Below are 59998 nucleotides of genomic sequence, written 5' to 3'. Positions count from 1 at the left end.
CTTTTCTTTTTTATTGAGATGGAGTTTCACTCTCGTTGCCCAGGCTGGAGTGCAATGCTGTGATCCCGGCTCACCACGACCTCTGCCTGCCAGATTCATGCAATTCTCCTGCCTCGGCCTCCTGAGTAGCTGGGATTACAGGCATGTGCCACCACGCCCGGCTAATTTTGTATTTTTAGTAGAGACAAGGTTTCTCCATGTTGGTCAGGCTGGTGTCAAACTCCCGACCTCAGGTGATCCGCCCGCCTCAGCCTCCCAAAGTGCTGGGATTCCAGGCATGAGCCGCCGCGCCCGACCAGGTTTTCTTTACCTTTGGCAGAATGACGTTATTTATAAGCAAGCATCTTGTGTAACAGTCAGTTTTATGTGTCAACTTGGCTAGGCTATAATGCCCAGTTTTCAATTAAACAATAATCCAGGTGTTGCTGTGAAGGTATTTTGTAGATGTGGTTAACCTCTATAATCAGTTGACTTTAAGTAAAGGAGATTATCTTTCATAATCCAGATGAAAGATAATCAGGACACATATTTCCCTGACAGATACACCTTGTTTTCCCTCCTTAAAGGGTAGAGGCTATCTCCTGCTCTTTTCTGTGTGTCCTTGAGAGACCACTGAGGCAGAATAATGCTGTAAAAAGAAAGTGGACTTTGGAATCAGGCACTGATTCTGTATTTGATCCTGGCTTTGTCACCTGCTAGCTGTGTATTCACCTCAACTTTCTTGTTTGTTCGTTTTGAGATAAGTCTTGTGCTATTGCCCAGGCTGGAGTACAATGGTGTAATCTCAGCTCACTGCAGCCACCGCCTCCTGGGCTCAAGCGATTCTCATGCCTCAGCCTCCTGAGTAGCTGGGATTACAGGTGCATGCCACCACGCCCAGCTAATTTTTGTATTTTTAGTTAGAGATGGGGTTTCACCATGTTCTCCAGGCTGGTCTCGAACTCCTGACCTCAGGTGATTGCCTGCCTTGGCCTCCCAAAGTGCTGGGATTACAGATGTGAGCCACTGTGCCTGGCCAGTTTATGGGCCTTCATTAGAGGTCAAGAGTGAAGCCTCCCATATATAAAATTAAATATTTAGGGTAGATTCAGTGGCTCAGGCTTGTAATCCCAGCATTTTGGGAGGATGAGGCAGGAGGATCTCTTGAGCCCAGGAGTTCAAGACCAGCCTGGGCAACATAACAAGACCTTATCTCTACAAAAATAAAAACAGTAGCCGGGTATGGTGGAATGAGCCTGTAGTCCCAGCTACTCAGAAGGTGGAGGCAGGACAGTCTCTTGAACCCAGGAGTTCCAGGCTGCAGCAAACTCTGACTGCACTCCAGGCTGGGTGACACAGCAAGACCCTGTGTCTTTTTTTTTTTTTTTTTTTTTTTAATTCCACATACTTACCAAACATCTGCATTTTTACGAAAAATCTCAAAGCAGGATTTCTAATGACAGATTAGGTATGTAAATTAGAAGTCTTCCCGCTGGCCCCTTTGTCTCTTAATGCGTGGCACTCCATCATCTGCCATTCTTTCCCATCCACTCTCTTTCACCCAGTCAGAAGCTCAGCTCAAACTGACCACTAGAGGGAACATGTGTCCTGTCCCCAACAGGGTTCTGGGTCCTGGCCTCAGGTGTCTGTAAATTACCTGATAGTCCCACTGGCATTGTCACTGAGCTACTGGCCTTGGGCGTACCAGGGTGAAGGCACTGTTCCTTAGTCCCAGATGCTGCCCCTTTCCAGTTTCTCAGTTATGCTTTATCTGTCTGGTCTATACAGGAGACCAGCTGTGGTAGGAAAGTATAAGGAGATGCCAAGAGTGGCTTCAGATAGAAGTGGAGAGAACACTGAACTAAAAGTCAGGAGTTTCTGATGCTTGTCCAATATCTTGACAAAAAATCATTGTCACCTCTCTAGGCCTCAGCTTTCTCATGTGTAAGATGAGGGCCTTAAACTAAGTGACTCCAAGTTCCTTTTCTGGGCTAATACCATATGAATCTGAGATCATGATCTCCAGACTCCCTTGATCCTGACTTTCAGGCTAATGCAAGCCACAGAGGAGATATAGGAGATAGACTGGGGCACAGATTGCATTGAGGAAAATGCATATGCATAAACAAAGTTTTGCCAACAGTTCTGTATTCTTTTGAGCACCTCTGCAAGCCCAGTTAAACACTACTGATGTAGGGGGTTTCAACATACCAGGGACAGCTTTAGCAATCTTAGCAAGGTCTGCTTCTTTAAGGAATTGTACAGAGCACCAACAATCTGGAAGTCTTGTCCATGACCCATCCACAGTCTTCTCTATAAACTCATTATATAGCTTCACCATGATGGGGCTCCAGCTGGCATTGAGGAGGGAGTAATCCTTTGTATCAGACTGGAGGTGGCTACTGCTTGAGACCTGATAAGTCCAAAACAGGTGGTGGACTGTCCCTGGTATTCCAATTTGACTCATTCATTCAAGCATTTACCTAATAGATGAGTCTATTTTCATCTCCCAGAGCAGGTACAAATGCCCAGAGGTAAGAGAGAGCATGTCAGATTCCTAGAACTGTAAATGTGGAAATGTCTAGTAGGAGGGAAGAAATGGAAGGGAGGAGGCCAGAGGGAGAGCCTGGGGCCCTCCATCAACCATGTAGGAGTATGTAGGCTTTATGCGAAGAGGTTTAAGCAGGAGAATGAAAGGGTCAGATTGGCAGGTTAGAAGGATTTCTGCACATGGGAAGTTACAGACCGGTCAAGTCTCCCTGACACTGGGGAGCCTTGCTAATATACAATTCAAAGACACATTCTTTCCCCTGCCTGTTTCCTTTCAGCTTCCAGCTCCTCTGTGCCTCCCTCTCCTGCTCCCCAGGTCCTTCAGGTTCTGCTTCTAAGATGGTTCACCTTGTTTGACTGTGTAGTTTATTTTATCTACTTACTTTTGTATTACAATCAGAAGGCTCAACCAGAGACTCCCTTTTCTGGGAGACAGAGTAGATGATTGAGTCCAGATAGCTAGCCCTCCCCACTGGGAATTTTGGATAATCCATTATATGACAACACCTTGTTTTATCTTCTACCTGGTTATTGTTTGAATTCACTGGTGCCAATCCGTCCTTCCTGTTCCTGGTACAGTTTCTACTTTTTCTGGTGCATTAATCTGGCTTACTCACAATTCCCTCTATATGCTCTTCTCTACCTAAACAGATGGAGAGAAACATAGCTTCTTAAATTACTTATAAACAGACAAGCTCTTAAAGGCAAGGGGTCGGGGTGAAGGAATGATCAACGATTGTTACTGCCATTCTGCAGGAAGTTCTTTTGTGAGCTAGTGGATGGTAGGGTGGCATTTGAATTCAGTCTCCAAAACTTTTCCCATTAATATGCCATACTTACTGCTGCTTGTCACTTAACTGCTCTGAGTATCAATGTTCAAATGTGTAAAATTGAGACTAACACCACCCTCCCCACAGATTGCTGTGCAAACTGCATGAGGTAATGATAATGTGAATGGACCTGGCTCAGTACCTGCCAGAGCAAGCATTCCAAGATGCTAGTTTCATCTGAATTCAACAGAAAAAAAAAAAAAATCTCTCCTTCTCCAGTTTGAGCCCAAAGAATTTTTTTTTTTTAGCAATGATTATATTAATGAAGCCTGGACTGAAATCTTTTTCAGGATGAAGTTACTCATGAAAATATGAAAGGGATGATATCCAGTTGATGCTACTTCTTAGCACTTAAATTACACACAATTCACTTTTAATTCTGCCTACTTTTTTTTCATCCAGAAAGTATCTTTTTTTTTTTCTTTTTCTTTTTTCTTTTTTTTGAGATGGAGTCTCGCTCTTGTTCCCCAGGCTGGAGTGCCGTGGCGTGATCTTGGCTCACTGCAACCTCCACCTCCCGGGTTCAAGCAATTCTCCAGCTTCAGCCTCCTGAGTAGCTGGGATTACAGACACCCGCCATCATGCCCGGCTAATTTTTGTATTTTTGTAGAGATGGGGTTTCACCGTGTTAACCAGGCTGGTCTTGAACTCCTGACCTCAGGTCATCTGCCTGCCTCGGCCTCCCAAAGTACTGGGATTACAGGCGTGAGCCACTGTGCCTGGCCTAGAAAATATCTTAATAAAATGTAACTGCTGCTTCCCCCCAGGTGCTACTGCTCAGATTTGCTTTCCCCAATTCTACCCACACTAGGGTTTGGCAATTCAACTTTCCCACATCAGAAATGTTCAAGAGAAACTAGAGGATGGCTACAGAGTCAGTAAACTTGGGCGGCGGAGCTTGCAGTGAGCTGAGATCCGGCCACTGCACTCCAGCTTGGGCGACAGAGCGAGACTCCGTCTCAAAAAAAAAAAAAAAAAAAAAGAGTGAAGGGACCTCTAGGTACTGTCTCTTAGCCCTTGGTGGCCTCACTTTGAGAGCCTTACCCCTCAAAATAGGCTAACAGAGCCAAGTGTAATGAGCATCTTCTAAGAAACAGGAGCCCTGGCCCTAAGTCTTCATTTTGCCAATATCTGCTGTGGCCTTGGGCAGGCCAACTTGCATTTCCAGGCCTTAGTTTCCTCATCTGTCAAAGGAGAGCAGCAGATCGAATACTATCTAAGGTGTCAGCTGTCTCATTCTGGGCTCTATGACCAGCCTCAGCTGCCCAGCATCTGGCAATGAGGATACTCACAGTGATGAGCTGGACCAGCATCCAGGCTGATCTAGGTGGCAGGTGCTAGCCAGCCAGAACTTGGAGAAGGGGTGCTGCATGTCGGTGCCCCACCAGCCATCTGAGACCGCTCTGCAGCACGAAGTCCAGCTGAGATCTGCCTACTGAACCTCCTCACAAAGGCTAGCTTCCCTCCTATTAGATGAGCATTGGCCTGAGGTTTTTCCTCAGCCAATCAGAGCCTGTGTTTGTCTCCTGAGAAGCAGGGGACAGCAGCAAAATCCACCCCGCTTCCCTTGCCAGGCAAAACACTAAGCAATCGTAAGTTAGTAAATTACAAATGCATTCGATGTGTAGAGCTGCCAGGAATTTTGGTTGTGTTAACCAGGTAGTTGGAATAATTGGATCAATCTTAGAATGTTTTCCATGCCAAGGGTCACTGAGGTAACCAACAATGTCTAGGAACCAACAATGACAATCAGTCCCTGTGTGTAAGGACAGTTGGCCCTGGGCACCTCACCCTAGTTCTTAGCTCTGTCTGGTAGGAGCCCAGTTTCTTCATTCATTCAAAAAATATTAATTAAGCACATATTTATGTGCTCTAGGTTCTGGGGATATGGTAGTGAACAAAACAGGGCTTACATCCTATAGGTAATGACTAATTGTTGTGCTTTCTACACCCCAGGTACTGTTATAAATGTTTCTGCTTTATTTCTTTTAATACTTACAAGATCTCATATACGGTCCAAATTTGAATTTCACCAATTGTCCTCAAACTGTCCTTCATAGCATTTTCTCCCCAATCCAGAATCCAATTTAGAATTATATATTAATATTTCAGTGAGATGTCATGTCTTTTTAGTTTCCTTTAATCTGGACCAGTGCTTTTAGCCTTTCTTTGACAGACATATTCATAACATACCATGTATATATACACACAGATACACACAGGAATTAACTCCAATTCTATCTGTTCTACTGTAGGCAAGTAGTGGTACTGCTAGCCAGTGAATAGTAGGTAATGTTAGAACACCACTTCATAACCCTGAACACATAGACTAGAGGAATACATTATTACTATCCCAATTTTACATGTAAGGAAACTGAAGCCCAGAAAAGTTTAAATAAGTTGCCCAAAGTTATACTACCAGTAGAAGGCTACATGCTGTTTATTTTATTAATAACCTTTGTATGTGTGCAAAGGGTTTTGCAGGTTACAGACTGGATATCAGGCCATTCTATAGAATAGACAGGAGAGATGGCATATCATCACCATCTTCATCATCCCTATCTTACCAATGACTAACCTCAATGAGGTTAGCTCAGGCTGGCTTGTAAGTAAAGGAGCAGGGTCCAGGACAGGTCTTCCAATATATCCCTTGCAGTGTCCCCTAAGGAAAATTTGGAATGATTCAAGATCCAGGAATATGTTCCACTTCACAAGTGTTGGCTATTCCAAATAGTCTTTGCTAGAGTCAGAGAGAGGAGAATCCTGACAGGCAGCAGCCTGGCAGAAGGTGGAGGAGACCTCTCTTCAAATCTCACCCCAACCACAGAGCTGATCCAATCCTGTTGTGCCCAGTATGGTGGGCCCTCTCACAGGGCTGGCTGCCCTCAGAATTGAATCTTCCAGGGCATGGACTGCTGTAGGCCAGGCAGTGGATCAGCAAATGAGAAAGCAGAGGACATGTGTAAGCATGGACTAGCTGGCTGATGCAGGAGGCAGGGTAGAGATGATTTGAAAGACATTCTACTCTGAGACTCTGTTATCAAGCTAAAGGGAGCTTGCTGCCCAATGCACTACAAGCCAATACTATGATACCAGATTTTGAGAGAAGAAAGCCTTCTTATTGGAAGTTAACTCGCAAGGTGACAGGAGTGTGAGGCTCAAATCTGTCTCTCTGTGCTGGCTTCAAAGCAGTATTTTTATTAGAAAAGGTTCAGGGGGTGGATTTTGAGATTAGGTGATTGGTGGAAGAAAAGTGGAGGTCTGAAAAGTCTCTGGGCATGCGCAGTTGTCTCTTCATGATACCTCATGGATCACATGTGAAAATTCAAGGGGAGTTAGTATGAAACATGTCATGTAAATTCAGGCTGGTGATGTTAGCAAGCTGGTTCTGCATAGACTTGCACTGGCCATATTGATTCCAACTGATGTTAGTCAGTTACTTTATCTCATAAGCAGAGAGAGTTTCAGTGTTAACAACAAATTATTTCTTTTCTTATCTGCCATCCTGCAAACTTAATTATTTCTATAAGTTACTGGTTTTGTTAACTTTTGAGGCGCAGATTCATTTCTAATTTGACAGCCTCCTGGGTTAACAATAATAATCTGGAAAGATTCTTTCAAGAGTAGGTGAGAAAATGCTGAGTAGGTGCCTAGCTCACAGTAGGTGTCTAAAAATGTGAGTGTTCCTTTCTTCTTTTCCACATATTCCTCCTACTCTCATCATTTCAACTCAGTATTTGTTTTATTGATACATAATAGATGTACATATTTTTGGAGTATGTGCGATAATTTGATACATTCACAGAATCGAATCAAGGTTGATGGGATATCTATAATCTTTTTTTTTCTTCAACTTTATTTTAAGTTCGGGGTACATGTGCAGGATGTGCAGGTTTGTTACATAGGTAAACGTGTGCCATGGCGGTTTGCTGCACAGATCGTCTCATCACCTAGGTGTTAAGCCCAGTGTCCATTAGCTATTCTTCCTGATCTTCTCCCTCCCCCACCTCCCACCCCCAATGGGCCCTACTAGGTGTTGTTCCCCCCATGTGTCCTTGTCTTCTTATCATTCAGCTCCCACTTATAAGTGAGGACATGTGGTATTTGGTTTTCTGTTCCTGTGTTAGTTTGCTGAAGATAACAGCTTCCAGCTCCATGCATGTCCCTGCAAAAGACATGATCTTGTTCCTTTTTATGGCTGCATAGTATTCCATGGTGTGTTTGTACTAAATTTTCCTTAGTCTATCATTGATGGGCATTTGGGCTGATTCCATGTCTTTGCTATTGGGAATAGTGCTGGAGTGAACATGTGCATGCATGTATCTTTATTATAGAATGATTTACATTCCTTTTGGGTACATACCCAGTAAAGGGATTGCTGGGTCAAATGGTACTTCTACCTCTAGATCTTTGAGGAGTTGCCACACGGTCTTCAACAATGGTTGAACTAATTTATACTCCCACTGACAGTACAAATGCGTTTCTGTTTCTCTACAACCTCACCAGCATCTGTTGTTTTTGGCTTTTTAATAATTGCCATTCTGACTGTCATAGGATGGTATCTCAATGTGGTTTTGATTTGCATTTCTCTAATGATCAGTGATGTTGAGCTTTTTTTTTTTCATATGTTTATTGACTGTATAAATGCCTGGATTTGGTTTGCCAGTATTTTATTGAGGATTTTTGCATCAATGTTCTTCAGGGATATTGGCCTGAAGTTTTCTTTTTTTGTGGTATCTGTGCCAGGTTTTGATATCAGGATGACACTAGCCTCATAAAATGAGGAAGGAGTGCCTCCTTTTTAATTGTTTAAAATAGTTTCAGTAGAAATGGTACCAGCTCTTCTTTGTACCTCTGGTAGAATTCAGCTGTGAATTCATCTGGTCCTGGGCTTTTTTTGGTTGGTAGACTATTTATTATTGCCTCAATTTCAGAACTCATTATTGATCTATTCAGGGATTCAATTTCTTCCTGATTCAGTCTTGGGAGGGTGTTTATCAGTTTCTTCTAGATTTTCTAGTTTATGTGCATAGAGGTGATTATAGTATTCTCCCATGTTTGTTTATATTTCTGTGGGGTCAGTGGTAATATCCCCCTTATTGTTTCTGATTGTGTTTATTTGATTATTTTCTCTTTTCTTCTTTATAAGTCTAGGTAACAGCCTATCTATTTGATGAATTTTTTTAAAAAACACCTCCTGGATTCATTGATTTTTTTGAAGAGTTTTTCGTGTCTCTATTTCCTTCAGTTCAGCTCTGATCTTAGTTATTTCTTGTCTTCTGCTAGCTTTAGGGTTTGTTTGCTCTTGGTTCTCTAGTTCTTTAGTTGTGATGTTAGGTTGTTAATTAGATATCTTTCTAGTTTTTTGATGTGGGCATTTAGTGCTATAAATTTCCCTCTTAACACTGCTTTAGCTGCATCCCTGAGATTCTGGTACATTGTTTCTTGGTTCTCATTAGTTTCAAAGAACTTCTTGATTTCTACCTTAATTTTATTATTTACCCAGTAGTCATTCAGGAACAGGTTGTTCAATGTAGTTGTGTGGTTTCAAGTGAATTTCTTGATCTTAAGTTCTAATTTGATTTCGCTGTGGTCTGAGAGACTGTTATGATTTCAGTCATTTTGCATTTGCTGAATGTTTTACTTCTGATTATGTGATAAATTTTAGAGTGAGTGCCACGTGGCAATGAGAAGAATGTATATTCTGTTGTTTTGGGGTGGAGAGTTCTGTAGATATTTATCAGGTTCACTTGATCCAGAGCTGAGTTCGGGTCCTGAATATCTTTGTTAGTTTTCTGTCTTGATTATCTGCCTAATATTGACAGTGAGGTGTTAAAATTTGCCACTATTACTGTGTGGGAGTCAAGATCTCTTTGTAGGACTCTAAGAACTTGCTTTGTGAATTGAATCTGGATGCTCCTGTATTGGGTGCATATATATTTAGGATAGTTATCTCTTCTTGTTGAATCAAACCCTTTACCATTGTGTGATGCCCTTCTTTGTCTTTTTTGATCTTTGGTTTAATGTCTGTTTTGTCAGAAACTAAGATTACAGCCCCAGATTTTTTCCGTTTTCCATTTGCTTGGTAAATTTTCCTCCACCCCTTTCTTTTGAGCCTATGTGCTTCTGCATGTGAGATGGGTCCCTTGAAGACAGCATACCGATAGGTCTCCTCTTTAGCCAGCTTGTCACTCGGTGTCTTTTAAATGGGGCATTTATTTAGTCCATTTACATTTAAGGTTAATATTGTTATGTGTGAATTTGATCCTGTCATCATGATGTCAGCTGGTTATTTTACAGACTTGTTTATTATTTATAGTGCTATAAATTTCCCTCTTAACACTGCTTCAGCTGCATCCCTGTGATTCTGGTACATTGTTTCTTGGTTCTCATTAGTTTCAAAGAACTTCTGGATTTCTGCCTTAATTTTATTATTTACCCAGTAGTCATTCAGGAACAGGTTGTTCAATGTAGTTGTGTGGTTTTGAGTGAATTTCTTCATCTTGAGTTCTAATTTGATTTCGCTGTGGTCTGAGAAACTGTTATGATTTCAGTTATTTTGCATATTTCAGTTATGTAGTTGCTTCACAGTGTCACTAGTCTGTGTCCTTTAGTGTGTTTTTGTAGTGGCTGGTAACAGTTTTTCCTTTTCATGTTTAGTGCTTCCTTCAGGAGGAGCTCTTGCAAGGCAGGCCCAGTGGTGACAAATTCCCTTAGCATTTGCTTGTCTGAAAAGGATCTCATTTTTCCTTCTCTTATGAAGCTTAGTATGGCCAGATATTAAATTCTGGGTTGGTAATTCTTTTCTTTAAGAATGTTAAATATTAGGCCGGGCGTGGTGGCTCATGCCTCTAATCCCAGCACTTTGGGAGGCCGAGGCGGGCGGATCACAAGGTCAAGAGATCGAGACGATCGTGGCTAACACAGTGAAACCCCGTCTCTACTAAAAATACAAAAAATTAGCCGGGCATGGTGGTGCTTGCCTGTAGTCCCAGCTACTCAGAGGCTGAGGCAGGAGAATGGCGTGAACCCGGGAGGCGGAGCTTGCAGTAGCCGAGATTGCGCCACTGCACTCCAGCCTGGGTGACAAAGTGAGACTCCGTCTCAAAAAAAAAAAAAAAGAATGTTAAATATTGGCCTCCAATCTCTTCTGGCTTATAGGGTTTCCACTGAGAGGCCCACTGTTACTCTGATGGGCTTCCATTTTTAGGTGACATGGCCTTTTTCTCTGACTGCCCTTAACATTTTTTCCTTTATTTTGACCTTGAAGAATTTGATGATTATATATCTTAGGGTTGATCTTCTCATGGAGTATCTTACTGGGTTCTCTGAGTTTCCTGTATTTGAATGTTGGCCTGTCTTGCTAGGTTGGGGAAGTTTTTCTGGATGATGTCCTGAAGTATGTTTTCCAACTTGGTTCTGTTCTCCCTGTCTCTTTCAGGTACCACAATCAGTCCTAGATTCAGTCTTTTTACATAATCCCATATTTCTCAAATCGTTTGTTAATCCTTTGTTATTATTTTTTCTTCATTCTTGTTGGTCTGTCTTATTTCAGAAAGATAGTGTTCAACCTCTGAGATTCTTTTCTCTGCTTGGTCTATCCTGCTATTGATACTTGTGATTGCATTGTGAAGTTCTCATGTTGTGTTTTTCAGCTCCATCAGGTCAGTTATCTTCCTCTCTAAACTGGCTATTCTAGTTAGTAGCTCCTGTATTTTTTATTGTGATTCTTAGCTTCTTTGCGTTTGGTTACAACGTGCTCCTTTAGCTCAGTAAAATTTGTTATTACCCATCTTCTGAAGCCTACTTCTGTCAATTCAGCCATCTCAGACTCTGCCCAGTTCTGTCCCCTTGCTGTAGAGTTATTGCGGTCATTTGGAGAAGAGGCACTCCACCTTTTTGAGTTTTCAGAATTGTTTTATTGATTCAGTGTCATCTTTGTGGGCTTATCTACCTGCAACCTTTGAGGTTGCTGACCTTTGAGTGGGCTTTTTGTGGGGTATTTTTGGTTGATGTTGTAGTTTTCCGTTTGTTTGTTTTTCTCTTAACAGGGCACTGACTTAGCAACCGTAGGGCTGCTGTGGTTTTCTGGGGGTCCACTCCAGACCCTAGTTGCCTCAGCTTTTCCTGTACCTGGAAGTATCATCAGTGAAGTCTGTGAAACAGCAAAGATGCCAGCCTGCTGTTTCCTCTGAAAGCTCTATCCCAGAGCGGTACTGACCTTTCCCTGGCCTGAACAGTCTTGTAGGAGGTGTTTGGAGACCCCTTTTGGGAGGTCTCACTCAGTAGGGGGAATATAATTCAGGACACACTTACAGAAGCAGTCTGGCTGCTTTTTGGTGGAGCAGGTTTGCTGTGTTGGCAGGAGTACTCTTTGTCCAGATGCCTAGACTCTCCAGAGCTGGCAGACTTGAACAACTGAGTCGACTGAACTGCAGATATGGAAGCCATCCCTGCCCCTTACCTTGCCCCAGTCAAGCTCCCTTCCAGGGAGAGATCAGGTCTTTATAAGCCTGGCTGGAGTAACTGCAGACTCCCCATAGGAAGGCCCCACCCAGTGAGGAGGACTTGATTGGTGTCTGCTTAAAGAGGCAGTCTGGGCACAATCTGGCTAGGCAAATGTGCTGCATTAGGGGGTCCCCTCCTTGCCCTGACCACCTGCACTCTCCAGAGGTGGCAGGCTGGAATACTGAGTTGACCGCACTACAGAAATAGTGCCCACCCTTCCCGGGGAAACTCCTTCCTTTCTCAGGCAGGCTCAGCCTGTTGCCCCTGGCTGGCTGGAATTTCAAGTCAGTGTGTCTTAACTTGTGAGGTGCTGTGGAAGAGAGGCCTGCAGAATGATACTTCTTGGCTTCCTGGATTCAGCCCCCTTCCTAGGGGAATGTATGAACAGATCTGCTGCCTCACCAGGGATTTGGGGGCTAGAGTATGTAAAAGTCTTGGGTCTCTGTGAGTGCCTGAGTGGCTACTCTGCCAAGACTCCACACAGCTCTCTGTATAGGACCCAAGGCCCTAGAGATATGGGCTCATGAAGGGATCTCCTGATCTGTGGGTTGCAAAGATCTGTGGGAGAAGCATGGTTTCCTGGGCAGGGTTGCATGATCATTCACCACTTCCTTTGGCTGGGGGTGGGGGTTTCTTTGCCTTTTGTGCTACTCCCGGGTGGGCCATTTCCCCAACCTGCTTTTCTTCATTCTCCTTAAGAATTCTCCTCTTTAAGCAGACCACGATCAAGTCCTCCTCACTGGGTGGGGCCTTCCTGTGGGGAGCCTTCAGTTACTCCAGCCAGGCTTATAAAGACCTGATCTCTCCCTGGGAGGGAGCTTGGTGGAGGCAGGGCAGGGGGCAGGGACAGCTTCCATATCTACAGTTCAGTCGACTCAGCTGTTCAAGTTGATTGTCTAGTCAGTCCCATTGTCAGAACCTGGATATTTCAGTTGAAGGTGCTGTATCCACTTGCAGCTTTCCTTACTCTCTGTGAGTGCTGTGGGCCACAGCTGCTTCTGTTTGGCCATCACCACTGCAGGACAAGCCACTGAGTAAGGGACAGGGCTGCTCACAGTGGAAACCACAAAGTAGCTCATTCTGCTCAGCACCTCACTTACTACTTTGCCAGAGAGACAGGGTGAGGAGCAGATCCTGAGTGAGCTTCCCTCAATGTCTGTGGTCTCTTTCCAGCTACCTGTAGGAATCCTTAGATATCTATCATCTTAAATATTTATCTTTTCTTTTTACTATGAATATTCAAATTATTGTTTTCCAGCTATTTTGAAATGTTCAATTGATTAATGTTAACTATAGTCGCCCTACTGATCTATTGACTACCATCTTACTTCTATCTAACTGTATATTTGTATCCATTAATTAACCTGTCTTCATTCCCCCTGTAACCATACCTTTCCCAGCCTCTGGTAACCACCAGCCAACTTTCTATCTGCATAAAATCCACTTTTATAGCTCCCACATGTGAGTGAGAATATGTGATATATGTCTTTCTGTGCTTGGCTTATTTTACTTAACATGTTGATGCAAATGACAGGATTTCATTTTTTTTAATAGCTGAATAATGATTCATTGTGTGTGTGTGTGTGTGTGTGTGTGTGTGTATATATATATATATATATATACCTGTTTTCCACTAAGGAGCACTTAGATCAATTCCATATTTTGACTGTTGTGAAAGGTGCTGCAATAAACATGGGAATGCAGATACCTCTTTGATGTGTTGATTTCCTTTCTTTTGGCTATATACCCAATAGTGAAATTGCTGGATCATATGGTAGTTCTATGTTTTTGTTTTTGTTTTACTTTTTCTTTTTTGAGATGGAGTCTTGCTCTGTCACCCAGGATGGAGTGCAATGGTGCCATCTCGACTCACTGCAATATCCACATGCTGGGTTCAAGTGATTCTCATGCCTCAGCCTCCCAAGTAGCTGGGATTACAGGCACCTGCCACAATGCCCAGCCAATTTTTTGTAGTTTTTGTAGAGACAGGGTTTCACCATGCTGGCCAGGCTGGTCTCGAACTCCTGACCTCAGATGATCCACCTGCCTCGGCCTCCCAAAGTTCTGGGATTACAGGCATGAGCCACCATGCCTGGTCTATTTTTTAGTTTTTTTGAGGAAACTCCACAAAGTTTTCCATAATGCTCTACTAATTTATCTTCCCATCAACAGTGTATGAGGGTTCCTCTTTCTCCACATCCATGCCAATATCTGTTACTTCCTTCCTTTTTTTTTTTTTTTTTTTCCTCATTAAACCTTTTAATGGGTCTCAAAATTCTGTGACGGATTTTTGGTCAAGTTGTTTCCATTAAAAAGTACAGATTTTAAAAAATAATAATTTAAAACTGCCACACACAAAAAAGAAAATCAAAGTGGTCCACACAACATTCTCCTTTCTGTCTGAAGGTTTTATGATGCACTATTGTCATTAACCAGTCTCTTAGTGCTAAACTTAAATGGCCAATTGAAACAAACAGTTCTGAGACCATTCTTCCACCACTGATTAAGACCGGGTGGCAGGTATTAGGGATCATATTCACTTAGCCTTCTGAGCTTTCTGGGCAACTTGGTGACCTTGCCAGTTCCAGCAGCCTTCTTGTCCACTGCTTTGATGACACCCACGGCAACTGTCTGTCTCATATCACGAACAGCAAAGCGACCCAGAGGTGTTTAGTCTGAGAAGCTCTTGACACACATGGGCTTGCCAGGAGCCATATCAATGATGGCAGCATCATCAGACTTCAAGAATTTAGGGCCATCTTCTGGCTTTTTACCAGAACAGCGATCAATCTTTTCCTTCAGCTCAGCAATCTTGCATGCAATGTGGGCCATGTGGCAATCCAGCACAGGAGTATAGCCAGCGCCGACTTGGCCTGGATGGTTCAGGATAATCACCTCAGCAGTGAAGACAGCTGCTTCCATTGGTGGGTCGTTTTTGCTGTCACCAGCAACGTTGCCATGATGAACATCCTTGACAGACACATTCTTGGCATTAAAGCCCACGTTGTGCCCAGGAAGAGCTTCACTCAAAGCTTCATGGTGCATTTTGACAGATTTTATTTCTGTTGTAACGTTGACTGGAGCAAAGGTGACCACCATACCAGGTTTGAGAACACCAGTCTCCACTCGGCCAACAGGAACAGTACCAATACCACCAATTTTGTGGACATCCTGGAGGGGCAGGCACGAGGGCTTGTCAGTTGGATGAGTTGGTGGTAGGATGCAGTCCAGAACCTCAAGCAGCGTGGTTCCACTGGCATTGCCATCCTTCTGGGTGACTTTCCATCTCTTGAACTAAGGCATGTTATCACTTGGCTCCAGCATGTTGTCACTATTCCAATTAGAAATTGGCACAAATGCTACTGTGTCGGGGTGTAGCCAATTTTCTTAATGTAAGTGCTGACTTCCTTAATGATTTCTCATATCTCTTCTGGCTGTAGGGTGGCTCGGTGGAATCCATTTTGTTAACACCAACAATTAATTGTTTCACACCCAGTGTGTAAGACAGAAGGGCATGCTCTTGGGTCTGCCAGTTCTTGGAGATACCAGTTTCAAATTCGCCAACATCAGCAGTAACAATCAGGACAGCACAGTCAGCCTGAGACATCCCTGTAATCATGTTTTTGATGAAGTCTCTGTGTCCTGGGGCATCAATGATAGTCACATATTACTTGCTTGTATCAAATTTCCACAAGGAGATATCAATAGTGATACCACGTTCACGCTCAGCTTTCAGCTTATCCAAGAACCGAGCATACTTGACGGAGCCCTTTTCCATCTCAGCAGCCTCCTTCTCAAATTTTTCAATGGTTCTTTTGTCGATGCCACCACATTTGTAGATCAGATGACCAGTAGTGGTGGACTTGCCCAAATCTACGTGTCCAATGACAACAATGTTGATATGAGTGTTTTCCTTTTCCATTTTTGCTTTTAGGGGTAGTTTTCATGACACCTGTGTTCTGGTGGCAGATCCGGTATGAAAAAGCTCCTTTCTTTTTGATAAAAGCCATTTTAACTGTGGTGAGATGGTATCTCACTGTATGGTTTTTTTTTGGTCTTTTTTTTTTTTTTTTTTTTTTGAGCCGAAGTCTTGCTCTGCTGCTGAGGCTGGAGTACAGTGGTGTGATCTCAACTCACTGCAACTTCTGCCTCCTGAATTCAAGTGATTCTCCTGCCTCAGCCTCCCTAGTAGCTGGGATTACAGGTGAATGCCACCATGCCCGGGTATTTTCTGTATTTTTAGTAAAGACCGGCTTTCCCCATGTTGGCCAGGCTGGTCTTAAACTCATAACCTCAAGTGGTCCGCCTGCCTCGGCCTCCTAAACTGCTGGGATTACAGACATGAGCCACTGGGCCCAGCCTCATTGCAGTTTTGATTTGCAAATCTCTCATGATTAGTGATGCTCAGCATTTTAAAACTATACCTCTTGGCCATTTGTATGTCTTCTTTTGAGAAATGTCTATTCAGATCTTTTGCCTTCCTCCCCTTTTTTTGAGAGATGGGGTCTCACTCTGTTGCCCAGGCTTGAGGGCAGTGGCATGATCATAGTTCACCATAACCTTGAAATCCTGGGCACAAATGATCCCTCTGCTTCAGAATCCCAAAGTGCTAGGATTATTGCCCATTTTAAAATGTAATTATTTGCTTTTTTCCTATGAAGTTGTTTGAGCTTGTTATATATTTTGGTTATTAATTCCTTGTCTGAGGGATAGTTCACATATATTTTCTCCCATTCTGTGGGTTGTCCCTTCAGTTTGTTGATGGTTTCCTTTGCTGCGCAGAAACTTTTTAGTTTAATATAGTTCCATTTATCTGTTTTTGTTTTTGTTGGCGGTGCTTTTGAGGTCTTAACTATAAAATCTCTGCCTACACAACTGTCCTCAAGTGTTTCTCTTATATTTCCCTCTAGTGGGTTTATAATTTCAGGTCTTACATTTAAGTTTTCAATCCATCTGGAGTTGATTTCAGTATATGGTAAGAGATAAGGGTCCAGTTTCATTCTTCTGCACATTCAGTTTTCCCAGCACCATTTATTGAAGAGACTGTCCTTTTCCCATTGTATGTTTTTGGTGCCTTTGTCAAAAATGAGTTGGCTGTAAGTGTGTGGTTTTATATCTGGATTCTCCATTCTTTTCCATTGGCCTATGCATCTGTTTTTAGCCAGCATCTTGCTGATACAGTGTTGTTGTGTATTTTAAAGTCAGATAGTGTGATGCTTCCAGCTTTGTTCTTTTTGTTCAGGATTGCTTTGGCTATTTGACATCTTTTGTGGTTCCATATAAATTTTAGCATTGTTTTTTCTCTTTCTGTGAAGAAAATCACTGGTATTTTGATATGGGTAGCATTGAATCTGTAAATCATTTGGGGTAGAATTGTCATTTTAACAATATGAATTCTTCCTCCAATTCATGAACATGGAATATCCTTTCATTTTTTGTGTCTTCTTCAATTTCTTTCATCAGCATTTTATAATTGTTTATATAGAAGAAAATTCACACATTCAATGCTATCCCTATCAAATTACCAGTGATATTCTTCACAGAAATAGAAAAAACAGTGCTAAAATTTGTATGGAACCACAAAAGATGCCAAATCACCAAAGCAATCCTGAGCAAAAAATTTTCTTTCATTTTTTTGGTTAAATTGATTTATAAGTATGCTTTACTCTTTTTTTTTTTTTTTTTTGAGACGGAGTCTTGCTCTGTCACCCAGGCTGGAGTGCAGTGGCATGATCTCTGCTCACTGCAAGCTCCGCCTCCCGGGTTCACGCCATTCTCCTGCCTCAACCTCCCCAGTAGCTGGGACTACAGGCGCCCGCCGCCACGCCCAGCTAATTTTTTTGTATTTTTAGTAGAGACGGGGTTTCACCGTGTTAGCCAGGATGGTCTCGATCTCCTGACCTTGTGATCCGCCCGCCTCGGCCTCCTAAAGTGCTGGGATTACGGCTTAAGCCACCGCGCCCGGCCATAGTATGCTTTATTCTTTATAGCTATTATAAATGGGATTGCTTTCTTGATTTTTTTTTCAGATTGCTGTTGCCATATATAAATGCTATAATGATAATGAGGTAAATTCAGCAAGAGAATGTAACAATTATAAATATGTATGCAACCAAAACTGGAGTACCTATATATATAAAGCAAATATTAATAGACCTAAAGGGAGAGATAGGCTGCAATACAGTAATTGTAGGAACTTCAGCACCCCACCTCATACTGCATTTTATGATTTTGTATTTTGCAACTTTACTGAATTCATGTATTAGTTCTAAAAAATTTTGGAGTCTTTATGTTTTTCTAAATATAAGATCATGCCCTCTGAGTACAAGGCTAATTTGACATCTTCCTTTCCAATTTGGATGCCTTTTATTTCTCTCTCTTTCCTGAAAGCTCTGGCCAGGACTTCAAGTATTATGTTGAATAAAAGTGGTGAAAGTGGCCATCCTTGTCCTGTTCCAGATTTTAAAGGAAAGGCTTTCAATTTTCTCATGTTCAGTTCAATGTTGGCTGTGGGCTTGTCATATGGTCTTCTTTAGTTTCAGGTATGTTCCTCCTATACCCAGTTTGCTGAGGGTTTTTATCATAAAGGGATGTTGAATTCTAGCAAATGCTTTTTCAGCATCTATTGAAATGATCATATGGTTTTTGTTCTTGGTTCTGTAAATTTGGTGTATCACATTTATTTATTTACATACATTGAAACATTCTTGCATCCCTGGAATAAACACCACTTGATCCTGGTGAATGATCTTTTTAGTGTATTGTTGAATTCAGTTCGCTAGTTTTATTTATTTATTTATTTTACTTTTTTGAGACAGAGTCTCATTCTGTCACCCAAGCTGGAGAGCAGTGATGCAATCTTTGCTTACTGCACTAGACCAGTCCAAACCAAGATACATCCATTCCAGGATCAAGGGGCAATCAAAACCTAACTACAGGATGATTGATCAATGATGGTTTTAAAGAAAGACCTTGATCAAAAGAGGGAAATGTAAAAGTTGTCAGAATCAAAATGCAGTCACTTGTGTTAGAAAAAAAAAAAAAAAAAAAAAAACCCTGAAAAATAATGCCAAATATGAAGGGAGGGTTCTCATGCATAAATCCCTGATAAAAAGAACTATCACAAACTATCACAAAAGATTCTGCAGAAACCACAAGCTTGCACCAAGGCCATCACATCTTTACACAAAAAAAATATGTCTTTGAGTATATCTGCACAGCAACTGCCTGTTTAACCTCAAACTAGCATCACCTTGTTATTGATTATTGTAGCCAAGGATAATTATCTCAAAACAGTTATATAATCCTCCTCATGTTTCCTTTAAAAACCTTTGTCTTTCTTTACTTCCCTGAATATGCACATGCACATAGTTTACTATGACACATGTATTTCTATTGCAATGCTCTATTTCTGAATAAATATCTTCCTTTAGAGAGCCTCTCTGTTTATTATTTAAGTTGAGAGAGTAAAAGTGCTAACACCCAGATAACTAAAGTTCAAGGGAAAAGAGAGAGAGAGAGACAGAGAGAGAAAGAAATGGAAAGGAAGAACTATTTGAATAAAGAATGGAGATCTCTCAGGGTTAAAGAAAAGCCAGAGTGGCTGGAATGTCACAAGTAATGCAGGTAATGAGAGGAGTGGGATAATGTGAAGAGGAATGGTGTACAGAGCTGGCTCTGTATGGTTTTATATTCTGTGTTGAAGAGCTTTTATGTTTATTTTTGTTTCTAGAGGAGGATCGCATTTTATTTTTTTTGTTTGTTTCTATTTATTTATTTATTTATTTATTTTTTGAGACAGGGTCTCACTCCGTCACCCAGGCTGGAGTGCAGTGGTGCGATCTTGGCTCACTGCAACCTCTGACTCCTGGGTTCAAGTGATTGTCCTGCCTCAGCCTCTCCAGTAGCTGGGACTACAGGCATGTGCCACTACACCTGCCTAATTTTTGTTATTTTTTGGTGAAGACAGGGTTTCACCGTGTTGGCCAGACTGGCCTTGAACTCCTGACCTCAAGTGATCTGTAAGAAGGGTTGCATTTTAAAATTAAGTTATAATTTACACACAGTGAAATTCACTCTTTATCTTTTTATGCTGTATCATGAGAATATTGCAGAGCAGAAAAATAGACCCTAAAAATATTTCTGAGTTTTGTTTTATACAACTCCAAACTTACGCGGGAAGAATCTTAAAGAAATGGACAGTAGGAATGATTTTTCCAGTCTACAATGAGAATGCCCTCTGTGGAGGGGGAGAAGGAACTAGTGAAGACAAGAGGTCTGCATATTCTGGAGCCAGTGAGACAACAACTCCCACACACCAGCATCTGATGTGATCTTGAGGGAATGTAGGAGAGGATCCAGGACTGAATTAAGATTTTTAGGTGTTCTAAATTCTGTCAGCTCCCTTTTCTCCCCACATTTCTGACACCTTACTCTAATTTTGTTGATATCAGATGGAGGTCCTACTGTAGTGGGATTGATAAGGAATCAGAGAGACTGATGGAGTTCAGGAGGGTATTTATTATTTGGGTGCACCAGCCCAGTTGGATTAACATCCAAAGGACTGAGCTGTGAACAAAGAGTTAAGTTACCTTTTAAGCATTTAATGGGGTGGGGAGAGATCTGTGCAGGGGGAAGCATATTACAGAAGTGAGAAACAGAGACAATTATTCAATTAATTGAGCCATGCATTATATCATTTCTTTCTTTTCAAGGAAAAACGTGTTTTACGACTTGAGTTTATCTGTCTAGTGACCTTGCAGCTGCACAGCTAGAGAAACAGGGTCTTCATAATGCCTGGTGAAGGAGGAGAGATAAGGCTCACTAGCCACAGAAAAACAGGCAGTTAATTTTTAAAGGACTCCAGTTTTTTCTTTTTCTCAGGGGGAATTGGGTTTTCCTACATACAACTGAGTTTCTGCTTACAATTTCTTTAATTTCTTTTAATTCCTGCTCCATTCCCCTCTTTGGTGCTTTTTATAACAAAAGTGTTAATAGAAAGCACCACTTTTTGCCACCTCTTTGTGGAGCTGAGCTTTTTCTTTTGCTGGCAGCGGCTGATGTTTGGTTAATGTCATTGACTATGCCGTAGTGTGTCAGGTTACTATTGTGTTTATAGTTGATTGAATACTCTTGATAAACAGAGGTAAAAGGCAAGGAAGGATGAGGCAGATGCCAAGAATAAGCAACAACCTACCAATGAGGGTTTTGAATCTTTTAAAAGTTGAGAACCATTTTCCTAACAAGGAATCTGGGGAGCACCTGCACTAAGTCTGAACTGGAACATGGGCCAACTCACGCATTCTAGCTGTATTTCCATGATAGCTTGGCCATTATACCATCGATTTCTAGGCAACAGTTGGTTAAATTAAATTTTCCGCATACTCTTCTTTTTGAAGCTAAGAGTTAATCTAAAGCTAATCTATTTTGATATATAGCATTTCTTATTTGTGTTGCTTGTATTGCCAATAAATCTAATGCCCTTGATCTTTCATTGGTTATAATTTCAAGGACTACCTGCAACTTTATGATGTGGTTGAGCATATAGATTGGGGTGTGGTATCTCCATGACCCATCTTGTACCTAGGTAGCTGGCCTATAATATTTAATGATTCTTTCAGGAGGCCATTCATTATCTTTTCAGTCTTCTATGTCCACATCTTTTTAACATCTGTATCTATTTTTGTGATTATGCTTCTAGTTTTTAAAAATTTTTATCATAAACTGAATATCTTAAGAGTTCCCCTTGCTTTGGAGGAATTAGAAAGGATGGCTTGATTGTTCCTAACACACTTGCCACTGTCCATTTAGCTAGCAGTTGCTGATATGCCCATGTTGTACAGATTCAATATAGGCCAGAGGGCGCTTTCCAAGCATTTGGAGCCTCTAGCTGATATCAAGAGTGGTTTAGAGTAGAGAATTGAGAGAAAGGGTTTGGATCTGGTAAGTAGGAGTCATTCTGGGCATTTCTCTATAGAGTTTTGTTTTTGGTCTTATCATAATACTGTTGCCCTGGGCAGGTTGTTTCTCTTATTGCTTCTGTGAAAGCCTTTCCCCGTTGGGCGATACGGTACTTTTTAATTATGGAGGTTTTTAACAATCAAACACTGGCTGAGGCTGTTGGTTTACTGGCAGGGTTAGGCAAAGTGAAGTTATCTCATGGCTTTAATTCCTTTGCCTCCCATGGCCACTGGTTCCCCATATTAGTTTTTTTACATACATAGCATGAGGAAATTCTTCAGCTGCCAGCTGTGTTTTCAGCTAGTTGAGCAAATAAGTTTTTGGTTAATGGGGGAAGCTCAGGCACTGGCTGATCAAAATGCTTGTAGAATGACTTGTGGACCTGCAATTGCAGGGTTGGATACATTTGAGTCCTCCTAGTCTTTTTGACAATCGGTAGTGGAACTTCAAGGCCTGCTTCTTGTCTATCAACTCGTAATAGTGCTGTCTGTCCTGTAGACCAAAAAGGTAGCTCTAGCTTTAAGATAGTAAAATTTAAAGGATTGCATGTCCTTGTCTTACAATTTGGTTTGGTTGACATACTCCTTAGTAGAGCAGTCCTTCGTGAATATAAATGTTGGAGCTGTGTTAGCATAGACCACTGAATGTTACAGTGTGGGCATCTGATTTGTGGTTTTCTGTACAGATGTTTAGGACTGTTGCTGCTAAGCCTCTCTTGTGTTAAACCATTGCAGACTGCTTCTGGTTTTTTTAAGATTATGAACATATGCAGCATGGCAGGCATCCAAATACAAGTAAATAGGTCTTTTATAGGAGGGAGGGGCTTCTTTGGTTCAAGCTATAACCTCTCCTTTTTTTTTTTTCCTCTGATTTAATGGGTACCTCAAACCAGAATTCATAGGGTAAGAGTTTAGGGTTATAACATACATATAGCTGATTATTTCCTGGGTCACAGACTGAATAGGTGGCCTGGTTGTATGTGCAGGTTCCTAACTTGGTTTCTGTACATTTATAGTAGGTATGGTACAGTAGAGTTTTAACTATGGTATTTCTTACCCAGGTAGTGTGTACACAATGTGGGCATCTTTCTAAAGATTTCTCCTTTTTTACTATAGGCAGAAATGGTAAGAACATTAGTGTATGTAATAGAAAAATGCTTACACTACACATGGGCATGGCAAACCTTCCTCTGGGCATAGACATTTGCAGCATTTGCAGTAATAACATGACAACAGAACAATCAGTATTGACAGAATTATAACTAGGCTTATAAATTGTATTTATATTTACTTTTCCAGAGATGGTCCTCTTAGCTTTGACTGTCATAGACTAGTCAGCTTCTGGGATGTGACTAGAGCAGAGCTTGCGGGATCCTCAAGCTTTAGCCATGTGTAGACTGACCAGCTTCCGGTGTGGTCAGTGTAGGGCAGTTGTCCTTCTTACCAGTGGTTGGATTTTGCCATAGGACTATGCGGGTGGAGCGATCTGGGTATTTTTTGTTAATCCACTGGTCGTCGTTAGGAGTTACTGCTGCCGCTGGTTTCAGCCAGCTATAGTGAATTGAAAGTGTGACGCCTGCATCTTTAACGGCAGTGGGAGTAGACATGATTACAATATGGGGCCTATCCTATATGGGTTCTAGAGAGGTTGGATTCCATTTATTAACTTAAATAAAGTCCTTATACAACATATGCCCTAATCAAAAGAAAAACCAGTGTGGCTATATTAATGCTAAGCATAGTAGATATTAAGACAAGAAGTATTACCGGAGAGAAAGAGGCATTTCATAATGCTAAAAGAGTCAATTCAATAAAAAGTCATAACAAAACTATTTATGCATTCACCTAATAGCATAGCTTCAAGATATATACTGCAAAAATTAAAATAATTAAAATGAAAAATAGACAAACTTCCAATCATAGTTAAATATTTTAACATACATGTTGAATATCCCTTATCCTAAATGCTTGGGATCAGAAGTGTTTCAGATTTTGTTTTTTTTTTTTTTTTAGATTTTGGAATATTTGTGTATACATAATGAGATATTTTGGGGATGGGACCCAGGTCTAAACACAGAATTCATTTATGTTTTATATATACCTTATACACATAGCCTGAAGGTAGTTGTATTAGTCAGGGTTCTCTAGAGGAACAGAACTAATGGAATATATATATATATTAACTCACATGATCCCAAGGTCCCACAGTAGGCCATCTGCAGGCTGAGGAGCAAGGAGAGCCAGTCCGAGTTCCAAAACTGAAGAACTTGAGTCTGATGTTCAAGGGCGGGTAGCATCCAGCACGGAAGAAAGATGTCAGCTGGAAGGTTAGGCCAGTCTCTCTTTTCACATTTTTCTGCCTGCTTATATTCTGGCCATGCTGGCAGCTGGTTAGATGGTTCCCATCCAGGTTAAGGGTGGGTCTGCCTTTCCCAGCCCACGGACTCAAATGTTAATATCTTTTGGCAACACCCTCACAGACACACCCAGGATCAATACTTTGTATCCTTCAATCCAATCAAGTTGATACTCAGTATTAATCATCACAGTAGTTTTATGAATTTCATTTTATTTATTTATTTATTGAGACGGAGTCTCATTCTGTTGCCCAGGCTGAAGAGCAGGGGCACGATCTCTGCTCACTGCAACCTCTGCCTCCCAGGTTCAAGTGATTCTCCTGCCTCAGCCTCCCAAGTAGCCAGGACTATAGGCACAAGCCACCACACCTTGCTAATTTTTGTATTTGTATTTTTATTTTTCAAAATAATTAAATCATTTATTGATTACACATGATAATGGATGATACACAAGCTTCATTCCCATCTATAATTTTACCTGGTACCATTATTCAATTTAGATATATTGCATAGGATGTGCCAACAATCATTTTTATAACCAATAATTCCATGATTTTGCTTGGGTAATCCCTTTCAATGGTGAGCTTCAGGTCATAATAACTGTCAGTTATTATGGTTTAGTAACTGTCAGTTACTAGAGTTTCTGAAGACAATGGCTTCTCCACCCAAGCAGGTTGTATATAAATTCCAAATAGAACCTGGCATCACCCTGAAAGAATTCTAACTTCACACTGCTGGGGGAAATTTACCAAGATGGTTTCAGAGTAGACTAACTTTACACAGCACATTAGAAAAATAAAAGACATTTATCCAGCGTCATGATCAGACTATTACATTTAGCAATCAACAGCATGGGTGCGCAAAAAAAAAAAAGAAAAAAATTCTACATTAAGACCCTTTGTTGGAATGCTTTACACTTTCCACAGAACAGAAACTAAAATAACCATTATACAATTAGTCACAAATACAGTCCTCGAGATTTTTTGCTCATAAACATGAGTATTTGTCTAAAACATATCTTCTTTGTAGCAGCTAGGCCCTGCCACCACTGTGCTTGGTTGAGTTCACAAATCTGTTGTAACCTGTAGCTTCCCTATCACTTCTCTGGCTCTCCTCTCCTGCTAAGCTTTGTTTCCTAATTAAAATCTTCTGCCACTGCCATAGCTACTGCTGCTGCTGGAACTGTCATAGCCACCTTGGTTTCGTAGTTTGGCCAAGTATTGGCCTCCACCACCATAGGGGCCAGAGCTTCCGCCTCCAAAGTTTCCTCCCTTCATGGGTCCAAAATGTGAAGACTGATTGTCATAATTGACAAAATCATTGTAGCTTCCACCACCTCCAAAGTTGCTTCCATCATTACCAAATCCATTATGGCCATCCCCACTGCCACCATATCCACCACCACCATGGCTGCCCCACCATAACCACTGAAGTTTCCTCCACCACTAAAGTTGCCATTCCCACCAAAATCACCTCCACAACCACCACCAAAGTTTCCAGAACCACTTCGACCTCTTTGGCTGGATGAAGCACTAGCCATCTCTTGCTTTGACAAAGCTTTCCTAGCTTCATAGTTATGGCCATTCACAGTGTGGTATTTCTGAATGACAGTCTTATCCACGGAGTCATGGTTGTCAAAGGTTATAAAGGCAAAGTCCCTTTTCTTGCCACTGCCTCGGTCAGTCATTATTTCAATCACTTCAATTTTCCCATACTGTTCAAAATAATCTCTTAGGTGATGTTCTTCTGTGTCTTCTTTAATGCCACGAACAAAGTTCTTTTTCACAGTTAAGTGTGCACCTGATCTTTGAGAATCTTCTCTTGAGACAGCTCTCTTTGGTTTCACAGTTCTTCCATCTACCTTGCGTGGCCTTGCATTCATGGCTGCATCCACCTCCTCCACAGTGGCATATGTGACAAACCCAAAGCCCCTGGAGCACTTGGTGTTTGGATCTCTCATTACCACACAGTCCGTGAGCGTTCCCCGTTGCTCAAAATGGCTCCTCAGGCTCTCATTGGTTGTTTCAAAGCTCAACCCTCCAATGAAGATCTTCCTCAGCTGTTCAGGTTCTTTAGGAGACTCTGACTTAGACATGATGGCAGTGAGAAGAGAGACTCTAACGGTGCTTCTTCGGTGGCATTTACAGGCAGAAAGGCTAATTTTTGTATTTTTAGTAGAGATGGAATTTCACCATATTGGCCAGGTTGGTCTTGAACTCCTGACCTCAAGTGATCTACCCGCCTTGGTCTCCCAAAGTGCTGGGATTACAGGGGTGAGCCACCATGCCCAGCCAAAATTTTTAATAATTTTTGTGCATGCAACAAAGTTTGTGTATGTTGAATCATCAGAAAGCAAAGATGTCACTGTCTCAGCCACCCACAAATAGAATATTTGTGGCGGTTTGGCACCATCATCTTTCCTGACTCTGAACTTATCTGAAGTATGCCATATATGTTGTTGCCAACACTTGGAACACAAAATCTAAAGACGTAGTTGTGCATGCCTGGCACAACCTCTGCCCTGTGATTGTGTCTACTGATGATGTTGAACTAGTGGTAACTTTGAAGGATTCTGTATGTCAAGTGAAAAAAAAAAGTCTGACCTCCTTACATATGCAAAAAAATATACTTCCAGAGTCTGCAGTAGGCTGAAAGAAATGGATATTGAAGTTTTTGACATCAATAATGAGACTGATATTCATTGACTGATGGTGAAACAGCTGAAATGGTTCTGAATCAAGGTGATTCAGATATTGAGTAAATCGTTGATACTACTGATAAGCAATCATTTTCTTACACTTACTCACACATAAGTACTTAAAAGTAAAAAATATGACACACCATTAATAGTGAAAAAACAACGTGTTCGTGGTAACTAAGCAGCAGTAGCATCAGCAGAATACCTGTATCAGCTGTTAAACAATAGCAACAACGGTAAGCTTTCAGTCTCTACTTATGATACTGAGTTTTTATTGAAAGGTTACCATCCACTATATATTTTTTATTTTTTTCCTGTAGTTACATACCAATATATTTTATTTTATTTTTATTTTTTATTTCTTACATGAGAAGAAACATCAGACACAGTTTAGGAATGAGGAAGTGGGTCCTCCAGGGAAGGCATTCTGTTTGATGGCTTTTAAACGTCTCCTCTAGAGGCATCATCAACAATGGTTTTTGTCTAGAAGTCTCTGTTTGATTTTATAAGCTGACATAATTTCTTGTTCTGTTATGAATGTATGCTGCTCTAGTCCTTCCATAAGCCTGTCAAATATTTTCACCATGTCATCGACAGGCACTTTTTATGCAGTATTAACAGCATCATCTTCATTGTCACTATAATCACAATCACCTTGATTCAGAATCACTTCAGCTGTTTCACCATCAGTCAATGAATAGACAACTGGAAATTTCAATATCCACTTCTTCCAGCCTACCGACAGGCTCTGGAGGTATATTTTTGCATATGTAAGGAGGTCAGACATCTTTTCTTTTCACTTGGCACACAGAATCCTTTAAAGTTACCACTTGTTCAGCATCATCAATAAACACAATCACAGGCTTGAGGTTGTGCCAGACATGCACAACTATGTCTTTAGTCATTGTGTTCCAAGTGTTGGCAACAACATATATGGCATTCTTCATGCTGAACTTTTTTTGGAAACCTTTCACACCCACACCTCTGCTCACTGCTACTAGCATGCCATTCAAGAAAATGTGTTTATATTTAGTCTTCATTGATCCTCACAAAATGTAGTCTATGCTGGAGGAACGGAAGGAGTGCTGCTGGCAGGATGATGACTTTTCACAGCTCTCCCTAGGCATTTGTCTTCCTAGGTAGATGAAGATATGGCTGCAACTTTTCTGAAATATTTCTGAGAGGTGTTTCTTGAACTTCTCCCCTACAAAAGCATAGATAACAGGGTTCACACAGCAGTGAGTAAAGGAAATGATTTCTGTGACATGGGTGGCATAATTCAGTTGTTGACTTATGCTACATCCATCCAAGATGTGCATACTGTGCAAGGAAGTGAGGAAAAGAACCACGTTGAATGGGACCCAGAAAAGTAAAGATGCAATGACCACAATGAGCACCAACCTGATGGCCTTGGTCTTGTTGTGGTTTTGACACCTCTTCAGCTGGTGCAGGATTTTAATGTAGCAGAACATAAAGATGGTGAATGGGATCAACAAGCCTAAAATGTTCATTTCAAAGTTGGTGAAGATCTTCCACTTCAAAGTCTGTTGATTGTAAAATGAATAACACTGTAGAACACCATCTTCAGAGGCCACTTGGTAAAACACTAGCAATGGGATGGTAGCCATAATGGCGGTTAGCCATACTACCAGGCTCAGGGTTGTGCCCATCCTGATCGTCCTCACTTTTATGGCATACACGGCATGGACAACAGCCAGGTACCTGTCCACACTCATGAGGGTGATGAAAAACATGCTGCTGTAGAAGCCAATGTAATAAAAGCCAGACACCACTTTGCACATTACAGTCCCAAACACCCACTGATCCAGCTGATAGTAGGTCTGAAAGGGGAAGGAGAAGACAAAAAGCAGGTCAGACAGGGCCAGGTTCAAGAGGTATATGTCTGTGATGTTCCTCAGCTTCTTGCAGACCACAAGGACCAGGATGACCAGGCTGTTTCCCAGAAGACTGAATACAAACAGGAGGCAATAAAAGACAGCAAGGAGCAACTTGTCGTTTCTCTGGATAAGTTCTCCATCACAGGGGCTTGAGAGGCTATCAGGGTAGTAGTAGTCGGTCATTGTTGTCATGCTGGGGTCAAGTGTATAATCCATCAAGGCAGCGGGACCTGGTCACAGAGACACATAAAAGACACTCCTTAAAAACATTTTTATTTTTTAAAAATTAGGGGGATGTTATGGACTGAATTGTGTCCTGCACAAATTCACACGTTGAAGTGCTCAACCCCTGGTGTGGGTGTGACTATTTAGAGATAGGGTATTTAAAGAGGTAATTAAGGTTAAATGATAGGCTGGGAGCTGTGGCTCATGCCTGTAATCCTTGTACTTTGGGAGACCGAGGTGGGCGGATCACCTGAGGCCAGGGGTTCAAGACCAGCCTGACAAACATGGCGAAACCATGTCTCTACTAAAAAATACAAAAATTAGCCAGGTGCAGCGGGTGCATGCCTGTAATCCTAGCTACTCAGGAGGCTGAGGCAGGAGAATCACTTGAACCCAAGAGGCGGAGGTTGCCGTGAGCCGAGATCGCACCACTGTACTCCAGCCTGGGTGACAGAGTAAGACTCTGTCTCAAAAAAAAAACAAAAACAAAAACAGGTTAAATGAGGTTATAAAGGCAGGGCCCTGGCTCTCACAGTGCCTCACACCTTTATCCCAGCACTATGGAAGGCCGAGGTAGGCGGATTGCTTGAGGCCAAGAGTTTGAGACAAGCCTGGCCAACACTGCAGAACCCTGTCTCTACTAAAATTACAAAAATTAGCCGGGTATGGTGCCACACGCCTGTAATCCAAGCTAGCTTGGAGGCTGAGGCACGAGAATTGCTTGAACCCAGGAAATGGGGATTGCAATGGGTCAAGATCACGCCACTGTACTCCAGCCTGGGTGACAAAGTGAGACTCTGTCTCAAAAAAAAAAGAAAGAAAACAGAAACGAAACCAAAAAAGGCAGGGCCCTAATCTGATAGAACTAGTGTCCTTAATAGAAGAGAAAGAGACACAAGAAATTTCGCTGCTCTTGTGCATGGAGTAAAGACCATGTGAGGACACAGCAAGAAGGCTGAAATCAGCAAGCCAGGTAGAGAAGCCTCACCAGAAATCAACCGCATTGGCAGTTTGATCTTGGACTTCCAGCCTTTAGAAGTATGTTAAACAACACTCTCTGTTGTTTAAGTCACTCAGTCTATTGTATTTTGTTATCTAAACCCAAGCTAGTACAGGGGAGTCAGCCGAGATGAGAAAAGCCAAAACTTACAATGAAAATGTAAATACCTGTAGTTCCATCACCTAGAATTAGCAGCTGTTAACATATTCTCACAATACTTTGGATTCTTTTTTTTTCCTTCCTTCCTCCTTTTTTTCTCCCTTATTTTCTCCCTCCCTCATACCCTCTCTTCCTTCCATCCCTCTTCTTTTTTTTATTTTTGATGCAATAGAGATGAAGCTAATGTTCCCTTTAACTACACAACTTATCCCCATAACATAAACAACTAAAACCAATTTGGTATGTGTCATTGGAAACAAATTCCCCCTGTACTTTTACATATTTATATACATCCATAAACAATATATATTTTTGTGTGTTTACTTTTAACTTACATAAATGATATATTGTTTCTCATTTTGTATTTTCCTTACTGTTTTAGAGATATATCTGCATGATAGTCATCAGTTTATTCTTTTAATTGCTTTCCTAAGCACCAAAAAAAAATAATTTTATAAATGCAATAGAAAAATGATCCCAATTATACTAGCAATGAAAATTACTAGCATTTCTAGGAATAAACCTAATAAAAATGCAATTCAGTTACATAAAAATTATAAAACTTGACAATTCTTCTCAAATTGATATATACATTCAATACAATTTCAATCCAGACATATTTTTCCAAGGAATTTGTTTGCGTTACATTCAGACATCCCTATCCACTCTGCTACCTTTCTATGATTTGAAAGCACAAGCAAGCAGCAATTTATTTATTTTTTATAGAGACAGGGTCTCACTATGTTGCCCAAGCTGGAGTGCAGTGGTTATACACAGGTGTGATCACAGTGTACTGCAGCCCCTAACTCCTGGGCGCAATCAGTCCTTCTGCCCCAGGCTCTTGAGTAGCTGGGACTACAGGCACCCACCAGCAACATCTTTAGTTATATGAAAGTTTGCTTGCTGGCTTCCTTCCTTAAGAACAGCACCCAGGTGTCCTTCAGTTACCTGATAGAAGCCCTGTACCCAGCACAAGGACAGATCTTCCCAGATGCCCGGTATTATAAAGGATCTTTTCTTATCTACCTTCCCACTCTTCTAGGAGTTTTCACTCTCTCCTAAAGGCCTGCAGAGAAAATGGCATGGCTTGCTCCCCTCAGCCAGAGCATGGGCAGCCACTAATACACATGCATGTTTGTGGGCTCTGAGGAAATGCAAAGATTAAAAAAAAAAAATTTACCTCTTGTGCTAGACCTCTGAAATTGTGGTCTTCCCTTTGCCTATCCTCTAAAGATATAAAAATGCCCCTGCCTACTCATGCCCTTCTTCCCCAAGGATGCTTATAGCACATACCTTAGTGATAGCCTTTGTTCTGGAGGTTTCAGCGTTGCCAATTCCTTCTTCACAAAGTCTGTATCTTCATGTGTGAGTGCAGCTCAGTGAACAGCAGCTCCTCTGGAGGTGTCCTCCCACTACAAGAGCAGACAGAAAGAAGGCAATGCAGTCTCTTGAGGGCTCCACCCTCACATCTAGTCACCTAAAGGCTTTAGGGAGGCAGTGAGGGTTAAATGAGATCATAAGGCTGAGGCCCTAATTCAGTAAGACTGGTGTCTCCTCGGTAGAGGAATACACACCAGAGCTCACTCTCTGGCCTCCAAGTGCTCAGAGGAAAGGCCATGTGAGGACACAGGGAGAAGGTGGCCGTCTGCAAGTAAGGTAAATAGGCATCACCAGAAACCAAACTTGTGGGCACCTTGGTCTTCTAGCCTCCAGAACTGTGGGAAAACAAATTTCTGTTGTTTAAGCTGCTCAGCCTGTAGTATTTTGCTATGGAAGTCCTAGCAGACGAATACAGGGGTTAATGGGAATTTTCTGTGTTGTCTACCTAGATTTTCTGTAAACTTAAAACCTCTAAAAAAGTCTATTAAAATTTTTAATTGAAAATGGTATTAAAATGAAATCATAATTCCATTATTATTTTGAAGTTGTAAAATTTATACCAAGACTGGCTTTCCTCCATGGTATGTAGCGTACACAAATGTGTGTGTATTTGGTATGCATGTACATAGCATGTACATATATTAACTATTTCAACAGGAATGCCCTTTGAAAATGACTTTAAGTCAATTTCCCCTATCCCAGGAGAGTGAACATGAGTCCCAGAATTGTTGGGAGGAAACAACAGAAGTTCCAGAATCTCCTCATCTCCAACCCACTCATTCCTGGAGAAATGCAGTAGAAATATCTGCTGGATGCCAGGTACGGTGGCTCACATCTATAATTCCAGCACTTTGGGAGGCTGAGGCAAGAGGATTGCATGAGCCTAGGAGTCCAAGACCAGACTGGTCAACATAGCAAGACCCCAGCTCATGATTTGGCTCTGTGTTCCTAACCAAATCTCATCTTGAATTATAATCCTCATAATCCACATGTGTCAAGGGCGGGACCAGGTGGAGTTAATTGCATCATTGGGCAGTTTCCCCCATGCTGTTCTCGTGATAGTGAGTGAGTCTCAACAGATCTGATCTGATGGTTTTATAAACACCTGGCATTTTCCCTGCTTGCACTCACTCCATCCTGCCGACCTGTGAAAAATGTGCCTGCTTCTCCTTTACCTTCCACCATGATTGTAAGTTTCTTGAGGCCTCCCCACCAATGCAGAACTGTGAGTCAATTGAACCTCTTTCCTTTATAAATTATCCAATCTCGGTCTTTCTTTATAGCAGTGTGACAACAGACTAATACATCATCTCTACAAATTGTTTAAATAAAATTAGCCAGGCGTGGTGGCATGCGCTTGTAGTCCTAGCTACTTGGGAAGCTAAAGTGGGAGGATCACTTGAGTCCAGCAGTTTGAGGTGAGCTATGATTCAGCCACTGACCTGTCTCTAAAGAAGAAATAAAAGGAAATATCTGCTGGTACCTGAATTCATACCTCGGAAATTCACCTCACCATCATTCACGTTTTGACACAGTTTGGGGAAAACCCAGTTCCTTTATGAGTTTTGTATGTGATAAGCAAAGATCAATGGTGAGCCAATGGAGAACTCAGGGCCCTCAGGTATGACTAGTCCATGTCATGATGGTGGGAACTATGGGACTGCCTCATCAGTGTGGGCAGGTGTGGGGGAAGCCACCTTCCCCTCCAAAGCCCAGTTAAGCAAGGCCTGAGGGACTAAGGTGGAATTCCCCCCAAGCCCAGTTTCTAGTGCAAGCTGATCTAAACCCCAAACCGTCTCTATTTTCAGTTCCTGAGGATTGTTTTATCAGCTGCTTCTCCATACCTGGCACAGTGCTTGGTGCACAGCAACTTCTTAATAAATAGTTGAACAGGCAAAATGAGGCAAGGTGGAGATGTGGGAGTCTGGTGAAGAGTTGGAGGAAAGGACTGAACAGCCAGAATGGAAGGATGCTCCTCTTTCTGTGTTTCCGGGGCCAGATCTGGGGACTGGTGTGGGCCCCTGCAGGACTGGACACTCGCCTGCTGTCACCTGTGTATTTGTTTTCTGTGGCTGCTGTAACAAATTACCACCAACTTAGTGGCTTAGAGCAGCAGATGTGTATTCTCCCCTGGTTCTGGAGGCCAGATGGCAATAATCCAGCAGGGCTGCCTCCTCCTGGGTGCTTGAAGGGTGAATTGTTCCTTGCCACTTCTGGCTCTTGGTGGCTGCCCCAGCAAATCTGGGGCTTGTGGCCACATCACTTTAATCTCCACCATCTTCACATCTCCTTCTACACTGTGTGTCTGCATCAGATCTCACCCACTTCTAATTTATGCGGACACTCATGATTGGATTTAGGATCCAACCAGGTAATCCATGATAGTCTCCCTATCTCAAAATCCTTGACTTAATCACATCTGCAGAAGCTCTTCTCCCAAGTAAAGTAACGTTTACAAGTTCTAGGAATTAAGACTTTGTCTCTTTGGTTGACCATTATTCAACCCACAACATCCTGACTCTGAAGACAGGCAAACTGACATAGTTAACTGACAAACCTTGGTTCCTCACCTTTGGGCCTACAGCAGGGATTCAGGCATTCTATGGGAAGGCAGCAAAAACCAAACTACAAGGCCAAAGTAGTGTGACACCTCCAGAGCCAATGGCCTCTCCAAGTCTACCTCCTGCTGCACATTCAGTGGGTTCTGAAAATGCTGGATCAGATCCATTGGGGATTCAATTCAATTCCACTGGGTCCCTCCAAAAGTTCAAAAGACTGCATTTCACTTCAGAAGGAAAAACAGACTAGCAGCATATTTGACCTCCTTTCCCTCAAAATAAAGAGAAAGAAAAGACTGTATTTAAATAAACCCTAAGTGTAAATGTAGAAATTACCTCTATTACGGATACTTGTCATAGAGTATTAGGGCAGAAAATGGCCTCAGGTCATCCAGCTGATGTCTCTCCCCCTCTCTTTCTTTCAAAGTGGTAATATTGAAGTCCAGAGAGGCAAAGTGACTCTCCCAAAATCACACAGCAATTTGGTAGTAGAGCCAGAGCCAGAGCTTAGGTCTTCCGAGGCACAGCTGAGGGTGCTTTTCTTACTGCACTGCATTAAAAATTCTCATGCAATAACATTATAAAGAGTTGTGGATAAGACTAGAGGAAGTCTTTCTGTATTTTCTGTAGTTTTCAACTATAAATCAGTCCCTCAGTGGTTTGGAGGGTAAAAACCCATTTGCTTAACAAAAAGTGTTAGACAAAGCCAGAGTTTAAGAAAAGCTTGTGTGTTATTAATGGTAAAGCCAGTTTATCAGGAAAGTTTTTGCCATCTATATAATTTAATTTTCCATATGGATTACAGAAAAAGAGTAACAAGAAACAGATTTTTTTTTACTACTATTTCCTTCATAAGAGTAATCATGACAATTGTCAGCATACAAAAAAGGTATCATCACAATTTTGGTTTGAAGGGTTGAATATGGAGAAATGTGGTTAATATATTTTTAGTTCCATTTTCAGGAAATTCATATTACTTTGTGTGCCAGAAGAATTGATTAGATCTCTTAGCAGTTTGTTTTGTTTTGTTTGAGACGGAGTTTTGCTCTTGTTGCCCAGGCTGGAGTAAAATGGTGCGATCTCGGCTCACTGCAACCTCTGCCTCCTGGGTTCAAGTGATTCTCCCATGTCAGCCTCCCGAGTAGCTGGGATTTATAGGCGCCCGCCACTACACCCAGCTAATTTTTGGTATTTTTAGTAGAAATGGGGTTTTGCCGTGTTGGCCAGGCTGGTCTCCAACTTCTGACCTCAGGTAATCCACCCACCTCAGCCTCCCAAAGTGCTGGGATTACAGGCCTGAGCCACTGTGCCTAGCCTTTTTTTTTTTTTTTTGAGACAGAGTCTTCCTCTGTCGCCCAGGCTGGACTGCAGTGACATGATCTCGACTCACTATAGCCTCCACCTCCCAGGTTCAAGCGACTCTCCTGCCTCAGCCTCCAGAGTGGCTGGGACTACAGGTGCATGCCACATGCCCAGCTAAATCTCTTAGCCTTTTGATGGTGCTTTGTTCCCAGAATGTATCTTCTACAAAAACGTTCACCACCTTTTTCCAAGGCTACAAGCACTAAAGTGCCTAGCATATTCTCAGAACTGCTTTTGCCATAGAAAGGATAAAAAAATGAAATTATATGATTTCCTCACTTAAAGAGCTTAACAATCATGGCACTTGCATCACAGGAGTCCCAGGAGGTGATGGTTCTCTGAAGAATGATGAATAATGAAAGGAAAAAGTATCACTGTGAAAACCATGTAGAAACCCAGATAAATCTTTATGATTAAGGTGGCACGTATACTGTGACTGTCTCTTTGCGAAGCATGGATGAGTGTGGGTACATCCAGAATGAAATAGGCAGAAATTAAAACAATCTTATATTAGGTTATTTCTTTTTATTCTTAAATTTCTCCTTAATAAAGACATGCTGTCATTTCAGTTACAAGTTTTTAGGAAATAGAAAATTGCTATCAAGCACAAATTCAAAGCAAAGACATTTTCATGCTGTGAATGATTTATTGATTAAATTGTAGATCAATTTAATAAGCCACACGTGTAATTCTCTCCCATTGACTTGCAAAAAGCACCTGTACTGCGAAAGTGGTACACAAAGGAAACCTTAGTTTATCATTATGAAGTTGGGGAGAAGAAAAAAAAACCTATGAGGCCAAGTAGTGTGAAGCCTCCAGAACTAATGGCCTCTCCAAGTCTATCTTATGTTCAATACCTGGGCCACATGAAAAACTCTTAAGAGGAAACTTGGAAGAGTTTGTCCCTGCCCAGGAAAAATGCTCCCAAGTTAAGGGTAAAAGTAGAATGTCAATTCTTCACTCCTGATAATATTCACCCTGTTCCCCTGCATAGAAGAGGGGTTTGTGAAATATTGTTTTATTCCCCCATTTATTCTCCGTCTTGAAACAAGGCCAAATGCATTCATTACTGTGACACGGGAATACATGAAGGGCTTCAGGAGTAAAAGGGACTCCTGATTCTTCTTCCTGGGTCTTCAGGGTAAGAATGTGGAGGAGATCAGGGAGCAGGCCCTAAAGAATGGATGTGCCTTCCAGCCGGGAGTGAAGCATTGAGAAAAGCATTTCTCTGAGTCTCCAGAGCCTTGTCCCAACTTGGCTACCATATTGCTCTGGAAACCTGGGAAAGCCACTAAATCTTTCTGAGTTTTAGTCCAGTGCTTCTCAAACTTTATTGTGCATCCAAATCACCTGGGACTCGTGTTAAGCAGCAGATTGTGACTCAGCAGGTCTGAGCCTGAGATTCTGCAAGTCTAGCAAGCTCCCAGGTGATGCCAGTGTGGCTGGTCACATTTTGACAAGGCGTTAGGATCTTCGTGTGTAAAACGGGAATAAAGCCTTCATGAGGGTTGGGCACAGTGGCTCACACCTGTAATCCCAGCACTTTGGGAGGCCAAGGTGGGAGAATTGCTTAAGCCCAGGAGTTTGAGACCAACCTGGCCAACATGGTGAAACTCTGTCTCAACAAAAAATACAAAAAATTAGTTGGGCATGGTGGCATGTACCTGTAGTCCTAGGTGTTCGGGAGGCTGAGGCGTAGAGTCACCTAAGCCCAGGGAGATCAAAGCTGCAGTGAGCCATGATCGAACCACTGCACTCCAGCCTGGGCAACAGAGTGAGACCCTGTCTCAACAACAAAAAAAAGAAGAAGCCTTCATGAGGACATTGTGATTTAATGAGATAATATGTGTAAACATGCTTAGGAAAATGTGTTGCTCCTAAAAATATAATGAATTGTTACTGTGGAGATGGTATATTTGAAGGCCTGTCCAATAAAATGAAAGTGGGAATCCCCTATATCTCCACTGCTTGATACCTGAAGACAATGGCCACACCAGAAAATTTCGCAGCTGAGCCTATGAGAAATGTCAGCTGTGCCAGCAGGACACAGCAGTCTCAAAGGCAACTTCTCTGGAGAAGAAGAGAACAAAACAAGAATGCTCTGTGATAGCTAACAGATGTGCATGAGTGTCCAGTGGCTTCCAAAGCTCATGGGGTAGAAGAAGAATCTGCAGAAACAGGAAGTCCTGCAAGAGAACAAAGACACACACACTTTCCAAATACAGAGATGGGCTCTTCTGATAATTTTCTTCACTTTTTAATTTAAAAAAATTTTTTGAGATGGAGTCGTATTCTGTTGCCCAGGCTGGAGTGCAGTAGTACAGTCTTGGCCCAAGGAGGTGGTCTCAAGGGAATGATGAAGGTCGGGACATGGCACCCCAAAATATGACTGAAGGAGACCAGAACATGCCACTCCAAATGTACCTTTTTTGGCATAAAGATTAATTTTGAGATGATTATTTTGGCAAACAGGAGAAGCTCTGAAAACAAGAGTAGAAATTGCTCTTTTTGCAAGAGAAGTTTCAATAGATAAAGGAAATCTCCATTTGCAAGGGTGTCTGCTCTGTGTACCAGGAAGAGAAGATGACTCTAAATTACTACAGTCTTATCAATGGAGAAGACTCTAGCATAAATTTCCATAGCAAACCTTACCCTTGTTTACTATATTTTTGCTGGCCAACTCCCTATTACTGACCTCCCCAACACCTTTCTTTATTTGTTTCACTTGAAGATCATAGTTAAACATGAACTCAAAGTCACTTCTTTGAGATGTACTCATTTTCCCTAGGTATCTCCAGGTATTCACGAGGTACACACATTATTAAAACTTCTATTTGCTTTCCTCTTATTAATTTATCTTTTGTACAGGAGTTTGTTTCCACTAAGAACTATGAAGAATAGAAAGAAAATTATTTTTCCTCCTTACAGGAAATTTAATACACACACACACACACAGTTGAACTGAGCTGAAGATGAAAGTACAAACTGTCAAAATTTGTGGGATGCAACTAAAGCAGTGCCAAAAGGAAAATATTTTTTATTTCTATTATTTTTTTTTGTGACAGGGTCTTACTCTGTTACCCAGACTGAAGTACAGTGGTGTGATCTCAGTTCACTGGAGCCTTGACCTCTCAGGCTCAGGTGATCCTCCCACCTTAGCCTAGTAACTGGGACTACAGCTGTGTACCACAATACCTGGCTAATTTTTTGTATTCTTTTTATGGAGACAAGGTTGTCCATGTTGCCCAGGCTGGCCTTGAAACCATCTTTGCAAAATTATGACTGACTGAAACAGTAAAATAAATCTAACCTAACAGACTCCATTTTTTTTTTTTTTTAAGACAGAATCTCACTCTGTTGCCCAGGCTGGAGTGCAGTGGCATGATCTCGGCTCACTGCAACCTCTGCTTCCCAGGTTCAAGTGATCCTCCGGCCTCAGCCTCCTAAGTAGCTGGGATTACCGGCTCCTGCCACCACGCCCAGCTAATTTTTGTATTTTTAGTAGAGATGAGGTTTTGCCATGTTGGCCAGGCTAGTATCGAACTCCTGACCTCAGGTGATCTGCCCGCCTCGGCCTCCCAAAGTGCTGGGATTACAGGCATGAGCCACCCACCAGGCCCACCGACTCCATCTTGGTTCTAACCTTTAAACTGTTCTTGCTCCTTCCTGGATGTAAGCTGAAGTAACTTTGGGAGGAACTTAGTTTATAGCTTAAAACAAAGACGATAATAGTGCTTTCCCAAAGCAAACCTTCTTCTTGCCTGGGGACTAAACTGCTTTTGTAGGACTAACAAATTAGCCACAAGATTAGAAATCATAGTTTAGGAGTCATGCAGTTGGAGGCTACAAGATTCTTATCCTCCCTAAACTGTTCCTAAGATCAGTGCTTGAGATATTTTGCATACCGGCACTTGATGATTAGCTGGCACCATCTAGGTGGATAAACTGGCTCATGTGATCTTGTGGCCCCTATCCAGGAACTGACTCAGCGCAACAGGACAGTTTCAACTTCCCATGATTTCATCTCCGACCTAGCCAATCAGCACTCCTGGCTCACTGGCCACCAAGTTGTCCTTAAAAACTCTGATCCTCCTTTGGGAGGCCAAGGCGGGCAGATCATGAGGTCAGGAGTTTGAGACCAGCCTGGCCAACATGGTGAAACCCGTGTCTACTAAAAATACAAAAATTAGCCAGGTGTGGTGGTGGGTGCCTGTAATCCCAGCTACTCAGGAAGCTGAGGCAGGAGAATCACTTGAAAACCGGAAAGCAGAAATTGCAGTGAGCTGTGATCACACCACTGCATTCCAGCCTGGGCTAAAGAGCAAAACTCTTGTCTCAAAAAAAAAAAAAAAAAAATCTCTGATTCTCGAATCCTTCAGTAGACTGATTTGAGTAATGATAAAACTCCAGTGTTCTGCACAGCCAGCTCTGTGTGAATTACTCTTTCTCTTTTGCAGTTCCTCTGTCCTGATAAATCAGCTCTGTCCAAGCAGTGGAGAAGGGGGAACCCACTGGGCAGTTACAGTCTCAGACTCCTGGATACAAGTAATCTCTCTGCCTCAGCCTCCCAAAGTGCTAGGATTATAGGCATGAGCCATTGTGCCCAGCCGGGAAAATTTAAAGTAATAAATGTTTTTGTTAGAAAAGAGGAAAAGTCTCAGGTCAATAATCTAGGTTCTCATCTCAGGAACCTAGAAAAAATAAAGCAAAATAAACCCAAAGCAAGCAGAAGGAAAAAAATAAAGATATGAACAGAAATCAGTGATACTGAAAACAGAAAAACAGTAGATAAAATCAAGGAGAAAATCTCGTTCTTTCAAAAGATGAATGAAATTGACAACCCTCTACTTAGGCTAACCATAAAAGAGAGTACACAAATTCCCAGTATCAGAAATGAAATGGAGAATATCACTACAGACACTGAAGACATCAAAAAGATAATATAACAATACTACAAACCATTCTAAACACATAAATTTGACAGTTTAGATGATATGGACTAATTCCTAGAAAGTACAAACTATCATAACTCACCCAATATTAGTCACCCAAAATAAATAGTCATATAATATTAAGCAAATTAAATTAATAATTTAAAAACTCTCAAGAAATCTGATGGTTTCACTGGAGAATTCTACCAAATGTTTAAAGAAGAATTTACATCAATTCTAAACAATCTCCTCCAGATTATGGGAGGAAACACTCCCCAATTCATTTTATGAAGCCTATATAACTCTGATATTCTAAACTTTATGTGGATAAACAAAGGAATAAGGATAATTAAAACAATTTTTAAAAAGAGAATAAAATGGGAAGAATAACTCTACATGATTTGAAAGCTTATAATAGAGCTACAGTAATGAAAACTGTGTGGTACTGAGGAGGAATAGACAAATAGGTCAATGGAACAAACTAGATAACCAAGAAATAGAGCCACTTACATATACACAGCTGATTTTTTACACAGATGCAGAAATAATTCAATGGAGAAAGGGTAACCTTTTCAACAAATAGGGCTGGAGCAATTGAGCATCCATAGCAAAAAGTAAACCCCACCTAAACCTCATACTTTATGAAAAATTAACTCAAGAATCACAAATGTAAATGTAAAACTCAAAATTATAATACTTTTAGGGAAAAACAACAGAGAAAAACTTCAGTATTTAATGATTAGGCAAGAAGTTTTTAGACATGATACCAAAAGCACAATATAAAAAAGGAAAAATTGATAAACAGGACTTTATTCAAATAAGAAACTTTTGTTCTGTGAAAGATACTGTTAAGAGGAAAAAAAAACGATATGCTACAGAACGAATGAAAAGATTGCAAATCCTATATCCAACAAAAGGATAGTATCGAGAAATCAAAAAGAACTCTCAAGACTCAACAGTGAAAAAACAACCAGCCAACTAGAAAGTCGACAAAAGACAGGAAGATACATGTCACCAAAGAAAATAAATAGCAAATAAGCACAAGAAAATATGGTCAACATTACTAGCCATTAAGAAATGCAAATTAAAACCACAATGAGATACTACTATAATGCCTGTTAAAATGGCTACAATTTTAAAATACTGGCAAGGATACAGAGAAACTGGGTCATTTATATGCTGCTGATAAAAATGTAAAATGATACAGCCACTCTGAAAAATAATTTGGTAGTTTCTTTTAAAAAGTTAAATGTGCAACTACTATATAACCCAGCAATTGTTCCTCTGGGCATTTATTCCAGCGAAATAAAAACTTACATTCACACAAAAACCTGAATGGGAATGTTCACAGTGGCTGTATTTGTAATAGTCAAAAACTATAAACAACCTAATTATTCTTCAATGGGTGAATGGTTAAACAGGCTATGGTACATCCATACCAACCAATATTATCCAGTAATCAAGAGATAAAAAGGAACAAACTTTTGAGACAGATCACAACAGGGATGAATCTCTTTTTGTTTTTCTTTCTTTCTCTTTTTACTTTTTTTCTTTCTTTTTCTTTTTTTTTTTTTTCCAGGGGAGCTCCTCATCATTCAGCTTGAGTAAGTGAGATGAATTTCTAGAGAATTAGACTGAGTGAAAAAAATTCAGTCTCAAAAGTTCATATTTCAAAATCTCATATTTCATTTATGTAACACTCTTGGATGTGGCTATAAAAAGACAACATGATACAATCATTGTGGTGATTGAACTGTTCTGTATCTTGACTATATCAATGTCAACATCCTGGTTGTGATATTGTACTACAGTTTTATAGAAGATTTCTATTGGTGGAAATTAGGTAAAGAATACATGGGATCTCTTTGAATTACTACTTGTAACTCCATGTGAATGTATGATTATCTCAAAATAAAATAAAAATAAGCAAATACGCCAACATTTATTTGGTTCCTATATACCAGAAACAACCAGTTACATCATTGTTTCATTTTCTATCTATTTGAATATTACATATTGGAAAACTGTGTATATAGCTATAATTCTGGTCTATTTCTTCTGACATATCTTTTGCCCACTTTTCCATTTAGTTATCTTTTTCTTATTGATATGTAAGAACTCTTTATATATATGAACATTACTGAATTGAATATGTTATTTGTATGGCTCTAAGATGACGGCTGATTTTCAAATTCTATTCATCAAAACTCTAAAAACTTAGCAACTAAGTTTTGGTTTAGTTATCCTAGACACAGCTGTGTGAGCTCACTGACTGCCATGACCCCTAGTGTGATGCACTGACTACGTCACCTTTGTTTGATCATTCACTTGAATCATATAAAAGGCACGTAACTGAGCCCAGATCTGAACTTCAATCTGTCTGATACCAACACCATGATTTTTTTTTTACTGTACTACATTAGTTTCAGTACCACTTATGCTAACTGTATATATAAGTGATTTGTATAAGGTCAACATTGTTCTTAAAATAATACCGATCATAGCTAATTTATTGACCACTCCAGATGAATATGCTATATATATTATCACATATATTGTTCCATTTAGTCCTCACCAAAACTTTAAGGAGAGGTTATTATTTCTAAATGAGAATATAGAAGCTTAGATCAGTTAAGTTAGGTCAAGGAAGTTAATAAATGGCAGGATCAGCTCAAATCCAGCTGCTGAGGCAACAAAGTTTATAAAAATGTTTGGTTTTGAAATCACCTTTGCGAAAGTTTGACAATAAGAGAAATCTGACATTTTGACCCCACCTTGCTTTTAACCTCCAAGCTGTCCTTGGTCATTCCTGGGCATAGACCAAGTGAATTTGGCAGAAATTTAGTTTATAGTTTAACCTTAAAGCAAAAATGATAATGGCCCTTCCTAAAAATGAACTGCCTTTGTAAAACTAATGAAAGTCAATAAGGTTAGGATTATGAAAGGAGTCTGAATTCTGCTAAGAGGTAGGCATAGTTAAACAGTAACCAGCCATTGTTCCAGAGGTCAAAAGATTTGTAACTTCCCCAATTGCTCCTATAGATAACATCACTATTGTATAACCTAAGACTGGTCTTTTGAAATCATGACTCATGACTCAACCAGTCCTGTGTCCTTCCACCTAGAGGTGGACTCAGTGCATAAGGACCATTTTCCACATCCCAATAATGGCATCCACAACCAAGCAGCATTCCCGATTCCCTAGTCCCCTATGTTGATGAAGAGTCAAACTCTCTGAAATATTTGAAGAGATTTATTCTGAGTCAAATATGAGTGGCCATGGCCTGTGACACAGCTCCAGGAGATCCTGAGAACATGTGCCCAAGGTGGTTGGGCTACAGCTTAGTTTCATACGTTATAGGGAGACATAAGACATCAATCAATACATGTAAGATGTACATTGGTTCAGTCCAGAAAGGAGGCAACTTGAAGTGGGGGCTTTCAGGTTAGGTGGAGTCAAAGATGTTCTGATTGGCAATTGGTTGAAATAGTTTACCTAAAGACCTGGAATCACTAGAACAGAGTATCTGGGTTAAGATGAGGGGTTGTGGAGACCAAAGTTCTTATTATGCAGATGAAATCTTCAGGTACCAGGCTTTCTAGGAAATAGATTGTAAATGTTTCTTATTCTAAAAAGGTGTCAAACTTTTAGTTAATTCTCTCCTGGATCAGGAAGAAGACCCTGGAAAGGGAAAGGGATTCTCTACAGAATGTAGCTTTTCCCCAGAAGAGACAGCTTTGCAGGGACGTTTCAAAATATGTCAAAGCCTGCTGTTATGTTGGTATCTTCTTGTTACAAAGAATCTGCTTTACCAGTCTTTTTTTTTTTTATTTAATTTTTAATTTTTTATTACAAAAAAAATAAGAAAAATGTGAAACATAACTGATTGGTTGTTATTGGTTTCTTGTTGTTTGTTTTTTAAATTCATACAGGTTCTCACTTGATCTTTCAGGCTGAAGTGTTGTGGCATGAACAGGGCTCTCACTGCAGCCTTGACCTCCTGGGCTCAAGTGATCCTTCTGCCTCAGCCTCCCGGGTAGCTGGGACTACAAGCATGAGCCACCGCAGCTGGCTAATTTTTTACTTTTTGTAGACTGGGTCTCACTATGTTGCTTAGGCTGGTCTCGGACTCCTAGGCTCAAGTGATCCTCCTGCCTTGGCCTCCCAAAGTGCTGGGATTACAGGTGTGAGCTACTGTGCCTGGACCTTTGTCAGTCTTAAGGGCTCTGTTTTAATGTTAATGCTGGTCAGCTGTGCTTGAATTCCAAAGGAAGTAAGGTATAATGAGGCATGTCCGACCACCCATTCCCATCATGGCCTGCACTAGTGTTTCAGGTTTACTTTTGAATGTCCTTGGTCGAGAGGAAGAGTCCATCCAGTTGCTTGGGGGATTAGAATTCTATTTTTGGTTTACATCTACCCACCAAACTATCTTTGAAAAACTTTAACCTCTGAGACATCAAGGAGATTGATTTGCGTAATAACTCTATCTCCTGCGTGGCCAGCCTCAAGTCAATTAAACTCTTTTTTTCCTTTTCTTTTGTTTTCTTCTTTTTTTTTTTTTGAGATGGAGTCTTGCTCTGTCACCCAGGCTGGAGTGCAGTGGTGTGATCTCAGCTCACTGCAACCTCTGCCTCCCAGATTCAAGGAATTCTCCTGCCTCAGCCTCCTAAGTAGCTGATACTACAGGTGTGTGCCACCACGCCTGGCTAATTTTTTTTTTTTTTGTATTTTTAGTAGAGATGGGGTTTCGCCATGTTGGCCAGACCAGTCTTGAACTCCTGACCGCAAGTGATCCACCTGCCTCGACCTCCCAAAATGCTGAGTCAGTGTGCTCAGCCTACTTTCTTTACTGTAAGACCATGGTCTCAGTGAACTGGTTGTATTTGTGCAGTGGGCAGGAAGATCCCATTGGGCAATTACAGTTTTAGGGGAGTTTAGGGGACTTGCTGTAGATGAGAACCCTCAATCTAGCCAACCCTTTTATAGCTGTTATATCCTAACACTTTTACCAAAACACTACGCCCCATCTCTGGTGTGAAACAGGCATTCTCTCCAGCCACTGATAAATGCCAGAAAGAAAATTCAAAGAAGAGAGAGGAAAATTATAAAATCCTTTACATTATTACTTGTAATAATGGGACAGATCTAGAAATCTCTGAGGTCACAAGTGCTGATATATCTCCAGGTATGAGTCAGAGAGTTCTCTGAGAACACCAAAATGGTTTTACTTCCAGATAAACATCAGAGCAGAAATAAAAATGACTGTCTAACCTATGAAGTACATAAAGTTAGTTCATATGCTTTTTCTGGGGTAGGGGAAAAGGGGTAAGCAGGGGATTTTTAAACTGTACTAAATTTTAATTTTTTCCTAAGTAATACATGCAAAAAATTAAACAGTACTAAAACTCTATAACAAAATATAGCTGTTTCTTATCCCCAATTCCCACACTAGTTCCACACTCCAGAAAAGATCACCAATAGCACTTTTTACTCTTTTTTTCCTTTTGGGATTTACCATCAAAATTTCTAAATAGTATGCTTATCATGTAATTTTCAGTTCAGAACTTTTATTTTCTATTGATTTCCTATTGAGATGGTTGAGGATTTAGTTCTCTTATCCTTCCCCACTTCTTCAACCTCTCAAAATGATTATAATACAAAAAGTATTGTTTCCTTTCTTAAGCTATTTTTTTGTTCTCCCTTTATTATCTCTCTTTAAATTATTTGCCTAGTCTCCTTTGTGTCTACAATTATTTTTTCCAAATGTTCCTGCAGGTCTGTCCAATAAGTGACTCATAATTTTTCTAAATGCCTAATGTTCTTTTGGTTTCTTCTCCCCTCCTCCCCTGCCCTGAATCAGCCTCTCCTTGCCCTCGTTTCTTCCACCCTAATCTGCTCTTTAAGTAACAGTTATTATCCTTATTTTTCCTTTCTCTACTCTCCTGGGTTGGAGCTCCTGTTCCTTAAACCCCATATCTTCTCCTTGTTTGGTTTCCTCTCTGTTTCTCTGAAGCATACCCTGCAGGAACTTCCTACAAAAGGAAACCTGGGAGGTAGTGTCATTTAGTTCTTACATGTCTGAAAAATCTTTATTCTACCATTGCACTTGACTGGTAATTCTCTGGACAACTTCTAGGTTCGCTGGAATTGTAAAGACACTGCTTCACTGCTTTCAAACATTAACTGGCGTTTTGCCATTGAGAAGTCTGATGCATTAGAATTCCTCACCTTTTTCAAGTGACTCTCTCCTGGTTGGGCGTGGTGGCTCACGCCTGTAATTCCAGCACTTTGGGAGTCCGAGGTGGACGGATCACAAGGTCAGGAGATGGAGACCATCTGGCTAACATGGTGAAACCTTGTCTCCACTAAAAATACAAAAAAAAAAAAAAAAAAATTAGCCAGGCATGGTGGCAGGTGCCTGTAGTCCCAGCTACTTGGGAGGCTGAGGCAGGAGAATGGTGTGAACCCGGGAGGTGGAACTTGCAGTGAACCGAGATCACGCCACTGCACTCCAGCCTGGGTGACAGAGTGAGACTCCATCTCAAAAAATATATAAATAAATAAAATAAAAAATATAATGTGACTCTCTCCCTATCTGTCTTTCCTTGCCTCACCCCCCTGATGCCAATGCATCCTCCAGGATCTTTCCTTTATCCCTAGTGTTCTGAAACGTCATAATATTGTAACTTGGTGTGATTCTTCTTTTATTCATTGTCTTTTATTCTGTTGGCATTTTCAAGCTGGAGGTTCATGACCTTCGGTTCTGACAAATCTTTCCTATAATAGGTTGACATACATGAAAGTGCTGATATTTAACCTTTTTTGAACCTGTAAAAATGGCAACTTGAAATTTTTCATGCCAATGTCCTTGATAATTTTCTTTCTTTTCTTTTCTTTTTTTTTTTTTAATTTAAGACGGAGTTTCACTCTTTTTGCCTAGGCTGGAGTGCAGTGGCACGATCTTGGCTCACTGCAACCTCTGCCTCCTGGGTTAAAGCAATTCTCCTGCCTCAGCCTCCTGAGTAGCTGGAACTACAGGTGCCTGCCATCACGCCTGGCTAATGTTTTGTATTTTTAGTAGAGACGGGGTTTCACCATTTTGGCCAGTTTGGTCTCGAACTCCTGACCTCAAGTGATCCACCTGCCTCGGCCTCCCAAAGTGCTGGGATTATAGGCGTGAGCCACTGCACCTGTACTCTGATAATTTTCTTCTTTTGTTTTCTCTTTTTCCTTTCTGGAACTCCTATTTGTGAGCTGTTGAACCTCCTGGGTTGATGATACACAGTGCTGGCAAAGTCTTAGATCTTCCAGTGGGAGCAAAAACTATTGCAGCATTTCTGAAAGCAATTTGTGTGTGTGTGTGTGTGTCTGAGTGTGTGTGTGTGTTTTATTTTTTGTTTCTTGAGACAAAGTCTCACTTTGTCATCCAGGCTGGCACAATCTGGGCTCACTGCAACCTCTGCCTCCAAGGTTCAGGAGATTCTCCTGCCTCAGCCTCCTAAGTAGCTGGGATTACGGACACCCACCACCACGCCTGGCTAATTTTTGTATTTTTTGTTGTTGTTGTTATACTTTAAGTTCTAGGGTACATGTGCACAATGTGCAGGTTTCTTACATATGTATACATGTGCCCTGTTGGTGTGCTGCACCCATTAACTCATCATTTACATTAGGTATATCTCATAATGCTATCCCTCCCTCTTGCCCCTACCCCATGACAGGCCCTAGTGTGTGATGTTCCCCACCCTGTGTCCAAGTGTTCTCATCATTCAATTCCCGCCTATGAGTGAGAACATGCAGTGTTTGGTTTTCTGTCCTTGTGATAGTTTGCTCAGAATGATGGTTTCCAGCTTCATCCATGTCCCTACAAAGGACATGAACTCATCCTTTTTATGGCTGCATAGTATTCCATGGTGTATATGTGCCACATTTTCTTAATCCAGTCTATCATTGATGGACATTTGGATTGGTTCCAAGTCTTTGTTATTGGGAATAGTGCCACAATAAACATACATGTGCATGTGTCTTTATAGCAGCATGATTTATAATCCTTTGGGTATATACCCAGTAATGGAATGGCTGGGTCAAATGGTATTTCTAGTTCTAAATCATTGAGGAATTGCCACACTGTCTTCCACAAAGGTTGAACTAGTTCACAGTCCCACCAACAGTGTAAAAGTGTTCCTATTTCTACACATCCTCTCCAGTACCTGTTGTTTCCTGACTTTTTAATGATCACCATTCTATCTGGTGTGAGATGATATCTCATTGTGATTTTGATTTGCATTTCTCTGATGGCTGGTGATGATGAGCATTTTTTCATGTGTCTGTTGGCTGCATAAATGTCTTCTTTTGAGAGGTGTCTCTTCATATCCTTTGCCCACTTTTTGATGGGGTTTTTAAATTTTTTCTTGTAAATGTGTTTAAGTTCTTTGTAGATTCTGGATAATAGCCCTTTGTCAGATGGGTAGATTGTAAAAATTTTTTCCCATTCTGTAGGTTGCCTGTTCACTCTGATGGTAATTTCTTTTGCTGTGCAGAAGCTCTTTAGTTTAATTAGATCCCATTTGTCAATTTTGACTTTTGTTGCCATTGCTTTTGGTGTTTTAGTCATGAAGTCTTTGCCCATGCCTATGTCCTGAATGGTATTGCCTAGGTTTTCTTCTAGGGTTTTTATGGTTTTACATCTAACATTTAAGTCTTTAATCCATCTTGAGTTAATTTTTGTACAAGGTGTAAGGAAGGGATCCAGTTTCAGCTTTCTACATATGGCTAGCCAGTTTTCCCAGCACCATTTATTAAATAGGGAATCCTTTCCCCATTTCTTGTTTTTGTCAGGTTTGTCAAAGATCAGATGGTTGCAGACGTGTGGTATTATTTCTGAGGGCTCTGTTCTGTTCCATTGGTCTATATCTCTGTTTTGGTACCAGTACCATGCTGTTTTGGTTACTGTAGCCTTGTAGTATAGTTTGAAGTCAGGTAGAGTGATGCCTCCAGCTTTGATCTGTTGGCTTAGGATTGTCTTGGCAGTGTGGGCTCTTTTTTGGTTCCATATGAACTTTAAAGTAGTTTTTTCCAGCTCTGTGAAGAAAGTCATTGGTAGCTTAATGGGGATGGCATTGAATCTATAAATCACCTTGGGCAGTGTGGCCATTTTCATGATGTTGATTCTTCCTATCCATGAGCATGGAATGTTCTTCCATTTGCTTATCCAGGAGCTAGTTTTTTGAAAAGATCAACAAAATTGATAGACCACTAGCAAGATTAAAAAAGAAGAAAATAGAGAAGAATCAAATAGACCCAATAAAAAATGATAAAGGGGATATCACCATCGATTCCACAGAAATACAAACTACCATCAGAGAATACTATAAACACCTCTACGCAAATAAACTAGAAAATCTAGAAGAAATGGATAAATTCCTAGACACATACACCCTTCCCAGACTAAACCAGGAAGAATTTGAATCCCTGAATAGACCAATAACAGGCTCTGAAATTGAGGCAGTAATTAATAGCCTACCAACCAAAAAAAGTCCAGGACCAGATGGATTCTCAGCCAAATTCTACCAGAGCTACAAAGACGAACTGGTACCATTCCTTCTGAAACTATTCCAATCAATAGAAAAAGAGCAAATCCTCCCTAACTCATTTTATGAGACCAGCATCATCCTAATACCAAAACCTGGCAGAGACACACACACACAAAAGAGAATTTTAGATGAATATCCTTGATGAACATTGATGCAAAAATCCTCAATAAAATACTGGCAAATTGAATTCAGCAGCACATCAAAAAGCTTATCCACCATGATCAAGTTGGCTTCTTCCCTGGGTTGCAAGGCTGGTTCAACATATGCAAATTAATAAACGTAATCCATCATATAAACAGAACCAAAGACAAAAACCACATGATTATCTCAATAGATGCAGAAAAGGCCTTTGACAAAATTCAACAGCCCTTCTTGCTAAAAACTCTCAATAAACTAGGTATTGATGGGACATATCTCAAAATAATAAGAGCTATTTATGACAAACCCACAGCCAATATCATACTGAATGGGCAAAAATTGGAAACATTCCTTTTGAGAACTGGCACAAGACAGTAATGCCCTCTCTCACCACTCCTATTCAACATAGTGTTGGAAGTTCCGGCCAGGGCAATCAGGCAGGAGAAAGAAATAAAGGGTATTCAATTAAGAAAAGAGGAAGTCAAATTGTCCCTGTTTGCAGATGACATGATTGTATATTTAGAAAACCCCATCATCTCAGCCCCAAATCTCCTTAAGCTGTTAAGCAACTTCAGCAAAGTCTCAGGATACAAAATCAATGTGAAAAAATCACAAGCATTCCTATACACCAATAACAGACAAACAGAGAGCCAAATCATGAGTGAACTCCCATTCACAATTGCTTCAAAGAGAATAAAATACCTAGGGATCCAACTTACAAAGGATGTGAAGGACCTCTTCAAGGAGAACTACAAACCACTGCTCAACGAAATTTTTATATGCTTAACAGGGACGGGGTTTCACTGTGTTGGCCAGTCTGGTCTCGAACTCCTGACCTCAGGTGATCCTTCCGCTTTGGCATCCCAAAGTGCTGGGATTACAGGCGTGAACCACCGTGCCTGGCCTCTGAAAGCAATTTGATAGGACATATCAAATATCTTAGAAACACAAACTTACTTTGATCCATTAAATTATTTTACAACCAGGCATTTCAAGAAATTGTTGAAACATATTCAAAAATACATATTCAACTGTATTTTTACAATATTATTTACAATGCAAAAAAATTAAAATCAACCCAAATTCCAAAATAAGGAAACAGTTCAATAAATTTAGAGACTTCTGTATGATAAGCTATCATGCATTAAAATGGCATGTATGAGAAAATTTCCAATGACATAAAAAAATTCATAATGCAAAGTTAAGTTTTAAAATATCCTTAGCTATTTTTTGGAAGTCTAGATACAATATGTTGTGAACTTTGATTTAAAAATATGCACAGAAATTTGTTTAAGTTCTTTGCAGATTCTGGATATTAACCCTTTGTCAGATGGATAGATTGCAAAACTTTTCTCCCATTCTGTAGGTTGGCTGCTCACTCTGATGAAAGTTTCTTTTATTGTGAAAAGCTCTTTACTTTAATTAGATCCCATCTGTCAATTTTGGCTTTTGTTGCCATTGCTTTTGGTGTTTTAGTCATGAAGTCTTTACCCATGCCTACGTCCTGAATGGTATTGCCTAGGTTTTCTTCTAGAGTTTTTATGCTTTTAGATCTTACGTTTAAGTCTTTAATCCATCTTGAGTTAATTTTTGTATAAGGTGTAAGGAATATGTCCAGTTTCAGTTTCCTGCATATGGCTAGCCAGTTTTCCCAACATCATTTATTAAATAGGGAATCCTTTCCCCATTGCTTGTTTTTGTCAAGTTTGTCAAAGATCAGATGGTTGTAGATGTGTGGTGTTATTTCTGAGGCCTCTGTTTTGTTCCACTGGTCTATATATCTGTTTTGGTGCCAGTACTGTACTGTTTTGGTTACTGTAGCCTTGTAGTATAGTTTGAGGTCAGGTTGTATGATGCCTCCAGCTTTGTTCTTTTTGCTTAGGATTGTCTTGGCTATATGGGCTCTTTTTTGGTTCCATATGAGATTTAAAGTAGTTTTTTCTAATTCTGTGATGAAAGTCAATGGTAACTTGATGGGAATAGCATTGAATCTATAAATTACTTTGGGCAGTATGGCCATTTTCATATTGATTCTTCCTATCCATGAGGATGGAATGTTTTCCATTTGTTTGTATCCTCTCTTACTTCCTTGAGCAATGATTTTTAGTTCTCCTTGAAGAGGTCCTTCACATCCCTTGTAAGTTGTATTCTTAGGTATTTTATTCTCTTTGTAGCAATTGTGAATGGGAGTTCACTCATGATTTGACTCTCTGTTTAATATTGATGTATAGGAATGCTTGTGATTTTTGCACATTGATTTTGTATTCTGAGACTTTGCTGAAGTTGCTTATCTGCTTAAGGAGATTTAGGGCTGAGACGATGGGGTTTTCTAAATATACAATCATGTCATCTGCAGAGACAATTTGACTTCCTTTCTTCCTATTTGAATACCCTTTATTTCTTTCTCCTGCCTGATTTCCCTTACCAGAACTTCCAATACTATTTGAATAGGAGTGGTCAGAGAGAGCATCCTTGTCTTGTGCCAGTTTTCAAAGGAAAAGCTTCCAGCTTTTGCTCATTCAGTATAATATTGGCTGTGGGTTTGTCATAAATAACTTTTATTATTTTGAGATAAGTTCCATCAAAATTTAGTTTATTGAAAGTTTTTAGCATGAACGAGTGTTGAATTTTATCGAAGGCCTTTTCTGCATCTATTGAGATAATCATGTGGTTTTTTTCATTGGTTCTGTTTATGTGATGGATTATGTTTATTGATTTGTGTGTGTTGAACAAGCCTTGCATCCCAGGGATGAAGCCAACTTGATTGTGGTGGATAAGCTTTTTGATGTGCTGCTGGATTCAGTTTGCCAATATTTTATTGAGGATTTTTGCATCAATGTTTATCAGGGATATAGGCCCGGAATTTTCTTTTTTTGTTTTGTCTCTGTCAGTTTGGGATCAGGATGATGTTGGCCTCATAAAATGAGTTAGGGAGGATTCCCTTTTTTTCTATTGATTGGAATAGTTTCAGAAGGAATGGTACCAGTTCGTCTTTGTAGCTCTGGTAGAATTTGGCTGAGAATCCATCTGGTCCTGGACTTTTTTTGGTTGGTAGGCTATTAATTACTGCCTCAATTTTAGAACTTGTTATTGATCTATTCAGGGATTTGACTTCTTCCTGGTTTAGTATTGGGAGGGTGTATATGTCTACGAATTTTGCCATTTCTTCTAGATTTTCTAGTTTATTTGTGTAGAGGTGTTTATAGTATTCTCTGATGGTAGTATGTATTTCTGTGGTATCAGTAGTGATCTCCCCTTAATCATTTTTTATTGTGTCTATTTGATTCTTCTTTCTTTTCTTCTTTATTAGTCTGGCTAGCAGTCTATCTATTTTATTAATCTTTTCAAAAAAACAGCTCCAGGATTCATCGATTTTTTTGAAGGGGTTTTCACATCTCTATCTCCTTCAGTTCTGCTCTGATCTTAGTTACTTCTTGTCTTCTGCTAGCTTTTGAATTTGTTTGCTCTTGCTCCTCTAGTTCTTTTAATTGTGATGTTAGGGTGTCGATTTTAGATCTTTCCTGCTTTCTCCTATGGGCATTTAGTGTTCTAAATTTCTCTCTAAACACTGCTTTAGCTATGTCCCAGAGATTCTGATATATTGTGTCTTTGTTCTCACTGGTTTCAAAGAACTTATTTATTTCTGCCTTATTATTTACCCAGTAATCATTCAGGAGCAGGTTGTTCAGTTTCCATGTGTGGTTTTGAGTGAATGTCTTAATTCTGAATTCTAATTTGGTTGCATTGTAGTCTGAGAGACTGTTTGTCATGATTTCCTTTCTTTTGCATTTGCTGAGGTGTGTTTTACTTCCAATTATGTGGTCAATTTTAGAATAAGTGCAATGTGATGCTGAGAAGAATGTATATTCTATTGATTTGAGTTGGAGAGTTCTGTAGATATCTATTACATCTGCTTGGTCCAGAGCTCAGTTCAAGTCCTGAATATCCTTGTAAATTTTCTGTCTCATTGATCTGTCTAATATGGACAGTGGGGTGTTAAAGTCTCCCACTATTATTGTATGGGAGTCTAAGTCTCTTTGTAGGTCTCTAACAACTTGCTTTATTAAAATGGATGTTCCTGTATTGGGTGCATATATATTTAGAATAGTTAGCTCTTCTTGTTACATTGATCCCTTTATTATTGTGTAATGCCCTTTTTTGTCTTTTTTGATCTTTGTTCATTGAAAGTCTGTTTTATCAGAGACTAGAATTGCAACCCCTGCTTTTTTTTTTTTTTTTTTCCTTGGTAAATCTTCCTCCAGCCCTTTATTTTGAGCCTATGTATGTCTTTGCACATGAGAATGGGTCTCCTGAATACAGCATACCAATGGGTCTTTGCTCTCTATCCAATTTGCCAGTTTGTGTCTTTTAATAGGGGTACTAACTCATTTACATTTATGATTAATATTGTTATGTGTGAATTCGATCCTGTCATTATGATGCTAGCTGGTTATTTTGCCCTTTAGTTGATGCAATTTCTTCACAGTGTCAATGGTCTTTACAATTTGGTATGTTTTTGCAGTGGCTGGTACTGATTTTTCCTTTCCATATTTAGTACTTCCTTCAGGAGCTCTTATAAGGCAGGCCTGGTGGTGACAAAATCTCTCAGCATTTTCTTGTCTGTAAAGGTTTTTATTTCTCCTTCACTTATGAAGCTTAGTTTGGCTGGATATAAAATTCTTGGTTGAAAATTATTTTCTTTAAGAATGTTGAATATTGGCTCCCACTCTCTTCTGGCTTATAGGGTTTCTGCAGAGAGATTTGCTGTTAGTCTGATGGGCTTCCCTTTGTGGGTATCCTGACATTTCTCTCTGGCTGCCCTTAACATTTTTTCCTTCATTTCAACCTTGGTGAATGTGACGATTGTGTGTCTTGGGATTGCTTTTCTCAAGGAATATATTTGGATGTTCTCTGTATTTCCTGAATTTGGATGTTGGCCTGTATTGCTGGGTTGGGGAAGTTCTCCTGGATAATATCCCGAAGTGTGTTTTCCAACTTGGTTCCATTCTCCCTTTCACTTTGAGGTACACCAATCAAACTTAGGTTTGGTCTTTTCACATAGTCCCATATTTCTTGGAGGCTTTGTTTGTTCCTTTTTCATTCTTTTTTCTCTAATACTGTCTTCACGCTTTATATCCTTTCTTCCGCTTGATTGATTCAGCTATGGATACTTGTGTATGCTTCATGAAGTTCTCGTGCTGTGTTTTTCAGCTCCATCAGGTCATTTATGGTCTTCCCTAAACTGATTATTCTAGTTAGCAATTCCTCTAACCTTTTATCAAGGTTCTTAGCTTCCTTGCATTGAGTTAGAACATGCTTCTTTAGCTTGGAGGAGTTTGTTATTACCCACCTTCTGAAGCCTGCTTCTGTCAATTCAGCAGACTCATTCTCTGTTCAGTTTTTTCCCTTGCTGGCGAGGAGTTGTGATCCTTTGGAGGAGAAAAGGCATTCTGGTTTTTGGAAATTTCAGCCTTTTTTGTGCTGGTTTTTCCTCATCTTTGTGGATGTATCTACCTTTGGTCTTTGATGTTAGTGACCTTTGGATGGGGTTTCTGTGTGGATATCCTTTTTTGTTGATGTTGATGCTATTCTATTTTGTTTGTTAGTTTTCTCTCTAACAGTCAGGCCCCTCTGTTGCAGGTCTGCTGGAGTTTGCTGGAGGTTTGCTCCAGACTCTGTTTGCTGGGGTATCACCAGTGGAGATTGCAGAACAGCAAAGATTCCTGCCTGCTCCCTCCTCCAGAAGCTTCATCCCTGAGGGGCATCTGCCAGATGCCAGCCAGAGCTCTCCTGTATGAGGTGTCTGTCGACCCCAGCTGGGAGGTGTCTCCCAGTCAGGAGGCACGGGGGTCAGGGACCCACATGAGGAGCCAGTTTGTCCCTTAGCAGAGCTCATGCACTGTGTTCGGAGATCTGCTGCTCTCTTCAAAGCTGGCAGGCAGGAATGTTTATGTCTGCTGAAGCTGCACCTATAGTCACCGCTTCCCCTAGATGCTCTGTCCCACAGAGATGGGAGTTTTGTCTATAAGCCCCTGACTGGGACTGCTGCCTTTCTTTCAGAGTTACCCTGTCCAGTGAGGAGGAATCTAGAGAGGCAGTCTGGCTGCAGCAGCTTTGCAGAGCTGCAGTGGGTTCCACCCACTCCAAACTTCCTGGAGGCTTTGTTTACACTGTGAGGGGAAAACCGCCTACATAAACCTCAGTAATGACGGACACCCCTCCCCAAAAGAAGCTGGAGTGGCCCAGGTTGACTTCAGACTGCTGTGCTGGCAGTGAGAATTTCAAGCTGGTGGATCTTAGCTTGCTGGGCTCCATGGGGGTGGAATCCACTGAGCTAGACCACTTGGCTCTCTGGTTTCAGCCCCCTTTCCAGGGGAGTGAAAAGTTCCATCTTTCTGACATTCCAGGCACCCCTGGGGTATGAAAAAAATCTCCTGCAGCTAGCTCAGTGTCTGTCCAAATGGCTGCCCAGTTTTGTGCTTGAAACCCAGGGCCCTGGAGGCATAGGCATCTGAGGGAATCTTCTGGTCTGCAGGTTGAGAAGACCATGGGAAAAGTGTAGTATCTGGGCCAGAGTGCACTGTTCCTGAGGGCACAGTCCCTCACAGCTTCCCTTGGCTAGGGGAGGGAGTTCCCTGACCCCTTGCACTTACTGGGTGAGGTGATGCCACACCCTGCTTCAGCTTGCCCTCCATGTGCTACAGCCACTGTCTAACTAGCCCCAGTGAGATGAGCTGGGTACCTCAGTCGGAAATGCAGAAATCACCCACCTTCTGCACTGATCTCACTGGGAGCTGCAGACCAGAGCTGTTCCTATTCGGCCATCTTGCCAGCCACCTCCTTCCTACTTTTTTGATGTAAGTGTTTATTGCTGTAAACTTTCCTCTTAGCACTGCATTTGCTGTATCTCATAGGTTATGGTATGTTGTGTTTTGATTTTCATTTGTTTCTTGAATTATTTTTTATTTCCTGCTTAATTTCTTTCTTGACCTAATGGTAATTCAAGATCACATTCTTTAATTTCCATATATTTGTGCAGTTTCCAAAATGCCTATTGTTATTGATTTCCAGTTTTATTCTGTTGTGGTCTGAGAAGATACTTGATGTGATTACAAGTTTTTAACTTTTTGAGTTTTGAATGTGTGTGTGTGTGTGAGTGTGTGTGTGTGTACTAACATATCGCCGATCCTGGAGAATGTTCCATGTGCTGTTGAGGAGACACATATTCTGTAGCTGTTGGGTGAAATGTTCTATAAACATCTGTTAGGTCCCTTTAGTCTAAAGTGTAGTTTAAATACAACATTTATTTGTTAATTTTCTATGTACATAATCTGTCTAACGCTGAGAGTGGGATGTTGAATTTCCCCAACTATTATTGTACTGGGGTCTGTACCCTTTAGATATCCCTTTAGATCTAATAATATTTGCATTATATATCTGGATTCTCCAGAGTGGGTGTATATATGTTTAGAATTATTATATCCTCTTGCTGAATTATTCCCTTTGTTATTATATAGTAACCTTCTTTTGTCCCTTTTTCCTGTTTTTGACTTAAAGTGTTGGTTTTTTTGTTTTGTTTTGTTTTGTTTTTTGAGATGGAGTCTTGATCTGTCACCTAGGCTGGAGTGCAGTGGTGCCATCTCGGCTCACTGCAAGCTCCACCTCCTGGGTTAATACCATTTTCCTGCCTCAGCCTCCCCAGTAACTGGGACTACAGGCACCCGCCACCATGCCCTGCTAATTTTTTGTATTTTTAGTAGAGACGGGGTTTCACTATGTTAGCCAAGATGGTCTCGATCTCCTGACCTCGTGATCCACCCACCTCAGCCTCCCAAAGTGCTGGGATTACAGGCGTGAGCCACCATGCCCAGCCGACTTAAATTCCGTTTTATCTGTTATAAGTATAGCTACTCTTGCTTGCTCTTGGTTTCTGTTCACATGGAATATCTTTTTTCCTCTCTTTACTTTCCGTCCATACATGTCTTTATAGATGAGATTAGTTTGTTTTAGGCAGCACATAGTTTTATCTTTTTTTTAATCCATTCAGCCAATCTATTTTTTTATATATGTGTGTGTGTATATATATATATTTTTTATATATGTGTGTGTGTATATATATGTGTATATATGTATATATGTATATATTTATCTGTAGAGACAGGGTATTGCTATGTTCTCAGGCTGGTCTTGAACTCTTGACCTGAAATGATGCTCCCACCTTAGACTCCCACTTTAGACTCCCAAAGTGCTGAGATTACAGTTGTGATCCACCACACCTGGCCAAGTCTCTCTCTTTTAAGTGGAAAGCTTAATCCATTTACATCCAAGGTTTATTATTATTGATATGTGAAGGCTTATTTCTGTCATTTTATTAATCTATTTCTGGTTGTTTTGTACATCCTTTGTTCATGTCTTTCTCTCTACTTATCATTGTAGTTTGCTGGTTTTCTGTAGTGGTAACATTTGCATTTTCTCTTCCTTATTTGCTTGTTTTCTCTAGCAGCATTTTATATTTTCATGGGTTTTCATCTTGGTAGATACTCTCTTTTCTCTTCCCGGTATAGGATTCTGTTAAGCATTTCTCTTATTGAACCCATCTAGTGGTGATAAATTTCCTCAGCTTTTTCTGGTCTGGGACTTTATTTCTCCTTCACTTATGAAGGATAACTTTCCTGAGTATAATATCCTTGGTTTTATTTATTTTTTCTTTTAGCTCTTTGAATATATCATCCCATTCTCTCCTGGCCTGTAAGGTTTCTGCTGAGAAATCCACAGTTAGTCTGATGGGGATTCCCTAATAAGTGACTAGACACTTTTCTCTTGCATCTGTTTTCAGAATTCTCTCTTTGTCTTTGACTTTTGACAGTTTGACTATAATGTGCTCTGGAAAAGACCTTTTTGATTTGTTTCTATTTAGGAGACTGTATCTGGATGTTTGAATGTTTCTATTTGGGAAATTATCTGGGTGTCTAAATCTCTTGCTAGGTTTGAGTAGTGTTCAGCTATTAATTGATTAAATAAGTTTTCTACCCCTTTTATTTTCTCTTTGCCTTCTGGGACACCAAACATTTAAATATTTGGTTGCTTTATGGTGTCCCATATGTCATGTAGGTTTTGTTCATTCTTTTTTATTTCAATCTGACTGGATTATTTCAAAAAACCTGTCTTTAAATTCTGAAAGTCTTTTTAAAATTTATCATTATTATTATTATTTTTGACAGGGTCTTGCTCTTTCACCCAGGCTGGAGTGCAATGGCGCAATCTCAGCTTACTGCAACCTCTGCCTCTGGGCTCAAGCGATCCTCATGCCTCAGCCTTCCAAGTAGCTGAGATTACAGGCATGCACCACCATGCTTGGCTAGTTTTTGTATTTTTTTGTAGAGACAATGTTTCTCCATGCTTCCCAGGCTGGTCTTGAACTCCTGGGCTTAGTTGATCTGCCCACCTTGGCCTCCCAAAATGCTGGGATTACAGGCTTAAGCCATTGTGCCCAGCCCAAAATTTTGTTTTTTAATTTCTGTGGGCACATAGTAGGCATATCTATTTATGGGGGTACATGAGATATTTTGATGGAGGCTTGCAATGCATAATAATAACATTATGGAAAATAGGGTATCCATCTCCTCAAGCATTTATCCTTTGTGTTACAAACAATCCAATTATGCTCTTTTAGTTATTTTAAAATGTACAATTAATTTTGACTATAGCCACTCTATCAAATACCATGTATTATTCATTCTTTCTATTTTTGTGTGTGTACTCATTAACCATCCCCATCTTCCTCCACCCCCCAACACCCTTCCCACCCTCTGTTAACCATCCTCCTACTCTTTATCTCCATGAATTCAATTGTTTTGATTTTTAGATCA

General features: G+C 40.6%; 1 protein-coding gene and 2 pseudogenes across 2 annotated transcripts; all 3 read right to left on the bottom strand.

Annotated features, from left to right (window-relative positions):
- Positions 1-14403: 14403 nt before the first annotated feature.
- Positions 14404-15802, bottom strand: LOC100429375 (putative elongation factor 1-alpha-like 3 pseudogene; annotated as a pseudogene).
- An 8668-nt stretch (positions 15803-24470) lies between these two features.
- LOC100429456 (heterogeneous nuclear ribonucleoprotein A1-like) lies at positions 24471-26673 on the bottom strand (annotated as a pseudogene). Its single transcript, XR_013413805.1, has one exon. The product of XR_013413805.1 is annotated as a heterogeneous nuclear ribonucleoprotein A1-like (transcript).
- Positions 26674-27647: 974 nt separating this feature from the next.
- On the bottom strand, positions 27648-31579 carry CCR8 (C-C motif chemokine receptor 8). Its single transcript, XM_001084047.5, has 2 exons — positions 31457-31579; positions 27648-29009 (listed from the first exon to the last, which is right to left on the bottom strand). The coding sequence occupies exon 2, from the start codon at positions 28993-28995 to the stop codon at positions 27928-27930; it is 1068 nt and encodes a 355-aa protein (XP_001084047.1). The 5' UTR covers positions 28996-29009; positions 31457-31579; the 3' UTR covers positions 27648-27927.
- Between the last annotated feature and the right edge of the window lie 28419 nt (positions 31580-59998).

This window comes from Macaca mulatta, chromosome 2 (genome assembly GCF_049350105.2).
Source record: "Macaca mulatta isolate MMU2019108-1 chromosome 2, T2T-MMU8v2.0, whole genome shotgun sequence".
NCBI lineage: Eukaryota > Metazoa > Chordata > Mammalia > Primates > Cercopithecidae > Macaca > Macaca mulatta.
Note: the sequence above shows the minus strand (reverse complement) of the source record. Positions and strands in the feature narration are given on the sequence as shown.

What these genes read in the sequence shown, in the direction of transcription:
- CCR8 (XM_001084047.5), bottom strand. Translation starts at nt 28,995, where the DNA reads ATGGATTATACACTTGACCCCAGCATGACAACAATGACCGACTACTAC.